At 39.6% G+C, this 72,089-nt stretch overlaps 1 protein-coding gene across 1 annotated transcript; it reads right to left on the bottom strand.

Annotated features, from left to right (window-relative positions):
- Positions 1-1,111: 1,111 nt before the first annotated feature.
- PKIA (cAMP-dependent protein kinase inhibitor alpha) lies at positions 1,112-47,309 on the bottom strand. Its single transcript, XM_005150820.3, has 3 exons — positions 47,122-47,309; positions 9,429-9,606; positions 1,112-3,638 (listed from the first exon to the last, which is right to left on the bottom strand). The coding sequence occupies exons 2-3, from the start codon at positions 9,577-9,579 to the stop codon at positions 3,559-3,561; spliced, it is 231 nt and encodes a 76-aa protein (XP_005150877.1). The 5' UTR covers positions 9,580-9,606; positions 47,122-47,309; the 3' UTR covers positions 1,112-3,558.
- Between the last annotated feature and the right edge of the window lie 24,780 nt (positions 47,310-72,089).

The following is a 72,089-nucleotide window of genomic DNA, read 5'->3' on the forward strand; positions in this document are numbered from 1 at the left end:
CTGCTTGTGACTTGTCAGTCACAGCAGGATACAATTTCTCCTGCATTAAATTGTGGAAAAAACGTGGCAAGAGAAACAATAGGGATGACTAGCAGGTATACTGACTTATTTATATTTACTCAATAGTTGTTGTATGGAAGTTCATAATGAACTTCTGACTTAAAATGATAGTTGATGAAATAAGGGTATGTGTGTACTTGCTGCTGTTGTTTAACAGTAGCTTTTTGAAGCACATGGACAACATCAATAAAAGTAAGCAGGGAAAAAAAAAAAGGCCAATATCTCTCTCCAGTTCTATACTTTGTGTTTCAAGTGGATGGATAATCTAAACCCTACTAGTGCAATGCTTGAAAACACAGTCATGCATTTTATTACAGCAAGAAGCATGTAAGTCCAGAAACTATTCTTCTGAAGTGACAGGTCTGGTGTGGTGAAGGAAGCACTGAAAACATACAAGTAGAGAGACAGCAAAGCAAACAAAACACCACCACAAACCCCACCAGAGTCAGTCCTTTAGGGACTATTAAACTGATAGCTCAGCTCTAACTGTTGAGTTTATATAGCTTTTGGAGAGATCTAAGATAATCCTGGATTAAACAAACATTTAAATATTTTACCCTTCATGAAAACAGTAAAATATAAAGATAGTGGAACAGGAGCCAGAGTAACAGGCTTACTGAAAAGGTAACTAGCAAAGGGAAAAACAACCCATTCAAAGTCTGATTCTGCCATCAAGGTCCCTGTTATATGATGCACTTAACTCAGAAGGAAAGGTGTGACTGTACTTAAACCAGCTCTTTTGTAACTGCTTGGGTAACAGTGCTTAAGGTGCAGTGCTGTGATTTGGAACAGACTAACCACATGTTTACATGAAGTGTGGCCTGCTTATAGAAATATCCTGAATAAAGAGAGCAAGGAGAGTCCGAAAGTGTATGCTTACTTTATTCCTCCGGGGATGAGGAACATATGCAGCCTTTTACTCCACTAAAATTAACAATGCTATTTTCCATCACAGAGAGATGTGTTTTAGGCAGCACTGAAGGACTCCGTAATTGTTTTAAAAAACAAAAGAAAACAAAAAGGAGAAATAGAAGAAACCAGTACAAAATAAAGAGGAAAGGCTGAAATGAATTTTATTTTGCAACACAGAAGAATTAAGAAGGAAAGTGTACTGAAATAAAAAGCACTGAAGGAAAATAAGGAAAACCAACAATTTAATGTACTGCAATTATTTATTCCACTATTGCCTTTTCCCATGACATTTTATTGATGATGTTTCATGGATCATCAATAAAGTAACACTATAAAAAGCCCTAGAATCTTACTTCCTTCTGGTGTTTGTGCTAGATTGATAGTAACTAGTTCATGACAACGGGGCAACCAGTTCAGCTTGAAGACTTGATGCAAGAGCAAGGGGAGGGAAAAATAATTAAAAAAGAAAGATTAGTAATATTGTGTTAAGTTTGAAAGGAACATCAAGTAAAACAAATAAATAATTAGTTTAAGGCTAACAGTATTTTCAAAGCAAATGGACTGCTTCTGTTACTAAGAAGATAGGGCATTTGACAGCTAGTAAGACAGCGAGGCATTCAGCTTCCAAACAATAAAAGGTGAGAGTTAATATTACACTAATGAGCCACAAGCATACTGCTGGCTTGTTTTTTATTAATACTAATAAATGAGCTCATAATACTGATCAGAAGTGTTTGTTTTTTCTCCACACATCTCACAAAAGAATTTCAGGTGACAAGTACTATGATACATATGGTAGAAACAAACAGCTGTGGCCACAAAGATGTTTTGTTAACTGATGATTAATATATTCAGGAAGCAATCACACTATTCATTAGTAAAAGTTTACAAACATTAAAAAGTGCATAACATTTGAAACCAACAACAACACAAAAATATATATTATATATATACTATATATAAAGAAAGTGACATCACCTCCTGTTAATAAAAGAAAACTAATCTTCTGACTTTGTGATTGGTGCTTATGTGATTGCCATGGTTTACTACTCAGTCACTCTCTTTACTCACCTTAGTCACACAGAGGTGTGGCTGCCCATTTTGCTTCATATATGGTCTTGTCTATTGGGGCAGGATGGGGGGAGGACATCAATCAGCATAGCTACCGCAAAATAGGTTATTAATTTGTAGATGTTTCAAGTAGTCTACTGGATGGACAAGCTATTCTGGTATTTCAAAGAAGGTTCAGGACTGTCATTTTGGAATAAATGAAATGGGAAAAATCAAGTCTTTTGGGTGCTAGATGCCAAGTCTCTCACTTCTATTTCCTTCCAGCCAAAAGACTGCTGAGGCAGCTTCTAGCACTTGGCTGTAAACCGGTGCATCAGTAACAGGCTACCGGCTCTGCAAACTCAACAGCCTGATCAACTGAGGCAAAGGCAAGGAATAGAAAAAATATTCTCCCTAGGTGAATCCAGCCCATGATCCACAAGATGGCCTATCCTGCAATCTAAAACTTATTCCAGAATACATAATTGGCAATAACCAATGCCAGTTATTTTCCTGTGTGTAAACAAGGCCCATTCTTAACATGTGAACCAGGAAAATCTCTAGCACCACGGAATCTGTTTGAATTTTAACCTATATAAGGCTATAAATGTATTCTTAAAACTACCTTAACAATAAAATATTTGGACTAACGTTTTAAAAAAATATCTCAGAGAAAGATTAAGAAATTGGGAATAAAATTAGAAAAATGGGGAAGAAGAACATAAAATACTCAAATTTGAGTCTCTGATAAGCAACTAGCTACAGGCAAGTGCCAAAACTGTACCAAAGACACAAAACACGCTGAAGTATTCACATTAACATATCATTCTGAAGGCTCATCTAGTAACAAATTAGAGGGATGCTGAATCATTTCAGTTTAGGCATAATCAATTTAGCAGTTGACGTTTTAAATCTATCATGTGCACATCACCACATTATGCAAAATCCCAGCCCTTTCAAAACGCGTGGTAGAAAAATTCACAGTAACAGAAATATCCTTCATAAGCAGTTGAGAAGGGGCAGTGTGGAGCATCTAAGTCATACAATACAAAAACCATTGTAAATAACAGAGCTGTAAAACAGACGCAAAGTTCTAAAAACAGTGCTTTCTTTACAGTTCTTTTAATGGGTGAACACTTTGGCCAGAGAATTTTAAACTCTGAGGATCACACAAGCCTTTTCTTAAGATGCACAATTAGATCCTCTGATATTTCACAGGCCATTTGCTACAAGATTTACCTGTTCTACTTTCTAAAAGTGTTCCCATCAAGTAGTCATTATGAAGGGATCCATCTGATGACACTATCCCAAAAAAATCAACACATGTTCAACCATTGCTAATGACAGAGGTAGAGAAAATTCTGTCTTCTGCCACAGCCTGCACCCCCATTTTTAGCATTGTGTTGAGTGGGTTCCAGCAGTGAAGACACATGCACTTTCTTTTCCACCAGCTTGCTCATGGAAACAAATTTGTTCCAGCATACTCTTGTAGTCTGAAAACATCCACCAGCTGCTTCAGTCGGTCAAAGTCGGATGTCAGCTTTCTTGCTTTGCTGCCTCTCCTTGGGCCTCCCCAGTTTGCTCACTTGGATTTCGTTGTGCATCTCCTTCTCCTTCTATAACAGACAAGAAAAGGATGAGTGATCCACCCTAAAACAAGGAGGTCATCCTCCCAGAACCCCAGCTGTTCAGCCACCAGTCTCAAAAACAAAGTAAAGAGAAACTGAAATCTTGCATTAAATATAAAACCTTTTACTAAGATAGCCATACTCTGCATCTCAAGAGAGACCTTCAAAAACAAATTCCTAGCTGAAATCACCACTATCATTTTAAGTACAGACCTAAAGTAGCCATAAGAATTTAACAAAAAAGTAGAGTATTTTTGACAATTTCTTCATAATGATCTTATGACAATATAAGAGAAAAAAGCCTCATTACACCAAGTCTGAACAGAGTTTACTATAAAGAGACACAACTTCAGCAAAAGCAATAATTTATTAAAGCTGCTTGCTCTGGGTGTCCATTTTCAGTACCATACCCCAGTGTTCAGTCCAGCTGTCTCGCTGCAAACCACAGAACCATGTGAGGAACAGAAAGCAGTGGCACATGAACAGACAACCCATGAAGCCTGCCTAAAGAAGGTTAAGTAGTGCACTGAAAATGTTCTATTAGTACCTATATGCAAAACACTGTATTTCACTTAACGGTTAAAGACCTAACAGGTTCAGGAAGGTGCAAGTGAGACAGAAGTTCCCAAACACTGGGCCTATTAGCTATAGGTACATAATAAGAAATAGAATTAGGTAAGAAATAATGTTAAGTCATAAGTTGTCTCTTGTATCTTGCAAGGATTCAGAGTAATTTTTACTGAACTGGCTTGATGTAGTTAACAGAACAAGATTCCACAGACTAAGTTATAAAGGGATTTAACCAGATGCAGTAGTGCCTCTGACATGTAATTGACAGATCTTTAGAATATAATTGGAGTTCTCAATAGAAAATGTTTATCGTTTCCCTATTTTAGATCACACTGTACCTCTGCACCACAAACACCTTCTCTCTTCTATATAGAAGAAATGGCACATTGCTAATGAAAAAATAAGAAGTTCAAAGAACACTGAAAAGGATCAGATGTGGCATCTGTGTTTTCTGCACGTACTAAGTATCGAGGTGGCAAAATGCCTCAAAAGGTATTGACAATTATCATACAACTTTTCATCAGGTTGAATTTTATAAACTGATTAACCTGTTAAACACTGAGGTTTGTTCTGGTCATTATGGATTGAGTAATAAATAAAAATCTGTTTTGCAAGGCACTTTCCCAGCAAATTCTTTCTGAGTTTTACCTCTGACAAGGATTCCATCAGGAATGGATCTACATACAATTATTTCCTATTGGATGGAAATCCCTTTTGCCCAGGTTGTCCAAGCACTTTCTACAAAGCCTACTACATTTTTTCTGATAGTGCAAATGCTCAGATGGGTGGAACCTGATTTTTTTTTTTTATTCCTTTTTTACCTGCTCCGTACTCCATACTACTGACAAGTCTCTAATATACTCTCTGGGTGAGTCAAGGTTTCCGGCAAAGTATTTATGTTTAAAAGAAAAAACATCCTGGACAGAAAGCATTTCATTAGATGTTAAACATAGTGCACAAAGATTCAGAGAAGGAGCACTAAGATTCTAATATATCATTTCTTGAAAGATTTTCTCACCTCACTGAAAAACTCACTAGTCTAAATCCATTTAATGTATAATACACCGTCTTACAGACTTTGCCTTTCTGCTGGCAAAGCTTTCCTATCAAAGGCCTTAAAATACATTTGCAGAAATAATTTTGCTTACGAGTTACAAGAATCTCCAAGTTGCCTAAGCACACTCTTGAACTACTCTTCCTTCAAATCCTGATAGCTATAAGCTCTTAAGAGCTGCAATTCTTGCACAGCCTTTTTGAAACCAACAGATAGTATTACAGAACCCCAAACCAAATAATATACTGTAAGTCATAATACAGTTGTGTGAATTGGTAGGCTAGCAAGTTACTAGTTCTGCTAACGTGCAGCTTTTAACTCATTTTTCTTCCTGTAACATTACTGACTTTTCAGTGTCTACCAGTGTTCCCAATGCTTACACTTGAAACATTTCTACCGTGAACTAAAATTACTTTCAATCACTAATATTTATGATCAGTCCTTCATTCCAAGGTCTCTGTGACTTCAAACACCTTCATTATCCCTAGGATTCTGCAGATGATTTGACCATCACAACTTTCACAGGGAAGTTTCCTTTCCACTTCTGCACTAAATCTCTGTTCTAGGGCATGTCTGCAGACACCCTGAAAACCAGCAATTTGTTTTAGAGCTTAGTCTTGGGGAGACTGGTCCTCCTTCTTCACTGTACTTTTCCGTTACTACTTTCATTACTTCACAATAATCTGAATATGAAGTTTCTTGGAATTGCATTGGTTACCTTGAAAGAGCTTTGAGCAGGAGAGCTACCAGCTGATTTCCCTGCTAAAATCTTTCTTTTGCCTTCTGCCTTATGATATCTGTTGGTGTTTTCTACTTAACAGATGTACACACTATTGCTTTTACTGAATTTAGAGAAAACGCCTTGACAATGAGTACATGGTATCTGTGTTTTGAAGTTTAGTAAATATGGCCATGCCATACATATTAGCAGGTTGTTTGCTTATTATGGACAAAGAACACTGGAACAGTTGTTTTGACGGGAGAGTATAATACAATAATTACAGGTATTACACATAATTATGCAGTAAATTCTTGATTGGCATCAGTTTATCAATGAGGAGATTAACCAGTACTCCAGGTATAAAATAGTGCATGACAGAAAATATGTGGTCTTTAAGCAAGGCCTCACTGCCTAGTGCTGATCAAAGCTGCTCCTATTCTTTACAGGAAATGTATCTGCAGGCTTTTCAAAGTGAATGTACTAAATATGCTTGGGTAGTTAATTTACATATGTTTCATAATAACCTTTTTTTTTTTTAATCTGCATTACCCTACTCTCCCATTACTCCATGTAGTTGAAAGCAAATGTACTCGCACTTTTACAAGAGAAGACATATAGCTGTAATAAGAGACAAAAAAATTGAAACTTGATGTCTACATTTGTATCACTAGATAGCACTTAGCATATATTGTTTGACATACAACTTGAAAGAAGTAAGACACAACCCCCAGACATGTTTTCCTCTTAATCCTGTCAGGTGAGAGGCATATACACATCCCACAAGCAGTTGTATATTCTAAACTGGAATATGGGATGCAAAATATTTTGTAGCCTCTGTTTGGTATGGAGGGACGTGATGGGATAATGCACTACTACAAATGATAATACAACACGCTTTCCAATATTTGTGGTTCAGAGGCTTTTATTCAGCACCCAGGTGTACTAACGATACAACCTTTAACTATATTTTCACTGTTTCCGATTCAAATTGCATAACCTCCTGAAGCAGCATGCAGGCATTTTTGTGCATCTACTACCTAAGGTAACTTTATGAGCAACTCTGTACATTTTTCTGCAATAATTACCCATGCTGCGAAAGAGGTCTCCAAGAAAAACTCATCTCCTTACTTATATATTAAAAATGAAGCTAACAGTTACTTAAGCCATTATCATCAGTACAGAGCTAACAGCACACACAAAATGCATACCAACACATTACAGGCACAAAGTCTCATTGTTTTTATATCTCACGAAAGTACATGGTTCTGGCTTACAATCACTCCAGCAGCTTAACTTAAAAATAGGGATTGCTTGTGTCTGCTAAATGTACAAGATCAAAAACAATTTTGATAAATGCACATCTGAGACTGAAGAAAACTGAAGCAAGAAGGTTGGCATTATGCATTTCAAATGCCACCTACTTTCTATTTTTCCAACATTTTACACTTATCCCCACATTAAAATAAATAGACACACCTACACACATACTAATAAAGCTTTTCTTTTTTAATAGGAAAAATAAAATAAAATAAAGGCTTGTCCCAGCTAGAATTGCATGCATCTAGGAGCTACAGGCCCCAAAGTGGTAACTGCAGAAAGAATAACTTAATATGTACATTAGTCTTAAAGCCAAAAAAAATACTGCCCTCCAAACAGTACTATAGCCACCCATCTGACTGTCCAGCAATGACAATGCCCCTCAGAACTTCTGCTGTTGTCTCTCTCTGAGAAGCACATGTGCACAAACCTGTCAGCTGCCTATCAGCAGTTTGTTCTTTGCCACTATTTTGGTTTGCATGGCAAGGTTTTGGCAGCAGGATAGCTGCAGGGGTGGCTTCTGTGAGAAGCTGCCAGGGGCTTCCCCTACATCACACAGGACCAATGCCAGTAGCTCCTAGATGGAACTGTCACTGGCCAAGGCTGAGCCCATTAGTGATGGTGGGATAACTAATTTAAGAAGGGGGAAAAAAGTTACTGTGCAAGAGCAGTTGCAGCTGGAGAGAGGAGTAAGAATACATGAGAGAACCAGCTCTGCAGACACCAGGGCCAGTGTAGGAGTAGGGGAGGAGGTGCTCCCAGCAGCAGAGCAGAGATTCCCCTACAGCCCATGGTAAGGCAGACTGTTCCCCTGCCTATGGAGCAGGTTTGCTGGCAGGACTTGTGACCACACAGGGGATCCACACTGGTGCAGTTCGTGAAGAACTGCAGCCTGTGGGAAGGATTCGTGTTGAAAAAGTTCATGAAGAACTGTCTCCTGTGGGAGGACTCCATGCTGGAGCAGAGGGAAAGTGTGAGGAGTCATCCTTCTGAGGAGGAAGGAGCAACAGAGATGAAGTATGATGAACTGACCACAGCTGCTACTTCCCTGCACCACTTGGGGGAAAGAGGTAGAGAATATCAGGAGTGAAGTTGAGCCTGGGAAGAAGGGTGAGGGGAAAGTGTTTTAAGATTTAGTTTTATTTCTTATGGCCCTACTCTGATTTGATTTGGCAGTAGATTAAATTTATTTCCCCCAAGTTGAATGTTTTGCCTGTGAGGGTTATTGGCAAGTGATCTCTTCTTGTCCTTATCTCAACCCATGAACTTTTTGTTATATTTTCTCTCCCCTGTCCAGCTGAGGAGATTGACAGAGCAGCTTTGGTGGGCACTAGGCATCCAGCCAGGATCAACCCACCATAACCACATTAGTTTTCTTCTGCTATTATTAAAGTAAGCATAAGATGTCTTTCCTAAGATCTGAAAAGAGCTTTCAAATAGATGTAAGATGCATTCATTAACCCCCACCCACATAACATGAAAATAATTGCACAGCCATATTACTATTTTTATATCATTTTCCTTTAAGGCCCTTCAGCATACACTGTTCCTCCTTCCTGTCAGCTGAGGGTACACAACCAGCTAAAAATTTTGGTAATATCAAACATGAAAAAGGGTTTAGGGTTGCATTAGTACTAATCACCTTAAAAGAAGGACAAAGGATCAGCAGAAAGGGGAATAAGACAATTTACCCAGGAACAGAGATCCAAGTAAGACAAGCAACAATTCAGTGCTATTGCTCTGTCCTTTGGCAGCTGAAAACAAAATCAGTCTATGCAATAACCTTTCAAGCAGATATATGGCTTCTCCCAAAGGCTTCAAATCAGACAGCTTCCACTGAAGGATATTATGAAGTGTTGGGTCTTAATAAAAACTTCCTTATACTCAATTTTCCATGAAATTTATCCTTATGAGGACGACTCTAATACTAGGCACTCACTGCAGAATTACTTTTTTTTAGTCATATGTTGTACTTGCAAATAGCCTCCCTTCCCAGTTATCAAATCTGAGCTTCTTACTGCAGGCAGCCCCTGCTGATTAGAAAAAAAAATGTTGCAAAATTACATTTGTAATTTTACTTTTAAATAAATATAATCAAAGACCAAGATGTACTCACCTGTTTTGTTTATATCAAGCTCTGATAACTTTAAGGCTAGTTCACTAGAGTTCCCACCCGGAGAGGACACAAGTATGTCATGTAATGCATTTCTTCTACCTGTTCTTCCTGAAGCAATGAAGTCTGCATATGTAGATTCCACATCAGTCATTGCTAACAAATATCCACATAGCAGTACCTGGATCAAAGGAAAAAAAAAAAAGACAGAATTTCTACCACCAGAAAAACACATGACATTATGGAATACGAATAGAAAACTAAAGGGTTCTCATTGTGCAGTAGATTGGGTAAACAATAAGCAGCAAAAGATGTCCCAGCCTCAAAATTTGGAGAAATCAAAGAAACAGAGTAGAAAGCAAACAATGTGTGTGGATTTTTATGCAACCTGTATTCAACAGTATTTTAAACAGTTTTTCATACTTCATAATGTGCTAGTGAGTACTTTATAAAAGCCAATGACCTCAGCAACATAATTTCTTTATAGAGCTGTCTCTGCTTTTAATATTAGCTGAAAAGTAGGAGGTAGGTAGGGGGTGGAACAAAGTTCTTTTCTGCACAAAAAGCAGAGCGTAAGGAGTAATAAAGTACAAATCAATGATACTTTTGCACGCAGAACACTGTTCTCATACACAGGCACAGCTTTGTTTTGTGTATTTTCCTTTCTGCTAGTATGATTAGTTTTGGCATTGTATATAGACCTCTTCAGACTCAACTACGTTATCCTGGTGTGGTAGTTGCACCAAAGCAAATCAATGCATTACCATAACATCACTGAAATGAATGAAGACAAGCTAACAGAGCAAGCAGAACAGCTAAACTGTAATGCACAGGTTACAAAGCAGGATTCTGTAAGCTACATATAAACTTGGAACTTACTTTCACTGTAAAATAAATATTTCTCATGTTTTTAACGGAATAACATAACAACGTGCGTTAATGTAAGATTTGCCAAAGATACAAGAAAAACCCTATTTCAGCCTCAGTAAGAGAACTGTTTGAATCCCTGCTGGAGTCTGCTATAGATCTAACCTGTTCAGGCTTTTTTTAATTTTTCTTAATTTATAGAATTATAACCAGAGACCAAGGGGTGGAGAGCCAGTTTCTCTCAGTGTTCACACTGCTTTTTCTCTGGTTGCATTAATACTCATCTAAGGCTTCCTGCAAAAATCTAGACTACCCTGGCTCAAATGTAGCTTCCCTCATGTTTTGTGTTTGGATGTAGTAGAGGAATCAGGGGAACCTTTTCCTAGAGCACTACTCCAAATAAAAGAACCACTAGTGAACCACAAAACAAAACCAGCACCCCCACAGTTGCATGCTTCCTTCATTTCTAAGCAGTAATTGTGTGGTTTTGAATACTGCAGAGAGAGGACATGGCCGTAAGGGCAGCATTGCACAGCTGCATGCAGTGAGAGGCTTTAGCTATTACTACTGAAGTTTCACATTTGCATAGAGTGTACAAATCTTTTTAATCAGTTCCTAGTGCTATTGCTGGGCACTGAATAAGCTCCTAAAGTCAGCAAAAACACTAACAGCAGGAAGAGATACAAGTTTCTCTAAAAAAACCAAACCAACCAACAAAACCCCAAAAAAACCACAACTTAATTTTTTTTATAAACATATTTATCTTGAAAACAAATGCACAAAAAGACAACAGGCAACTCTTCCCTATCCATACACCTCTCAAATAACTTCACAAATCCTGTCCATTCTTCATCCTTATTCTAGTCCTTCCCTCCTGTCGTGGTTTACACCCAGCCACACAGCTCGTTCACTCACTCCGCCCCTTGCTCCCCCAGCTCCTGGAGAGCTGTGGAGGAGAATCAAAAGAATGTAGCTCCCACAGGTTGAGATAAGAACAGTTTAATAACTAAGGTATAACACAAATCACTACTGCTACCACCAATAATAATGATAAAGGAAATAACAAGTGAAGAGAATACACCTCACCACCCGCTGACCAATAACTCACCCCACCCTGCCTGACCGAACCCCCCGAGCCCTTGCCCTTCCAGGCAACTCTTGGTTACATCCTGGGCATGATGTGCTGTGGTATGGAATACCTCATTGGCTAGCCTGGGTCAGGTGTCCTGTCTCTCCTTCCTCCCGGCCTCCCCTCCTCCCTGACAGAGCATGAGGCTCAGAAAGTCTTTGGCCAGAGTAAACATTTAAGCAGTAACTAAAACCATCAGTGCTATCAGCACCATTCCCAGACGAAAAGTCAAAACACAGTGCTGCACCAGCTACCAAGAAGGAGAAAACATGACTGCTGCTGAACCCAGGACACCTCCCCAGCTTCAACTAGCTGTATGAGGATGCACATAATGATGTATCTGAAAAGCCAAGAAAAGGGTTCTACAACATATTTTATTTAGTTTAAATGTAACTATACCAAGTATCATTGTATGACTGACAGACTTAAGTTCATTCCTATCAAGCTTTGGTGTCCCATGCCAAATACTGAATAGCTGACAGGACAATTCTACGAACAACCACTATGAACCAGAAAATTGTTTAAATTCCTTCACACGAACCAAAAAACAACCCACAAAACCTAACAAACACCTAGGGCATGGAAAGAGATCAGTATCAACTGAAAATCTGCCTGACACACATAAAATAGCATAGCGCATCTCAATTAAAAAATGCTTTCATGAGCATGACAGCATGTACGTTTCTCCCCATGAAGTGCCCTCTTCTTGAAACTCTGCAGGAATATTGAAGCAAATGAGGAATGAGAAGCCTACCATTTGTTCTTTGCCCAAGGTGATACATCACAATGCCAACCATGTAGTAATGAAGCATATAGCTTGCAAAGGTGAAGAGAAAGAGCAAGGACAGTCATGATAAGGTAAGAAAACAGCACAAGTTTTTCAGACTTATCTGACCTGTTCACTGAAGTGTAACATCCAGCAACACCAGAAAATAAAAGATTCTTTGTGAAAATTCCATGAGTTACATTTGTTCATGCCTGTTATTGCAACTGGCCTGTAGAAAAGTGCAAAACCTCAAAAAAAAAAAAAAGTATAGGCTTGGATTTTTTCATTAGTGTGGCCCCAGCCCAAAGTCATCATAGCTATCACACCTGTAAAGACGTTAGTTCTATCACAGCTCAGAAAAAAAATGCCAGAGAAGAATAATCTTTTGCTACTTTGGTGGCTGCATATTAGCGCATCAGGAACCAAATAAGCACAGAAGACTAGGCTGAGGTAGGACAGACTATAAGGCTGTGAGGCTGGCAAAGTAAACAATGTTGTACTCTGTGAGCAACTCCCTGGACTATACAGGTTGCACTGCACAGAATACCCTTCTGTAAGATTATATCGTTCTTGAAACATTCCATAACACACAGAGAAAACACCAGGGAAATCTCAAGCTTATTTAATTTTAGCTATGAAACAAGCTATAAAGCCATAGGAAAATGTGCTTGTGGAGAACTATTTAAAATCTTCATTTTCCATAGGCTAAATATGGCATTACTATAACAACAATCTGATCAAAAAAGAATGTTACCAAACATACATTTATTAACACTTCCAAGTCTTCCCATCTGCATCTTCTTCTAAATATCAAACACCATTCTATTCTGTATTGGCATTATCTTCAGACATTACTGCATAACCATGGAACTTCCCTGATACCACCCAAGAGCTCCCCTTCCAATGAATGGCTCAGTGCCCAGCAGGCTGTACTTATTCACTGAACCAGTCATTAAGGAATTACCATTCACTCAAAAACCTTTTTTTTTTCCCTTCAGTCTCTCTGGAAGGAATGGAATTCCCTATTAATCCTGTGAAACGTAATTTAAATTGCTTAACTAATTAGATTAACAGATATTCCTGTGTTAAGAATTGGGGTCACAGTCTCTCTAGTTCTACTAAATCATTTTATTTAGTTATTTTTTAAGTTGCAAAACCAGTACTCTGCTCTACGGTATTCAGCTGAAACAAGAAAGCTGCAAACCTCATTGTTTCTGCCAACTGAACCAGCAAAGCAGTTCTGTGAGCATAAAGACCAATGAAACCTGCTGTTGTAGGATTGGATTCCTTGGTAACTGATCAGATACTATCCCCTCTTACATCTCTCCCAGCTGTGCTTTGTCTTCCTCCCCCACATAGAGTCAACTTTAGGCTGGTAATGAGTAGAGTTTGCAATACAGGCCTGTGTATTTTCATATGGCATCTTTCCTCAGCTTCTTAGTTTCATAACTCCTAGAAATGTAGGGGTATCAGACTTCCACCTCTTTTGCCTCCCAACTCCTTCCTCCCAAAGAAAGCTGTGCTGAAAATTATTGGAAAGCATTTAAAGAATTATGAAGGATGAGTAAGGTAGGTAGGCATAGTTGCTATCTTAGATTTTAGCCAGTGTAGCAAGACATCTCTGAATTATTAATGAATATTCTGGATAACATACTGCTACACCTGCAAAAGGTCTACTTCTATATCCTATGCAAATGAATAGATTTTACAGGTAAGCATCATAAGGAGCAGAATTAATATCCAGAGAATGCAGGAGAAGAAAAGAGGGATGACAAGAACCATGTAATTTATTATGTACAGAATAAATCAGTATTTGTGCTTTCAGAAAGTTCCCAGAATGCTTCTTGATCTCCACAATTTCTGTGCTAAATTTCCTATTTCCATGGTATACATAACAGATCATAACCCCAACTTTCTGAACTGTCAAAATTTCTACAGCTGTTTTCCTCTTTCTGTGTAGTTTGGTTTTATTGAAAGTACTCTTAAAATAAACCCCTAAAAAGTAAGTGATGACTTCACAAATGAAAACCCAATTTGACTGTGTTCCATAATCATTCAGTGAAGCCAGGTGTTATAGTACCATTGTCCTTGAGAGTCTGGAAGTGAGAGTACATAAGTTATGTTGCCATACCAGCATGAATTAAAAGTAGTGCTGTTTAAGGGACTGTTTAGCCTGTTTAAGGGACTAGCTACTTAAAAGAAACCCAAATGCCTTTGAAATACCCTCATTAAAAGGTATTTATCATTTTACAAGGAAGACAGAATAAGAATGGGCCCTGGACTTGTCTATGGGATTTGGCGATCACAGGAGAGCTGCCATTTTCCTGGTAACCTGCAGTGTAAGACTGTGAGGTACTGCCCCTCAACATCTACTCCCCTTCTTCTCCATATATGCTTAATGGTGGCATTGAATACAGAATTTTTTAAAATAAAACTCTCCTAGGCTTTGGCTCCTAAACGTTATATCACGATCAGCACATTATTTAAATATAATTACCTATATTCAGCTTTCATAAGGGAAGGAAAAAAAAAAGAGAACTTGTCATTTAATAGCATGTCTGTTTTAGGGAAGGTGTGTAATTATGCTTTTAAAATAAACTTCGATTCCATGTGTAGCCTTGGCTTAGAGACAGGGCTCTTTCCAGCGAGGCAAGAGCTCAATTCCACAGCAGCCTGTTCCTAGATTCCTACCTCATGCATGCATAGTCTGCTGTGTTGAAAGCAGAAACACAGTAACAATTTAACAAAGGGGTATTTTTCCACAGGAAATGGTATCTGTTGTGCTTTACAACAGTACCGCTTTTGCACAGACACAGATAAGAAGAAAATAGCATTCACTCTTGAAAACCAATTAAAGGAAATGTAAATGTCCATGCCAACCAGTGAGCTGGACAGTATTTTAATTTGCACTTTGAAAATCCCATATGTAGTTTTGTCTGCCTGATGTTTCTTAAGTGACAGCTTCTACAAAATAGTGATATAGAACAGGTCACTTACCTTTTTGACAGTTAATATATTTGTTTTAGGTGAATCTAGTACATGAAGTACTCCTAGTACTAATAAGATCTTAACGGAAATTAGAAGCCAATTCAACTGGTTAAAAGAAGAACAAATTAGCATCCGAGATTTATTCTTTTTTAACTAGAAAAAAATTAAGAAGCTGTTTTAAATTGCATTAAAAAAGCACTGAAGTTGGATATCCTTCAGCTTATAGCCTGTACAACGATCATTTGCTAAGACAGGTTTTCCTTCTGCATTATCTAAATTATATTTTACTTAAAGAGATCTACAGAACTAAAAGCCAAGTAGTTAAATTGTTACTGTGTCCTTGCTCAGGCAAATTCAATTATGCCCATGGCCGTGAGGATTTGGTTTCTTATCTACAACTTAATTTCAGTTCACAAATTCAGTTTTATCTTCCAGTATGGCATAAAACTGGGCACTAACATAACATCAGTAAATAAAACAAACAAACAAAACCAACCAACCCAAACAACAACAAAAACACCTAAAAAAACCCCCACCTAATCAATGAGGCAATACTACAGAAACTGTGGCTCTTTGGAAAAATACAACACAGAATTAGTCATTCCCACTGATCACTAGTGAGATTATTGGCAGTAATTATAAACACTAAGTGTTTTGATATTTTGAAATGAATACCAGGAGGAAACAAATCACAACATTTAAGTATCCACATGTGCACTCTGTTAGGCAATGAAAGAGACTACCATCTCTAGTCACTGCTTGACCTAAAGAGAATGGCAAACAAAATGTGCTTTCAAAGAGGCATCTATTGCCGTGTGACTTTTTTGGCTGCAGCAAGTGAACAGACCTCTTGGCTTCTGAAAGAAAGAAGGAAGTTAAAGCATCACTTTTCAGGATGCTCCAATACGCTCTATGAACAACTAAATCCATTGCTATAGCACATCATAACCATAATGATGGATTAGGCCATCAAGCAAGATGGAAGCTATCAAGCTTCTCATGTGACACACAACTAGCAGTACTGCTGAGCATTCCCATATCCCTCTAAGTTGTGGGGAGGCTGATGTCACAGGTTTCTGGGAAGATGAAGGTGAGTATGCAGCACTGCAGTTTGTTTAGAAAGGTATGATGCTCTAACCCAAAGAGCAAGGTTTACACAAAACTGAACAAGCACAGTGTTTTGCTCAAAAGGGACGGTTTCAGCCTTTTGAGGAAAGTCTGGGACCTCTATAAGGCATCCAGCAGCATGCCTTTTCAAGCAGAGAGATTTCAGAGAGGCAAGCCTTCAGATGAGTATCAAGACACAAAATACACCCCTCGATAGGAAAGAATTCTCCCTCAACTGCTGAGTTACTGGAAAAGCCCAGTCTATTGAGGATTCACAACGGACCAACAGCTTAGGAATGCTCTTATGTAAAGAGAAGAGACTTTCTGCAGAAATGTAAAGTAGATGTCTACTTAGCATCAGGATGTTTAGAAAAGGTGAAGTTGCTCATGAGGCATCTTCCTATCTTTCTAACCCTGCCCTTAATTCAGGATTTATGCTATAAGCAAGTTCATTCTCTCAGGCACTTCCATCAACAAGCACGAGCCTGCACAGCCAGCACTTTAAAGGTATTGATCAACACAATATTCATTAGAAAACATAGTTGAGTCTCTCATATCTATTCTTTATAGAACTAATGAGCACTATAGAGGCTATTTTTGTAAAGTCTCCTCTATTCACTGCGACATACACTACCATTTATATGGCTTTATGTGGAAAAAAAGGAACAAAACACTTAACGGTCATAAGTAGCCTACAAGTGTTCTGGGCCAAACTGTTAGGAGCCACTGTAATCCTTACAGACAACTTTCAGCTGAAAAAACCCTTACACATTTAGCCAGTTTGTGACTGATGTTCTGACAGCAAAACAGTTCCCTGAATTACTTGCAGACTATATTGTAAACAATCAGTGGTACAAAGGCAATAATGTGGAAACCACTCAGATAAAGGGTTTTCTACAAAGCATATCTCCAATTTTTGGCAGAAGATTAATGCTATGAAAGGGGGCACTGGACTAATTTTAAATGCCTTTGTACACATACATAGGTAGTACCTATAAGAGGCGATTCATCTGATCCATATTGAGCATTAATTATAGAATGAATGCAACTAGCACCTTCAATGTGCTTACCTCTTCCTACTGAACTGAAAAAAAAAACACCTAGAGAGTGAGCAGAGATCTTTATTATACATGAATTAATTTAGGTGATAGCCTACTCCAGATGACCTAAAAGGATTCTGGTCCATTACCTTCTTAAATTTAGCATATATAAAATACTTATCCAGACAAGATCTCTTCCCCACAATGTCTTTTCTCCCCCCTTGCAGATATACATCTTGGTAGGTATTGCTTTACTGGTACTAAAGCTGTTGAGGTTAAAACAAAACAAACAAACAAAAAAACCCCAAAAAACAGCCCCAAAACAAAACAAACAAAAAAAAAAAAACCCTCAATTTTCATAAAAAATGAAACAAGAAATGGCACACAGACAGTATGTACACTGCTGGGTACTTTCCAGTTAAATGGGAACAATAGTGTATCTTAAAAAATAGTTCCGTGGTGCAAGGCAACCCCCACTCATTTATAAGTGCTGAAATACTCAGATGGACTATAGATTTGAAAAGCTAAACATCCCTAAGTAATTAATTTTAGTTACTGCAATTCCTGACAGCAAACCATGAAACTAACATCAAGATTCATGATCTTTAGCTAGTTACAAGCCAAGAAATTTAGACCATCTCTTCCATATTAATATATGCCAAATCTGATACAAAGCTTTGTTATGCTCGAGTAAGAACCAATGTGAGCCTTGTTCTTCATAATTTTAAAACGTCAGTAAAGGTAATGGTTAACAAGAAGATATTAGCTAGCACTGCAAAGATTTATCCATATATGTGCTGGGGTGGGGAAACACAGCAGAATTCCAAAACCACAATATGGGTGTGAAGAATCAGATTTCACATGGGGAAACATCATTCAAAAGGGTCCTGTATCTGGAGCACAAGACCTGCAAGAAAAAAAGCAGATGGAGATGGGGAGGAAGCAACAATCTCCTTAGAGAACTCAGAGTTCAGTCAGAGAAACCAATTAAGCCCATACTTCTAATGGGCGATACTGTCTACTGTAGTGGAATCCTCTAGCTGCTCTACCAAGAGGTAGCAAGTGGGCTAACTTGACCCAGGGACTTCACACAGGGCCACCGATTTGAACAAGTTTGGCTCACTGCAAAGACATTTTATGTGAAAGGTGGGAAAGCCTCAGACACCTTACAATGTAAAGATCAAACCTGGTCAGGTGCTTAACAATATTATATACTAATTCTTCATATGGTATCTTTGTATTTACTAGTCACTAAAAAGGCTGCTATAACATTGTAGAGCCTATTTACTAAGAAAGCAGATATCCTCCTGGAGGACTTAATTTCAACTATTTTAATTTTCCATCACTGGAACACAGCATTTCCACTGGTTACTGCTGAATCAAGATCTAACAGAATTATGGTGCATACTTTGTTTCCAGGCAATACTCATATCATACCCATGTTCCTCTGAAATTGCAATGCATGAGGTTGTCTTAAAGACCTTTCTTCTTAACTCACTGAAAGAGACTTGTCTTAATAGTTATCCTTCCTATTACACTACTCCAATTCCCAAACTAAAGTTTTCATTTTGCAATGTTCAGCATTCTGACAATCTGATATGTTTACAGCATCTCCAACTGCAGTTTGTAGATAACAAAAGCATTTCAAAGGGAAAGCACAAAGTCAGAAGAGCAAAAAGAAAATGTCTAGATAACAGTATCATCGCAGCACTTAAAACTTAGGCTATACGTTAGCCTGTGTGGACAGGGAGATGCTGCAGCATTTTCCAAAGGTTTCTTCCAGACCTACTTGCTAAGATTCTTCAGCACTTCAGTACAACGTGTATTCTAGCTATCAAGTATTCAACATACCTAAATGCTCCACAATTTAGCTATCCTTAAACTGTTAGTGTTTAAAAAACCAACATCGCGTTCCAAGACCCTTTCCTCAAATCTTTAAGACACTTTATGTTACTGGACAGATGCACCATTTGTTGTATTACAGGGCTTTTCAGCAGTTTCTGGTGGAGTAGCTTTAACTGTCTGCATGTGACTGCCTTTTAAAAATCATGCAGTCATGACTCATCACGAAAGTACGTCTCGCAGCATCCAGAACAGAGGAGCTTGAAATTATTAGTTTCTTCTTCGGCAGTGGCAAAAGCAGTAGTGGAAGGCCAGGATTTGACTTTTTTTGATAGCAATATCAGACACACCTGTATGTAAGCAAGTATTAAATATTGGTTCCTATGTTTGCTTTTAATAATCAATTATCTCTTGCAAAACCAGAGCTGCTATAGTATAATATGCTTCTGTTAAAATTTCATACTTCACATGCAAGCTTGAAGTTTGCCAAGAATATACCAATGACACCATATTTTTCAGTACTTGCTAAGATGAATACCACTGGGCCAGACTGGAGTCAAGTGAACATAAGACAAGCAGCTTTTTAATAATGTAAATACTTGAACATCTTTGTGCCACAATATATTAGTAGTTAATTCAAGGTGTATTTGATCAACTTCTTAGCTTGTCAATAATATTTTTTTTTTTCTCCTGTGGCAGTCATTTAACATGTTCTTTACATTTGAATTAGTTTTTCCAGCCACCAGACATTCTGTCTTTTAATTACGATACAGAAGTTTAAAAAAAAGAAAATAGTACCACAATCTGGCTGACAGAATTTCAGGTTTTGTAACTTAAAAGCAGTTCCATTTATTACACTTCACATAATAAAATAACATTTTATATTGTATATTATTTTATTTTGTTAGTCTCAGCTGTACATTTTTCAAGGTTTCCGTTATTTTTGCATTCTGTTCCCATGTGTACACTGACTACTTTAGAGTCTAAGGACTGCCTGGCTCTGTTGCTATGCAACAGCATAGCCTACTTACAGATTCCTGAAATAATTGTCTCAAATGGGCTTTTTTTAGACTTGTTTCCAGCAGGAATACTTTACTGTTTCTTTATAATGGACTGCTGATATTATTACCACAATATTAGACCATGGTCACCTGGGAAGTTTTGGTAGCTGCCTAAGATGACAAAAAAACAATGCCACTGCTTGAAAAATCCAGAACATAACTCCTGCATTAGCACACGGAAGTAAATATGTCTAATATTGCTGTAGGTTTGCCAGATGTTCTGCAGGTGTATGAGAGCTACATATTTAAAAGGGGGGGGGGGGAAATCTTATTTGCTGTTTATTTCATTCAAGGGGGAAAAAAATATCTTTTTAATGTAGAATATGCTACCAGTCAAAAAAAAAATAAACCCTCTTTATATGAGGTCTATTATAAATTTAACCAGCTCAACGTAAGGAACATATATGCAAATATTCCATGCTGCAACTCATTGTAAAATAAGCTGATTTCAAAACTCTTTAAGACAAGGTTGTACATTTTTAAAAATCACAGTACAGCTACCATGAGCCATGTTTGCATTTGCTTTTCAAGGTTCCTTCAAGCAGCCCCTGAGAAACTGTCTTGTGTAACATTCAATCTTTCCAGCCTCAAACAGCATTTTTCTTGTTACAGCCTTATAGTGTAAGAGTGGACCAATGTGCCTTGTTTCCTTATTGCTGGATTCTTCAGGAATCCTTTCTGTAACAATATGTGGAGCAATATAAACACAGTGCTCTTATTAAAGCATCAATCAGCTCTAGAGGGTCAAATTCTTTACTATATACCAGTCTAAGGGATCAAAGGATGGATCTCTATTAGTACAAAAGAGATTTTAATGAAAGAAAATATTTTACCTCCTCCTCTTTTCTTTAGCATGCTCAGCAGCAGTTGTGTCTACGGAGAGCTGTGTACCAGTCCAGAATTGAGGTAGAGGGAGGAAGGATGTTTCCCAGACCCAGAGAAAATAGGAATAAGGTTTAAATTGAGGACCTTGCAGAGGCAAGTCCACCTGCAGTCTTTTAAAGGAAGACGAAGAGAGCAGCATTTCCATAATGTTTGCAAGATTCTATGTCTTCAAGATGACTTTTTCATGAACAGAATATATTGTGGTAGGCACAAGAATGAGCTTCTCAAAAACAAATATATGAAGTGCTCTAAAGGGGTAGTTTTCCATATGCATAGAACGGCTTGGAAAGGCCGTTAAGATCATCTACTTCCAACTCCCCTGCCATGGGCAGGGACACCTCACACTAAACCATGTATCACCCAATGCTTCATCCAACCTGGCCTTGAACACTGCCACATGCACAGTAGCCAAGCTGCCCAAGAACATGATTCAGCATGGCTTATTGAGTGTTACTCTCCCAGAATCAGGCATTTCAAGTCTCTATTCTTTAAAACCACAGAAGTACAGCTCAAACTCAAATCAGCATCAATACTGTTTTGAAAGCAAAGAGGTCAAGACCTAAAAGGAGATCCTTTCAAATGGTGCTGCTCTTCATGGTAGGTCAACAGCCCAAAACCTGAAAATGTTGCATGATCAGTTGAAAGAGATAAAAGCATTAATAAGGGAATCTTTTATAATGGGAAAAACGCTTTAGTATGCTCACTTTGCATTTTACACCTTGTAAGACTTGAAAGGCAGGTCAAATATTTTCTAACATAAAAACATGAGAAGAAATCTTCACATTTGTCATGTTAAGACTGAAGAGTAGAACCTTACCTCTTTTGCATGATCATGTTTAAAAAAAAGAATCTAATTAAGCAAAGAGGAGTAAAGCAAAAACAAACAAAAGCCCTTGTTCCTTATAATCCTTTGGGACATAAGATCATTTTGACCACTTTGGACTGTAAAACCTGCACTTCAGAGAGCTGTCCCTAATGCTGACAAGTTTCCATGTCTTGAAATTACCGAATGGTTTGCACATACTAATATTTAATTAACAATTTTGCTGCTTTACACAATTTATCCCTGACACACAGGTTTAAATGCATTTCTAGACAGAAACCCAGGTACCCCAACAAATATGATACTCAACAACCAAGGAAGATACAAGCTCTGCAAACCACAACTACGTAATCAGAGCTAGTTACAGCTTTGAATCTGAGGGGCAAATACTACTTTTGATCTTGATTTCAAGCCAAACTGAAGCTCAAATACTTAATTCTTATACTTCTAATGTCCCAGTTCTTCATCTAAAAAAGAAAGGAACAAAACCAGGAAGATGACAGGGTAGGCAGCTTACAAAAGGGGGTGGTGGTAGCCTATAAACAAAGTAGAATTTCCTTGACTCTCACAAGTGCAATGATTTCAGCCAACCATACAAGTTGCTCCACCTCTTTCAGAGATTGCCTATTAAAAAAGCATAGAGTAGACATTCTGTACTCATGCCAAGAAAAGTTATCCAACCAAACTAGCACATATTTTCTGCACCTCAGGCTCTTAATTCTAGCTCACAGTTCTTCCCTTCACAGCAGTTGAGTACTAAGAAGCATTAGAAGTGCCTAAGAAGAATCTTATCATACAGTTCTTCCTACATGCAAAAACCTAACAAAATGCAATAAAGTGCAAGCCATGCTTTTTGAGAATGATAAGGGGGCTGGAGCACTTCCCATATGAAGACAGGCTGAAAAAGTTTTGGCTTTTCAGCCTGGAGAAGCTGCATGCAGACCTCATAGCAGCCTTCCAGTATATGAAGGGGCTTATAAGGATGCTGGGAAGGGACTTTTCCTTAAGGACTGTAGTGGTAGGTCATGGGGTAATGGGTTCAAACTTAAACAGAGGATGTTTAGGTTGGATATAAGGATGAAATTCTTTACTGTAAGGGTGGTGAGGCACTGGAATGGGTTGACCAGGCAAGTTGTGAATGCTCTACCCCTGGCAGTATTCAAGGCCAGGTTGGGCAGAGCCTTGGGTGATATGGTTTAGTGCGAGGTGTCCCTGCCCATGGCAGGGGGGTTGGAACTAAATGAATTTAAGGTCCTTTCCAACGCTATTCTATTATTCTGTATTTTCTAAATATGAGCATAAACACACAGGTATAAGCAGAAATAGAACGTACAGAAACCCTTACTACTGCACAAAGTTCCCGAATTAATGTTGTTAAGACTACATGAGTACTTCCATACTTGACTTGGGACAGCTTACCTGACCCTTCAGAGGCCACATGAACCACAGAATCTTTTTTTTTCCTACCTGCTGGTGTATTGTGGATAATGAAAGGAAGTACCAGCTGCCTGCTTACAGAAAGAATGCATCTGTGGGCTATGTCCTGAGACTTCCCATTCTAAAATCCTGGCAAAGGTAAAAACCCCTCAAGAATACAAACCACCCACAAATGCGAGTCTTCTGGATACCACTTTTTTTTCCCCCTAAGAGGCACACTGCAGGTATAACCTCAAAGAGGAGGAAGGTATCTATATGAAAGGTGTTGCTCTAAATTTAAGGCAACAGAAAAAAACACACATGCATCTTGGTCACTACAGAACTGCCTTTCTTAAGTGAAAAAAAAAACTTTAGAGATTAAGGGGAATAATTAAGAAAGCCAGTCAAAAGGAGACACATATACAGGCAAATCATGATAAGAAAGTGCATAAAAATCTGGCTGCTAAATGCCCACCCAGCTGTGCTCCTTCCTCCTCTGTTGGGGGTCGAGCATGGGCGCTTTAACAGGCCTACAGCAAGCTGTGAGAAAGTGAACCTCTGGCCCCAGGCTGGAAGAGGAAGCGTCAAGGTCAGCAAAACAGGAGCGCAATAACAAGATGCCAGAAGCATGATGTAACGCTAAGCTGAAGCGAAGGTGTGAAACCAATCAGGAGAGGCAAAGTGGAGCGTGTACCTCTCGCGGGCAGAGTGAAGTAGCCAATCAAGTAGTGCGTGATTGCGTGTGGGACAGTATATTAAGAGCAGCCTTGTAATCAATAAACGGAGCATTTCGTGAACCTACATCGTGTCGGTGTTTCCTCCCCTCCACCTGGCCGCGGCACTCCTCAATAAAGGAGGGAGAGAAAATAAGGTGAAAGTGGGTTGATATCTGTTACCAAGTACTAGCACTGGTAAAATCGACTTGGGGAAAATTCATTTACTGCCAATCAAATTAGGTTTGGATAGTGGGAAACAAAGAATTGTTTCAAATCCCACTCCCCCCCCCCCCTTTTTTTTTCCAGGCTCAGCTTCACTGCTTCAATTCCCAGCTGCTGTACCTCCAACACCACACAGCAGCCCCAAGGGGATGGGAACGTGCAATCAGGTTAAGTCCTCTCTGCTACACTTCCCTCCTCACACTTTGGTCTTTTCCATGGGCTCTTCCCACAGGTTCCAGGATGGGCTCCCTAGGCTGCAGCTCTTTTAGGAACTATCAGGCAACTCCAGTGTGGCACATACTGGCAGGCAAATACCTGCTCCACTGTAGTCTCCCCCACAGGCAATCTCTTCTCCAGGGCCTAGAGCACCACCTCCTCTTCCTCCTCCTTCAATCTTTGTGTTCACTCTGCTGTTTCCCACTCTTTTTGTTTCTTCCTCCTCTGCTTCTGTGGCTGTTTTCTCTCCCTCCCTCTCCTCCCCTTCCCCCTTTCTTAAAGATGTTTTCCCAGAGGCACCACCATCCTAGCTGAGGGTCTCAGCTGTGCACTGCAGTAGGGCTGTGGAGCCAACTGGAGCTGGCTATGCCAAACATGGGGCAGCCCTGGCTTCTCCTCAGAGGCCACCCTGCAGCCACCTCACTTCCAACATCTGGACACCAACACCCTATATAATGACCAATAAAATTCATATATAGCCAAGATTCTAACTAGGTACAAATGACCACAAGGGTCATTTTGAGTGTCTGCCGTAAGTTCCACTACTTGCTGAAATGGCCCTTCTGTTACTTTCTTTCACTAAAGACTGGGAAATCACAGTCACATAATCTCATCCATCGCACATCCCCAATACCTCACAGCTGATATGAAGCAGTCTCTTTCCAGCCAAAGGCTCTGTGGCAAGTACATTAATACCACAAGAGGGAGATAGTAAGACACTGTTCTCTACTCACCTATTTACACTCACAGACCAAGAAAATCTCAGCACTCTCCAAGATCATGATCATGGTAGCCATGACTTTACAGACACCAGAAGCCATGGGTTTTTCCCCCCCAAGACAGAAGCTCTTGTTTTAGATGAGTGGGCAAGGAATCTTTTGTCTATTATTTTAAACACCTTAAACATTAAATTAGCTTTGACATTTTTAGGTTTCTGTAGCAAGGTAGGTAGAGAAGGAGTATACAGCAGCTTTGCAAGCCCGCAGGCTACTTTCAAGAAAGTGTTCACTATAGAAAAAAAAAATTGCAAGTTTTTTTCAAGATCACACCACAGTATTCAGTGGAATTAATGTCTCTTGGAAGAGCAAGAAGTGCCAAGGATTCAAGCACACTGCAAGAGGTGACATGTTTGCTTGTTTACTCCCAAGAATCCACAAGAACAATTGGTAAAAAGAAGATACTTGCCCATATGCAAGTAACACTCTAAGTTTAGGTGAATGAACACAGTATATAAACACTCATATTTTCACTTTCAGGTGACTAACATGAAATACTACAAAGGGCTTAATGTTTCAGGAATTAGTAATAACCAACCTTTTAAAAAGTATCTTAGGAAGAACAGTGAAAGAAACTAGCAAACCCAAGCCTCTTATCCCTTCTGACTTAATGTGATGTTGATATATAGGACCCCACTCATGAAATCTGAGGATATAGTGCAAACTTCAAGACCAGAAGTTGATACAAACACACTTTTATTTTAGCAGAGTCAGAAGTTCAACCACACTGTAAAAAACAAAGGGGGGGGGGGAGATAGAAGTAGGAGACAAAGACTTTTTTCTTTCTACTAGTAAGCAAATAATGCCCACATTTTTCTAACATGACTATTAACACTGAATTAAACATGCATATTAAAGGCAACCTTTAGGTAAGCAGATTTTAACTTTTAGTGTAATATCTTTGAAATTTGCCATCTCAGGCACGGAAAATGATCTTTTCAAGCCTTCCTTTGAACGAAATATTACATTGCTACTGCATACCTTATAACTACATCCTCCTCCATGGTTCAACAGAAACAGCACCAGTATTTTCAAACAACTAGTACTCATACTTGCATAACAGATAACATTCCATATTTATTTTCATTATAGACTCCATGAAAATCAGAGGTGAACTAAAAGACAAGATTCAAGCTTCATTTCACAGAAAAGACAAGCTTCAAAGAAGACAAGCTTCATTTCAGAAAAGCTTTTCAGCACAGTCTGAGTGAAATAACATCCAGATGACAGAGATCTTAACTATACCCTGGCTCAGCCTCAATGTCTTTCTGTTTTAAATCTTTCTAAAATGCTCTGCCTCCCTCTAACCAGTTTACTTGTTAACCCTTTGCTAGCAATATCTTTAAGTCTGATTTCATAATCAAGCAGTATTTTCCCGTTTCCTATTTTGCTACTCTTTTCATTCAGCCCCCTACTGGAATTATCCCCATATTAATACCAAATATTAAAAAAAGTGAAAATCTTAAACATTTCATTCTATGTCTTGGAAGGAAGTTAACGTTATCCCAGCCAAACCCAGGACATTCTATTATTAATTATTAAATATAAACTTTTAAAAAGTTTAAACTGCAGAAAAGGAAAAATAAAGAATAAGTCAAGAATCAGAAAGCTAATTGAAACAGAAAACTATCTGCCCATAGCTGACCTTTGGATGAAGGCTCACACAGCTGGGCCCTGCATTTGTGTGTGAAGCATTGCTGAATCTACCTATTGATATGCATCCCCTCCTTTTCACCAAACTACTTTGCATGATGTCATTACTGGAATGATGCATTTGCATCCAAAGTGATCTACATGTGCCAAGACTTTTTAAGAGAAATCACTACAAATCTTTTAGGTGCTTGTCTGCCAACTGAAGCAAACTTAGTGAAATTCCTGTTGACTTTACAGATATTTCCCTGAAACATGCATCACACAACATGTGATGATTCTTAGGAGCATTAAAGTAATTTTAGGTAAACCATAGTCCTGTTCGGCATATCTTAGTACACCATTTAAGGGACTACCAATGCTAACGAATTCAATGAAGACAAAATCACATTTTCCCCACAAAAAAAACCACCAAAAAACCTCCACCAAAAACAAAACCAAAAGCACAAATCACACCACACACACAAAACCAACCAAACAAGGAAAACCCAACAATTTTGTTTTCCTAAAACATACAATTTGACTGCAGAGGACATGTTCAGATTCTAAGAGTCTGGCAATAAAAAATGGTATTATTCAAAGCAGGATTAAAACAGAGTTGTACTATCCTCATAAAAAACCCAGCAGCACAGAAAAAGGCAGATGCCATATTCAACTTCGGAGTATAAACAGAAAGAACAGGATTTTTAAAAACACACAAACAAAATTGTCACTCCCAGGAGAAACAACCTCACCTCTCCCATTCACATACACCACCAAAAAAATGCTTATTACTCAGTGAAACTTACTTGAAACATTTTCAGTCAACTTTCCAATTAAATGAAACTTGAAGAAAAAGAAAAAAAGACAAAAAAAAAACCAAACCACCAAACCACCAACAAAAAGACCACAACACAAAACACCTTCCCAGATAAACTAAACAAAACCACTACCTCTAATTTGATTAAACACAGATGGTGATTACATTGCCAACAAAGGCAAACGGTTTTGCTCTGATGATTAAGCATGTAATCAAAATTCCAGAGCTCTAATGTTACCACGAAGTTTTTACGAAGCTGCATAGTCTAACATCTTTCAGATGTTACAACAGCAACAATCAACTATTCCAGATCATTTTTGCTCTGTTAAGCTTCATATTAGTTTTTTTCTTCTTCAGTCTTCTTATTAATCTTAGGCATTCTAAACCCAACAATAATAGGACATAGAAGCTCCAGAGACAAAACCATGCCTGATACTAGATAAGGAGAAGGTTCATTCTTCAAAATGAAATGCTGATGAGGTACATCTAGAAGAATAAGCAGCTTTAAGTCAGCTCATACACTTCATTAAGTAAATTACTCTCAACTTACTCTTATAAGGCTGAATATGTTTTTCCTTAAAACACCCAGAGACAAAAACATGCCATGTTGTAAGACTATTTCTATCTGCTGTGAAAAAGTTTCAAAAATTCTGCATTGATCATGGTTAATACCAAATAGATCAGCATAGAATTCAGTATCTATAATCCTATGCTAGTCTTGTTATAAGAATACAAGAATTATAAATAAGTAAACTACAATAGTGTGGGATGATAAAAAAATACAAATAAAACGAAACAACAAACCCGAAGCAACAACCCATAAAAAAACCCAAACTGCTCTATATAAAATGATTACTTCATGTTACAACACTATCAACAACACTGACAAATATAAATTATCTTCTGATTCTCAGGGGGGAATAAAAAAAAAAAAAGAAAAAGAAAAAAAAAAAAAGACTTTCCTCTATCCAGAACAAGTACTTCTCACTTTCTTTCCTTGACAAGCCTGTGCAGAAAGACTTCAGCCACTGTTGGAAGTGAATACACTTGAGGAGAGAAGCTGCAGGGTCTCCTAGAACTGTGTTAGCAACATTCACAATAAAATAAAACAAACACTAAAACCCAACAAAAGTAATGAACTTCTACACTCTTTGATTGATTTATGTTGGTTTTTTTTCCTACACCTGTACAGTGTGAATGATATACAGTTATTAAATTAATTTACTTCCTGGTGTTTACATCTAGGCCAGCCAGTCCAACCACCACTTGTTCAAAGCTAGGCTAACTTCAAAGTTCAGTCTGGATGCATAGGGAATTTCATGTACCTCCAAGAACAGAAGTTCCCCAGGTGCTCTGGGCAACTTCTACCAATGCTAAACCATCTTACAGCAAAAGTTTTTCTTCCATATAATTGGAATTTCTGTCATTGCAGCTTGTGACCACTGCCAGCTACCCTTTTGTTGTACACCTCAAAGAAAAGCCTACTTGACCTCCAAAACCCTTCCTTGAGTAGTACAGATAAATCCTGTAGTGTCTTCTTCAAACTGACCAAACCAAGTTCCCTCAGTTCCTGCTTTTATATCATGTGCTCCTGCCTCAGAATGACTTTGACAACTTTCCCTGGACTTGAGTTAGTATGTCAATACCCCTTTTGTACCTAGCAGTCCAAATGGCTGCAATGGCACACTGCTGCCTCATTCAGTTTAGGATCAGAAAGTCATAGTTATCAGATCATGAACAGTCTTAGGTGAGGGACGGATGGCATGCATGCAAAAAGAGTCTGGCCAGCAGTTCTAGATGCTTACAGTTTTTAGTAAAATAGAAAAAGATTATAGTCTTGAATTAGTCTCCTAAAAGGTACATGTAGTTCCCAGGTATTTTCTTGGCTGAAGAGCCCAGTCTCATTAAAAGCACTGTAGAAGTAAAGCCCACTGGTTAACAGAAATATTGTTTAAATCACAATTAGCAAGTTTAAAAAGTTGCCACCACCACTATTTCATTTATGAAATTCAGCCCTCAACTTACACAGACAACTGAGTGTTGACAAGATGATTCCCTGACATTAGTCTGGCCTACTCTAGACTTGGCTTGTCCCTGATATATAAGTAACTACGTATTTTCCTTTTAATCATACATCTGCATAGAGTTTATAAAATCAGATTTTAGCTCTTGATGAAGGATAACAGCCCATTTGTAGAATAAAGTTGCTATTCCTTTGTATCCTGATACAATTCAAAACATTATTACAGGTCAAAGCCACTAATCTACAGAAGGTTAATCTACAACATAAATCCTCAAAGGATAAGAGTTCTGACTCGTTACAAGGCAATCTGTCCTCTCAGCTTGTGGTCTCAGGTAGAGTACATAGATACCTGCTTACAGGTCTAAAATGTAGGCAGACTGCCTGCATGAAGCAGGCACTGAAAGATCCAACTGTGAGATCAAGACAGCATGTTTTAAATTACTGTCTGTGTAATTAGGCACAGTAAAGGCCACCTCCTCTTCTGAAGAAAGACTTAATTACTTTGCTGTCTGCCTTCTGCTGCCAGTTCTTGTCCTGAAGGACAAGCTTCCCTTTACCTCTTTCCCTTCTCCCTGCACAGATTTCAGAATCTATTTTGCCTCTGGGAAACGGGACCAGTATCTACTCCTCCCCTCCCCAGATACCAATATTCAATTAGTAACATATCCTTTGATAATTTTTAAGCCCAAACCAGTGCTACAGATTGAGTAGCCATTAGATTTGATTAATTAAGGTTGTAGAAAGAAGTATAATCTGATATAAAATTACAGCAAAGAGTCCTCAAGATACCAGCTTTAATTAACTTTACTGGAAAATGTTCATGGGTTGAATTCTCATCAGATTCTAACCATACAGTCAAAATTTTTAATTTCTCAAGAGAAGAAGATTTGCATATTTAACTCCTAAATCTACAAGAATACACATTCATTGGCCTTGAACTTGATGATCACTGAAAGAAAAACACTGCTATGTATTTTGCTACTAACACATACACATACTCTATCTAATAAAATCTTACATATACATCCTATCTACAAGCTGGGTAGCATGTCACAGGAGGCAGAACAATGATCTCCATTACAAGCCAGCATAGAAGAGAAAGCCTCAGGAATACACAGGGCAAGCAGGCATTAAAATAAGATCATCTGTTAAAATTAATTTTTGAAGTAGTAAAATAAAAGAGTAGTACAAAATTCCATCTGTTAGCAGTATCTTGAAAATGACATTATAATACACATTTGCGGTGAGGTTTCCTCATTATTATATTGCAGTTATGATCTTTTAAAGCCTTTGAGTTAATTCGTTCTTAAACTATGCAGTTAAAGAAACTAAGAAAAAAAAAACAATAGATTCATATAGCATGAAGCAATCACTTAGACATATGGTCTCAAGCACAACGCTGACCTTCATATTTTTCTTTTCAGAGAAAACAAGAAGGGGAGGGTACAAGAAGAAAGGGGAGGGTACAAGAAGAAAGGGGAGGGTACAAGAAGAAAGGGGAGGGTACAAGAAGAAAGGGGAGGGTACAAGAATAGGGTGAGCTGGAACTGCTAGAGGCCGAAGACAAAGAATTCTACAAAGGCAACTCTCACACAGAGTTCCGGCCACAACACTGAAAACCAAGGAATTTTATGTATTAGGTGGCTTTTTTGTTGTTGTTTTATATTTTTAAAAGCTCCTTCTCAGAGACTCCTAAAGAGAGCTTATAATTGGTGGATTTTTTTTTCCATGTTTTCATCTTGTGTTTCTCATGCCATTTTTATTAATTAATTTGAAAGACCAGTCAGCATCTCTGTCTGCAAGTTATACAAGAGTCTTCTCTTCATGGGACTAGATAACATGCACATGGCACTAGATAACATGCACATGGCACAGCTGGCAGTATTCTGTTTTGCAGCAGTCAAGTCTTCATTGTATCCACTACAAAGGAAGTAGGCAAGATAATGTGACATTAAGCTTCCCTCTTGATTTTTAGGCAACAGGCTGATGTCTGGAAGAATACTACCCTGTTATAGATGGAAGAAGGAGCTACAATGGGGAACAGTATGTATCAAAGTTCAATATGCAAAAAGACAAATAATAAAACAAAGCTTATATTGTCCAATAGAAAGTAGAAAGAACCAAGACACAATGAAATCACAAGGAATTAATGAGGTGTAAAACATTTAAGTGAAGCAAACAAAGTGATGAGTCACTGAGTTTCAGGCATTTCAACAGTTTCATAGTTTTTCAGCAAGAAAGTGATCATTTTGGTGGATTTAATACATAAATTTGCAATGAACATGAAGACAGATGGACTACATATAAACAACAAAAAAAAAAACAACTAGTCATACACGTCTTTAAGATGGCCTGGGAGGACCCTTAATACTCTGTGCTGACTTTGAATTCACCTAACAAACATGCTTAGCCTTATGAATAGGTATTTTAGGGTACTGTTGACAAATTTGTTAAACAGCATTCTGATTATCAACACTCTTGAACAAGCAAACTTAATTTGCATTTCTTTGGTTTCACAGTTTCATTTTAAGAGAAAGATTGCATGTTTATTTGTCAACGTAAATTATCAATAGAAAAAAGTTTCCACTGGTAAAATACAGAAGCTGTACAAAATCACGTGGCTCGCCAGATATTTACAGCTCTTCAGAGTACTTCTAAATTCTCTTTCTACTTTGTACTGAAGGAAAAACTGTTCCCTTGCTTTTCTTTCTTGGTGTAGCAGATGGTCAGGGAGGACAGAGAAAGCTAAGCAAACACAATACAAATATTGCAGACCATTGCAGAGACTGAGCAAGAAAGAGAAAACCAGATATTCTTCGTCAGATAAATACTCATCAGTATTTTATGAGCAGGTAAGACTTCTAACTATTTCATCTTCCAGAAATCTTTTCACAGTGAACCCAGAAGAAGCTACTTACAGCCTGGGCCAGTACTGATCTAACACATGTTGGGAAGGTATTCATCACACCTATGACAGGTATGGAAAAGTTTTAGTGGGTAATACATAGGTATGAGCTTAACACTTCATATGTTCTGCTGTAAATACCTACCACTGTGTTGCCTGGCAGGTAACATACAAGAAGCATTTGGGTTGGCAGATGTGAAATAGGCTTAACTTCAGTTTTCAGTGAGTAAAATACACTATTAAGCCTATGTCCTTTAGCCAAACTTGTAATCTTTAAAATATTTAAAGCCAGGGTCTTTTTGATGGGATGTTTTTCATTAAACAGCTGTGAGTTGCATTAATTATAGTGCTGCCCTTCAAAGCTACAAGTAAAAGGTATCAAATCTATTGTTTTGCCTGGGATTCATGAGATCAGTAACTAAGTCACTATATTTATACTTTTTTTATAAAATATATATTAGCTTTCTTTTAACTCCTGTAATTTCCTTGCTTTTCCAAAATACTTGAGTTAAGAGTATGGGAGCATAGAAAAAGGAATAGTGAACAGTTTAATTTAAATTTAAATGGTACTGTTGAGATTTTCTTGAGCAAGCTGTACTCCACAAAGCGGGATAAACAAATTCCACTCCTTTTGGTAGCTTATATAAGCATAGTAGCAGAAACACAGACTAGCAAACTGGTCACAGATGTGATTAGATGAGAAGGGTGCCCTAAAAGTTCCACAAAAAAAAACAAAAAAACAAAAAAAAAAACAACCCAACAAAAGCCCATCCAACCAACCAAAAAAAAAAAGTTCAAAGAGTCATAGAAAAGTCTTCTTTAGAAGGGAAAAAAAAATAATAAAAAAAAAAAAATATTTCTTGCCTATGTCTTCTAAGAAGCTTGAGGAAGGAGTCAAAATTATTTCAGTTATTAGATGAAGTATCTTGTCAGAAAGATACTTCACACAGCAAAGACTACAAATGACAAACTGATGAGCTACTTTCTTTCTGAAATGGGTTATGTGAAGTAAAGCAATTTTAGCTCCTTCAAATCACCTATCAGAATGTTGAAACAAGCCTCACATGTGTAAGTATGTACTTTTTTTTCTGCTAAAGACTGATGAGAAAGCACTGAGTACATCCTCTTCCAAGCAGCTGTGGAAAAAGAAATTACTTGACAAAACAAGTATTTTCATCAGAAGGGAAGAGCTAAGCCATATTTTCTGAGACACCTTGCTGGAGCTGCTCCAGCAAATAAAAGGGCTGGAGTATTGTTCAGTGCAGGTAGAAGAGTAGCATCTGTCATTTTGAGATGAGAAGACACTGAAAAATAACTCCCCCCAAAAAACCAAACAGCAAAACATGCCCACCAGTGAGACCAAAAAAGAAAAGCAAAAAAGAGATCCTGGTTATGCTTAAGTTGCATGTTTCGCAAGTACTTACTATGCAGATTTGTCAGGATTGTCAGAAAGAGACTTAGGCATTCCCATTCTCTGCATCACCATTCAGTTTCCATAGAAAAAATGTGTACTTATGCACAGTCCAAGTAGGTGTGGTGTGGATGTTCCAAGTGCCAATGATGAGGCACTCAGCTTGGCATTTTAGAGCTTATTCCAGTCTTTGTTGTTTATTCCTCCTGTGTTCAAAGAGGAAAGGATTTTCAGAGGATGACAAAGAATTCTCCAGAACTAACTGGTTATTGTCAGATACAATTGCATGCAGATTCCCCAGGTGAAACCAAGCAAATGAGTACAAAACCAGAACGTGTTTTCATTATGATCTGCATGAAGCTCACTAAGCAACCAGTAAATAAGGATGGAGAGAGACTGAGAAAGTGTATTAGTATATATTGTTCAAAATCTAGCCAAAGCAGAAAAGCACTTGAATGAAGATGACTTGAATTAAACTTGTGAACACTTAGCTCTTTCAGTGACCAGGCAGGCCAGCATTCAGCATGACCTTGCACGCATTCTTATTTATAGAACCACATGGATACTCACTCATTTATGTCTTACCATCAGATATCATCCATGACACCGTAAATAATCAACAATTATGGTCAAATAGGTTTTAAACCACACTCAGGGTTAGCAGATGAGACCTTTTTCACAAGCAACGGATTACAGGGGGGGTACATAACAGCCACCTCAACATTTTTTCTTTATCCTTAACCAGCTTCCTTTCGATCTCTTTTTATATACTTGATCACTTGTAAACTGAAGACCTCTGAATCAATGCTTTCAGTAGTTGGATGGATTTTAAGAATCTTCTCTTCCGATTCCCATTTTACATGTTAACTTCCCACAATTAATGCCTCTTTCTTTAGGTTGCTTTTAGCTTTCGAAGGCTACTCCTGTATGACATAAACACATTCTGTGCTATTTAATCCTGGTGGATCTTTTCATGCCTCCCTGAACACTCTTTTATTTAATGATACATCAGCTGAGTTGAATATAAACAGCCTCCACGCCAAGTTTAAGATTTTGGCTTTAAATGAGCTGGCTAGTTGAAGAGGGAAGTAGGAACCTAAAAGAAAAGCAAAAGAAAGCAAAAAACCAAAGACAGAATCTTTCGATCCTCAGTTTGTAAGAACAAAGAAGTTCTTGCAAACTTTATGCTCAAACTGTAAGACAGAAGCACCTGACTACCACACAAATACATACACAAGCAGAAAAGAAAAAGGAGAGGAAAAGTTCAGAGTACAGGTTATACCTATCTTTCCTCATGGTCACTCAAATTTTGCTTCACTAATCTTTATAAAAGGAACTACTTCTTCCCCCATATTGGTCTCACACTCATTAGTTCCAGAGATTTATTCAGAAGACCTTCACTAGATCCACCTCCCATTCTTCTTATGACAGTTAACTCCCATTTATGTTATCCTTTCCAACCTAACCACATCTATGTCCTTACATACACAAGAATCTCTTAAGACAATTCTTGGTGAAAACAAAAGCCTGGTATTTTGGCCACTGTTAATGAGAATCTTAATTACTTCTATAAATTAACACTACCATAGGGAGAATCAACAAAATTAAGATGGTAAACTATGACTTCCTTTGGATTTTCACATCACATCTTAACACAAAACAAACACTGTTGAAAGCCTCTAAACTGCTACTATGAAAGCCATGATGCTCCCAATTATTTCTATATATTTGCCTTCCTTGACAAGGTCTTCAAATGTGCTCAGAGAATAGAGATAAATTAGAGCACTTCACTGGAATTACTGCTCTCTAAGCAGAGCAGGAATACTTCAGAAAGGGGGTGGAAAGCTGAAATTTTTTCAACAGAGAAAACTACAGCTATGGTAAGTAAGTGTTCAAGAAGAGTGTCACAGAAGCAGCAGTAGTTGAAAGATCTCACAGGAAAGCTTCCACTGTTTTCATCAGTTTAAACAGAAAAAAAAGCCAGACAAATTAGCTGAAAATCTTGCCTGCCTCAACAGCAACCACATCAAGGGAAAGACAGGTAAACTAAAAGGCTTCTAATAGGAGAGTTTACTTTTTAAGCAACATTCATATTAACTACTGGAAAGTGGCACCTAACTCATAGCCAATTCCCAGACTAAGTTTTGGACTTGCTCAGGACAAGCTGATACAAGCCAAGAATGTACCAAAATCCTTGGCAACAGTTTAACAGTCATACATGAAACTGTTCTAGTGCTCAGCAGTACTCACAGGCAGTGTTTAACTTAAAGCAAAGAGTGCAACTCCCCTGTGCCATATAAACAAAAACCCCTCAAAAAAAACCCATTCTTGTCACCAGAATTCAGACAAAAATAGAATTGTGAAACAAGATACTGAAAAGCAACCCCGAGAATATAATGGATCAATACAAAGTGCAAAGACACAGGCAACTGCTCCTCTCACAAAGAGCTGGATCAAAGAACTTACTTTCCAAAAGCATACCTAGACACCAAAACAAGGTGCACAGGTACTGCCTAAGGCTCAAAAACCAGTGTTCAATTACTAGCTCAGATCACACACCCTGGAAAGCAGAAGACACTTCGCACGTTTTTGGTGCTTTTTCCTCCCACTGCATTATGAAATTAATGCAACATACAACTACAGGAAGATAGGCAGTCATTTGGATACTGATCCCAGAACAGTGCTAAAATTTTCTTCTTTCCAGAATTCTGCCCTGGAGTTTGCTGAGGAAATGGTAAGTTTTTGTTTAAAGTTATGCAATCTGTTAGTCTCTAAAGAAATGAAGAAGAGAGTAGTTAAGAACACATATTTATAAAATAGTGTACTACCAAGAAAGACCAAACTATAAGCTCAAATTTTACTTACTGACAAAATTCAGCTAAAGAAAATGTATTTGCAGAACTTGAGAAAGAAATACCTGTGCTGGCTTAGCCAGTCCAAGGTGGCTAGAGGAAGACAGAACAAAAATGCTGTCAAAGACTGAACTTGTAGGATCTAGTAAGCATACAAAAAACCACATTTGCATAGCATGTTGTACCCTGGAAACACTGCTTAAGAAGAAGAGCTGCAGTCTGTACCGGATGAATGGCCTTCAAAAATTGCTTCTATGAGGCACAAAAGCAATAGGAAAGAATTTTCTGCTTGGAAGGAAATGGCATGGTTCAGCTTGCTGCAGCAGTCACCAGAAATCAGTACCTTTTTCTGAAGATTAGCATAAATAATGCCTTGATCTGCAGTCTTAGCAGCCATACAACTGTGGGAAAACAAGGTTTAAGTAACAGCTTTCATCCTTTGCAAATGTTATCATTGAAAATGGGAGTGCTGTAAAGTGTTTTGCGGTCTCACATGATGAAAGGTTCTTCATAAGCAACACATTTCCCCAGTATCTAAGAGGATAACAGAAACACATCTTGCTCTTTGGTCTGTACAGCAATTGCATAAATATGCAAAGGATACAACTGAGAAGTATGCTCTCCTAGAGCGACAATTAGCTAATGCATCATACCATGCAAAATTATCTTCATGCAATTCCTTCTTCACATGCTAATGAAATCAGTCCCCATTATTAGCTTTTGACATATTAAAAGCCTCCCATTACATGAACATATAATGAATACTGAAGTATCAGTGGGGAAGTGATGTTACATGCTTAAATTTCTTATACAGTATCTGTATTCTGCTGGGTGCATGGCTATCATGTTCATCTTCTATAAATACCCATTCCAACTTTATTAGCTCTGGAGATGCTCTGTGCCCATGTTGCAGATGGGTGAAGACTCTGCACCTGGTTTTCATCATTTATCAACGGGTTTACTTTTGAAAATTCAAGATAATATTGCCATTGCCCCAGTCAGGCCCTCGGAGTAGCATAGCAGGTATACAAAATTACACTCTAAAAGAACACATAAGTGGTGGTGGCATTATTTTTGTACATTGTCACTCAAAGTGAATGACACTGTCATTATACAATTCCTCACTACCTTATATTATAGCTGCCACTCAAAAGATCAACACCTGACCCCTCTGCAGGCAAAACACATATCATAACCCACCTCCCCCCCCAAAGAAAAAACCCACAAAAAAATAAAAAAGTGTTCAACAAGGCCTCTCACTATTCAGAATAATTTAGAGGACTCCCTATTCAGGATAAATATTCTGCTTTCAAAAGGCTTTTGTGTTTGTCTAACACCTGAATGTAAACATTAGTAGCCTTTATGTACACAAATATATGATAAAATGGGCTTTACTAATAAAAAGCTGTGGTTTCCTTAGGCTTTTAAGACATGCTATAATCAATTTTGATAAGCTGTGTCTCTTTCAAGTCATACAGCTTCTATATTCACACATACTCCATTCACATCTCTTATCATACTTTGACTCCATGAGACTTTATAAATAACAGTTACTTAAAATTCAGCAGTCTGTTTTTAATGGATTGTTTGTTGTTGTTTTTAAAGGGTTTCATGTTACGCCTTTCAGAGTCTACATTTTTTTCCACATGCTCCAATTCTTATATGCATTAATAAATCCTGTTCTCTTATTTTTTGCTTGCCATGCTGGAGCTCACAAACATTAGCCAAAATCTGTAAAGCTGCCATCATCCCACTAGTTTAAAACAAGAGTAACATAAAACAAAGGAAAGGCTTATGACTGAATCTATCTCGATAAGGCTACACACTACAGTTTCCTCTTTCTTACATTTAAAAGACTTTTTTTTATATCCAGCTATCAACTTATAATGTTAATGGCACCAGTTTTTTCCAGTCATACAAATTTATTATTGTACTGCTCTTACAATGCAAATGAACTTAACACGGACACAAGAGATTTTTCCAAATGGAACATGTAATTAGTGACTGGGAAAAAAAAAACAACAAAAAAGCATAGTATAAAAAAAAAGAAGGAATGGAACAAATAGGAATTATCATGCTAGTAAACAGTTCCTAATTTCTGATCATTGCACATCAGAAATACATTTGAAGGAAGTACATAAAAAAGTGACAATGAATGGAGTATGGAACAAAGTCCATACATGCAGAAAGACTAAATACTAAATACACCAGGACAACTCCATTCCTGAGGAAAAAAAAAGAGAATAGATACGTGAAAACATGACTTATGAGAAACTGAAAATGATTATTTAACATTTCTAACACTGTGACAATAAAAAGGGCCCCAAATTAAATCATTAAGCAACAAATTTACTGCAAAACATACTCACTTCCTTACACTCCACATGTACAGAATCATACAACTGCCAAAGGATATTGTAGAAGCTCGGACTACAAATCAGACCAACCAAACACATTCAGTGAGAACACAATGCCCCCTCTGATGAAATGTAATAGTGCAAACATTACTTTATGCTCACAAAACTCTAAATCAATGCTGAACACCAAACACTAGGAGACTGCATCAAAAGTTGGATGTATACATTATTTTTCTAAGCATCCTTTCCTGGAATTTTGCCAATGGTCTCATTTTAATAACTGATTTATATTCTTACAGGCTATGTCTACAATATGCCACACAGCTTTTCTGAATAAGAAGAGAGGTTTGTCCATTCTATACACTTTGAATGGATATTTGAGTCACTATTCTACTGTGAACTGTACTAAACCCAAGCAATGCCATCTGTCATGCACCACAGGGAACAAAATAAAGTCTTCATATGTATTTTATTTAATAAAAAACAAACAAAAAAACCCCACAAAAGACAGACACCCACCCTAATACTTCCTAAGAGCTTTTGGTAAACCTTACATTATAAAAACATGAAAATGTGTCTTTTTTTTTTTTTTTGACAGCACATCATACTGTTTTCTCAGAACTTACTAGGAAAATGCAGGTATCAAGAAATTTTTATGCCTTAAGCAAGCACCTTGGGAAGTTTAGAAGGACCAGTGTTTATCCTGAATACCCTTTTAAATTGACATCTCACTGAAGTGACAATGATAGCGAACTGCCACGGAACAGCAAGAATTTTTCTTGGTACACTTGTGGATAGATGATTTCAAAGTACAAACACACTCTTAATTCCTACTTTAATCAGGTTAGACAAAATAGAATTATAGAACTGTAGAATAGTTAGGGTTGGAAATGACCTTAATATCATCTACTTCCAACCGCCCTGCCATGGGGCAGGGACATCTCACACTAAACCATATCACCCAAGGACCTGTCCAACCTAGCCTTGAACACAGACACAGGGGAAGCATTCACAACTTCCCTGGGCAACACATTCCAGTGCCTCACCACCCTTACAGCAAAGAATTTCATCCTTATATCCAATCTAAACTTCCCCTGTTTAAGTTTTAACCCATTACCCCTTGTCCTATCAATACAATCCCTAATGAAGAGTCCCTCACCAGCATCCCTATAGGCCCTCTTCAGACACTGGAAGTCTGCCATGAGGTCTCCACGCAGCCTTCTCTTATCCAGGCTGAACAGCCCCAACTTTCTCAGCCTGTCTTCATATGGGAGGTGCTCCAGCCCCCTGAGCATCCTTATGGTGCTCCTCTGGACTTGTTCCAACAGTTCTATGTCCTTTCAGTGTTGAGGACACCAGAACTGCACACAATACTCCAAGTGAGGTCTCACAAGAGCAGAGTAGAGGGGCAGGATCACCTCCTTTGACCTGCTGGTCATGCTCCCTTTTGGTGCAGCCCAGGATACAGATGGCTCTCGGCACTGCAAGCACACACTGAAGCCAGCTCATGTTAAGCTTCTCATTGACCAACACCCCCAAGTGCTTCTCTACAGGGCTGCTCTGAATCTCTTCTCTGCCCAGTTTGTAGCTGTGCCTGCAATTGCTCCGACCCAGATGTAGGACCTTGCACTTGGCATGGTTAGACTTCATAAGGTCGGCATCTGCCTACCTCACAAGTGTGTCAAGGTCCCTCTGGATTGCATTCCTTCCCTCCAGCGTATCAACCGAACCAACACAGCTTGGTGTCATCAGCAAACCTGCTGACGGCGCACTCCATCCCACTGTCAATGTTACTGACAAAGATGTTGAACAAGACTGGTCCCAACACCCATCCCTGAGGGACACCACTCGTTACTGTTCTCCAGCTGGACACTGAGCCATTGACCACAACTCTGCGTGTGGCCATCCAGCCAGTTCTTTATCCACCGAGTGGTCCACCTATCAAATTGATGACACTCCAATTTAGAGACAAGGATGTCATGCCGGACAGTGTCGAACACTTTGCACAAGTCCAGGTAGATGACATCAACTGCTCTATCCCTGTCCATCAGTTCTGTAGCCCCATCATAGAGGGCCACCAAATTTGTCAGGCAGGATTTCCCTTTAGCGAAGCCATGCTGACTGTCACCAAGCACCTTGCTGTTTCTCATGTGCCTTAGCATGCCTTCCAGGAGAATCTGCTCCAAGATTTTGCCAGGCTCAAAGGTGAGACTAACTCCTCTGTAGTCCATTTTCCCTTTCTTGAAAATGGGGATTAGATTTCCCTTTTTCCAGTTGTTGGGAACTTTACCTGACTGCCATGATTTTTCAAATATGGTGGCCAGTGGCTTTGCAACTTCGTTCTCTAGCTCTTTCAGGACCCACGGATGGATTTCATCAGGTCCCATGGACTTGTGTACGTTCAGGTAATTAAGATGGTCTCAGATCATCTCTTACAGTGGGACTAAGGTCGTCTTTCTCAGTCCTTGTGTCTGCCTTCTAAGACTTGGGTGGTGTGGTCAGAGCATTTGCCAGTGAAGACTGAGGCAAAGAAGTCATTAAGTACCTCAGCCTTCTCCAGATCTCCAGTAAATTATTAATAAATAAATTAATCTATCAAAAGGAACTTTGGAAGGTTCCAGAACAGAATTATTAGACAGAACTCTAGAAATCCTTTAAAAGTTGAGAATCAAAGTCACTCATTAGATTGTATGAAGAAAACTGGGAACTGATGGAACATTTGGTTACCTAAATTTGGTTTAATCAGTTTAGAACTGATTTTTCCATTTAAAAAAAGAATAAAAATTAAAAAATTAAATAAAATTAGCAGACACTTGTGTTGAATGCTATTATTTCCTTTCCCTTGCTTTGCAGTGTAACAATTCTGCTTTTGAGTCTTGGCCTGAAGGAGTTCACATTAACTGAGTTCAAGCCCTCTGCATGTAGAGAATCTGCATACTCATGCTTTCTGCAGTTCTTCAGGTTGGTCAGCTATACATATAGCAGCAGTCGTTTTCACTGAACACCTTGTGAGGGATTCACTAACAGCTTTCTCATTAAGCATCATAGCTTTGACTCTCCTGTGAAGTTTACTTCTACTGATGAAAAAACAATGAGTAAAGATACTGAACAGGAACCACTTTAAGACCGGTACTGCTAAAGTAATAATATCCTTTACCAACACGATCCACAGTATTTTAAGTGAGGTTTAACATGTACTATAAACAGTATCATGGAAGGACCATTAATAAGTATCTGTGCTATTTTAAAACAACAGGTGGTGAGATCGTTTCACCAGTTATGTGCTCACCATATGTGTAAGTGGAAATTCTGTAGGTGGTAGAAGGCAAATGAGTGAATAGTTAGCAAATATATATATTATATAATATATATAATTATATAGATATATTAAGACATATATGATCTCATTAAAGCTGCAACACATTTTACAGGCTAGCAAACAGCTACCAAGATAACTTTGATATACCTTTGGGTTTTTAGGAATAGTTGCAAGAGCAATGATGTGACCAAAAAAGCAGCTAAAGTAAGATAAACTAATATTGTATGTTGGAGTTAGACCTATTTGCCTATTACATCTGATTAATTACTGGGACATTAGTGTAGAAAGGGATGCACAATTGTGCAAAGACCAGTCAGTTGTGTTAAAACACTTCTGAACACAGGGCAGGTTAAATTGCCTACAAGTCCTGTAAAGCCAAAGAACAGTAACATAGACAACTTTAAAATTCATTTTACTAAAGCTTAGAAAAAAACCCACAAATGCTACTGGAGAGAAATACACACTGGCTGGCACAGAAATTCTTCCACTGCAGCTCTTCTGTTGAGTTGATGTTTTATACTTGGTTCACCCATGGAAGAAGGGGAGAGATAACTTGGAATCATCTTACCACCACAGAAATGCAACCAGCTCAGAAACGCAACTTATTTTTAGTATATTAGGGAGGACAAATAACACTACTACAGCTTATTCATTCTATGGTAAGAATTAAAGGAAGAAAAAAAAATGAATTTATTATCTGACTTTGGCTGGGATATTTGCACCAACTCTCCTATGAGAATCCATTTTACATTACTTTCATTACACACTGGGAGCACAGAGTTCTTGTACAATCTGATTCTTTCTTTTATAATGTTGTTTTAATAGACTCATTTTGTGAGAGTATACAATATGAAGACTCTCTTGAAACTAGTCTCTCAATGCACCATGAAACTAATACATATAAATGAATTCATGCTTGTGTCACTGTCACATGCAGTCCTCTTCAAGAGGAAGGCTTGAATCAGTTTGCCTTTGCAATAGGCATACACAAACTCTGCACTCCTCTCTCCATATTTCAGATATTAAACTCAAGTGATCATTACCTGGGTTGCGAAGCGCTGACTTACTTGATTGGGTCGAATTCAAGATGAGAATATACTCAATGTCTGTCTTGTTCCCACCACTGATCTATAATAAATGGATAAAACTCAGTTCTCCTTAGCAATTGCTACCTTTGCAATTGACTGGCCACTCACATAAAGATCCTTTACTGACGGTAATTAGAGTCCAACATGAAATCAATTTGCGTAGTAGGAGAAAAAGTATGCCTGACATTTATTTCTCATATGGAATTTTTTCTCACCTAGAAAAGTTATCTACTGCATATAAAGGGCATGCATTCAGAAAGCGTCAATATGTTTGATCTTCTGAAGAAAAATCTGCATCACTACTGTTAAAATACTTTTTTGATTGTTTGCACATGCTAAAGTACATAGTTTTAAATTCACTGTGTATTATCCATCTACTCCCACCCTGCTCAAGCCTTCCTTTAAGGAATTATTAGTTTAGGGAAAACAGTCCAACTCAAAGCCTAGTAACAATATAACTGAAAAACTACATGGTTGCTCTGGAATGTGGTTATTTCAGTTAGTTAAAAAAGCACATAGAAGCACCGGCTCTAAACATTCTCATATAGAAAACATATTAATCAAACTATTTAATTTCAGTCCTTGGAAAGGGCAACAAGTGAAATAAAACCTCTGCAACTGCGTTCAAGGTTACTGGGGTTTCCAGTCTGCTGTAAAGGAAACAAGCCCTTTTGCAATCATGCCTATCTGGCCCCCACTCATAGATTTGGTCAAATGAACCTGCTAGTTCAAAAGCTGACTGCAGCCTAGAAATCCCAAAGACAATTAAGCTCCTACAAATGTAAAGAATTAACCCAGATAAAGAGTTCCAAAATAGCAGACCCTCTGAGGAAAAGGCAGCTAAATCTCAGGTGCTACCCAGCCTGTCTGGCATCACCAGCTGGCCAACTAGGCTATTCTTCCACTCACAAGGGCTGTTGCCCCAGATCAACCACAAAAAAGATGCTTCTCTTTTCTTGGAAGAGGTATTTCAGTCACAGTAACTGAAGGAGGAAAAGGAGTTCTGGAAGAGAAGTCTGCCAGAAGTGGATTTACATCAGTTACACCACTGAACTAAATTCACACTGATAATTAGGTAAACATTTTTCTATGGGCAGAGGCTCATGCATGCTTTCATTTTACATGACTACACCACCTGAATTTGCAGTACACAGAAGATAAAACCAAAAGCAATTCAAGTTTTCCATGTCAAACCAATCAAATGTACATTCACATCTGTGATAATGTATGGCTCTTGGGCAGATACTTCTTCATCCCTGATATCACATTGTTTTAAAGTATACTAACAGTCTTTAAGACATTTTTTTCAGGTTTGCAAGGAAGCATAAATAGCCAAACTTATTGTGTTAACTGCTGTCACCATTAGCAAGTTCTCATACTATGCTGTTTGCAACAACAGGAGACCACTACTAGATGCTCTCTTCAGTAAGGAAATTAACTTTCTATAGAATGGGTGGACTAATCCAAGACGCATCTGAACTCAGCTACATGTCTGGGTTTTTTTGTTTGTTTGTTTTGGTTTTGGATTTCTTTTGTCTTGTTTGTTTTGCTTCAGTCAAAGACAATTAGAAGAGAAATAGGCAAATTACTATAATACTGCAATAGCTGAGCAAGCCAGCCATGCTCTTTTCTTTCTAGAAAGAAAGGAAGAAGCAGTAGACATACCACAACTTAGACTCCCAAATCTTTTACAAGAAAAAAGTAAATGTTTGGTAGATGAAACAAAACAGGCTTATTGGATTGAGATTTCGGTTGTTTTTTTTTTTTCCTAGCTTGACATGCATACATTGGATGTGCTACAGAGTGCTTTAAACGGAAAAGTTTATTTGGGGTCATAGTTAATGACTGTTCTTCAGAGCACAGATTTGTGTTGAACTAATTTTCTGACACCACAATTTACCAGTTATGCTCTGTTTCAGCCTTATGAAGCCTCAATTGTCTTTTATACACATTTCCTGTCTCTGTTGCCATCATTTGCCTTATCTGTATCCTGCAACAGTACTGAAACAAATATGTGTGTTTAAATGTGTTCCAGAAATGACAATAGACCAAGCAACCACCTGTCACCTCCCTAAGTATTGCCCTATCACTCTAGCACCATGACCACAGGCTTCAACCAAATGGGGACCCCACAACTGTACAAGCTGCTTGCTCTGTGAACACACGGGATAACAGGATCTTTTAAGATGAACATACAAGTAAATAGATATTGAATAAGATAACCTTCAGCTTCCAATACCCTACTTCCTTTTTTTTTTTTTTCATTAAGAACAGATTAACACTCTATCCTTTTCTTTCAAGAGGCACAATCATTGTTTTTGCTTCCAAACTACACAGAACCATTAACCATTACTACATGCAGATAGTACCCATTGTAATGATCAGCCTCTACAGGCTAACTCCGGACTCCTACATTGAAATGCCTGCTTTAGACCAACGTTAATCAGAGCAGAACAAAGGGAAAACAAAACCAAAAATCATCAACAGACAAAAACATAGGCCAGGCAGATCTTTTTCCCTTCTACACCTAATGTCAATAACTGTGTACATACCACAAATCACGTGCAATGTCAACGGCAAAGCTAAAATCCTGCATGTACTAATTTTTCCACTTCTACAAGTGATATGATGGAAGAACAGCTCACTAATTCTTCCATTTCACAAACAAAGGCATTTGAATTTTGCTGCTATTTTGTTTGTCCCACACCTTGTGCTAGACGATAAAAATGGAAAAAGGGGAAAACCACAAAAAAGAAGTCCCTGAAAAAGTAAACAGAATCCATTTTGGTGTAAAAACTGGTTTTGCAACTGCATCACTCCCTTTGGCGAAGCGATTTCCAAATCCAGGAATGTGAATGAGGCGACAACCTTCTTTGGTTGTGTTCCCCTGAAACCCTTCTGCCCTAAGATGTCTTCCCGCCACCTGCGGAGAGCGCGCACAGGACCAGAAAGAGTGGGAGGAGAACGGGAGCACGGCCCTCCACCTGTCACAGCGCTCCACACTCCTTCCCAGCTTCCGCGCCCGTCCTGTGCGGCACCACAAACAAAATGCCTCCTCCACGCCAGTAAATCCCAGAGCAGAGCGCTGGCACAGAGCCACCGCGCATCCTGGCACTAAAAGATAAAACATAACTCCGGCGCTTCTGACAGGGCAGCCTTTCTGCTTCTGGAGGGAACCACAAAAGGAGAAAGGAGGAGGAAGCTACGCACCTCAGCACAGCTCCAGATCCTTTCTGCGCGCACGCAGCACGGCCGCTGTTTCCCGAGCCGCTCGCCCGGCCCGGCGGGGCCTTCCCCGCGCTCTCAGCGGGCGGACAGCGGACAGCCGGACAAGCCGAGGCGGGAGGCTCGAAGCGGCAACACCGCGGCTGTAGAATCGGGCAGCGTCGCAGCGCTCGTCACCCACCCCCACGCTCGGCCCTTGCAGCTCCCGCTCACCTTTCAAGGACCGGCTCAGAGCATCTTCCTCCCTCTCTCCCTTCCTCCGTCCGTCCCGCAGCGCTGCCAGTGGCGGCCCGGAGTCCTCGGGCTCGGCGGAGCGCGGTGCCCAGCGCTATCTTCCCTCAGCCGGCAACAGCTCCCGCTGTCACCTCACCCCCACATCCCGCCGGCGGCAGCTGCTGCTCCTAAATTCACGGCGCTCTGGCGGCATGAAGTCATCCTCCCCGCCCCCTCCCTGGGCCGCCGCACTCTGCTCCCGTCGCGGAGGGGGAGACGGCCCCTCCGCCCGGCCGCTCGAACCCAGCGAGGCGTTGGCGCTGCACCTTCACCAGAGGGGCCGGCATTCCCACCCCTCTACACGCACCCCGCTGCTTGAGGATCTGTGAGGGGCGGCACGGTTCCCCCGGCGGTGCGGCTGCGGGTCGGGGGTCCCTCCCCTGGCACGACGGCAGGATGGGCCGCTCCGGCCCGCGCCAGCTTTTTCCTCTCGGGACTCCCCTCAGCGCGCCCGCTCCAACAGCCACCCCGGTGATCTGTACTGAGGGTGTGTCACCCTATCCTACCCGGCCGTACTGCGCTAAGCGGCGGGGAGTGGGGACAGTGTGGCTCCCACAGGGCTGGAGCCAAGAGAGAGCCTTCCTCCGTGTTTGTGTGTGGGTATGTTTTGAAGGAAAATCCACTGCAGTCCCTCGTGCTCATGTACGGGAGTGCAGCTCTCCCCCTCCTCTCCCGGCCTCAGGGCGCGCAAGCTGTGCGCAGCCTGTGTCCCTAAAATTGCAGCTGTTCCTGGGGTGGAGGGGAGTTTCTTTGCTACTGGCTCCTGCTCTGTGCCTAGGGGGGGAGAGAAAGGCACAGCGTTCAAGGTCACCAGGACACACTTCTCCCTTACCAAGGGTGTCCTGGTATTTTTAAGATCCATCAGTAGGCAGCAAGTCTATTTTTGTTACTTACAGAGTGCTGTGCATGTGCTCGGTAACTGACAGGCTCATGAAGAAGGGTTGGATTCCCATCACAGTTTACAATCTCCTGAACTCATCCCGTATGCAGGGCAAGCATGGCTATGCTGCTGCATCAATAACACCAGGCAGGCCAGTTCAGGTAGATAATGTGTGTTGCCAAATCACTGTGGCCTCAGAGCTCTTAATGTTTCACAAGCAGGGCAGGGCTGTGTCTGGTCAAGAAAAGTCCTAATGGAAGAGCTCCCAGGAAAACACAAAACACAGGTGTTTCCAAGGCATGTTGCTCTGTTGGCCAGGTAGCGACATGGTGCCTCAGCAAGGTTTTGCAGTAGACCTGAATGGTAAATGATTGTTTTCCATGATGCTGAGGTCTGAAACAGGAGAAGAGCTGCCACAGCAGCTTGAACATAGATGTGATGGTTTTCTGTAGTGGTAGGAGAAAGCAAAAATGGGGAGAGAAATCTCATAAAGGTAAGGATCTTTGTCTCTTACGTGATATATAAAAACTTGCAGCCTGAGTTCCCTTTTGGAAATTCATTCTGTTTACTTTTTATAGTGGTTGCTAACCAGGGAGGTTGTGGAGTTTCCCTTTCTGGAGATATTTAAAATCCTCCTGGATGTGTTCCTGTGTAACCTGCTCTAGGTGCCCCTGCCTTGGCAGGGGGGTTAGATTAGATGATCTCCATAGGCCTCTTCTAACGTTAATGATTCTGTGGTTATGGTGTGGCTTTTAACTGTGCCAGTGTCTCTTATCTGGTTCCTTGTTACATGTGCACTCCTACAGCTGCACTAATTTTGGGCTGCTCCTCTTTACTCCGTGCCTTGAAACTCAACTGGTTATGGCATTGCAGACCTGAATGTGCAGCACTGGCAGCATTTCAACAGTGATATTTAATTTCTGTTTACAGTGTGTTAGGTTAGGTTATTAAAGGCTCATTTCTACATACACAGAGGAACTCAAGGGCATGTGGGCATACAGGGGAGCCCCAATAACCAGGTCAGAGGAGGGCAGACCCTTTCCAGCCTCTGCCAGGGCTGTCCCAGGGAGCCTCAGCCCCATGAGGCTTGGCAGGGTGGGAAGAACAACACACTCAGCAGCCAAACACAAAGCTCCGTGTGTTGCAGATTGAGGGGGTTACAGCCTAGGGTTAGAGGACACATGATGGGATGCATAATAGGATGAGCATTTGGGGTTTGTACAAGGGTTATTATAGGATGTTTAGGGCAAGAGCCAAAGGCAGGGAAAGGAAAAGATCAAGATGATATGGGAATGAGCAAGTGTGGGAAAATAGTGGGGTGAGGAGGTAAGTAGGGCTTGTCCTGTGTAAATGGGCTGCTGGTCAGTATGCTGTCTGGCTATGCCCCTTGCCTGATCAGCACAGTATCTCCTGTCTTCCCACTAGACTATATTTCTAACTATTCTACTGGGTGAGGGGGTTCCTTGTTCTGTTTGTGTTTGTATGGGATGGAAGTCCCAGCAGCAAGTCACACCTCAGGTCATAGGGACCCATGCCAGAGAGGATGGTAGGATTAGACTGTTCATGCCATCTGTGTTTGCTTGAGTGTTTGTGCCTATGTTGATCTGTGTGGTTGGCCATGTGCATAATTATATCTATATTAATGTATGCATACATAGTGTGTGTATGCCTATTAGGTGCTCAGACTTGTTACTGACTAGACCTAGGAAAATGGAGTCATGGCAGCCTCTCTTCTATTGGGCTGCATGGTTCAGCCACTTTTAACACAATCCCCAAAATTATTAGCATACTAGAAAATCCTTGATCTGTGCAAAAGCAAGAATGTTTTTTTATTATTGCTACTGTATTATTATTACTACTACTGTTATTAGTATTATTAGTATTTCTTTGGTAGCAGTATATTCCAGAGTCCAAAGAAGTAACTTCTCCTGGTTCAAGAGTACTAATTAGTACTATTAAAAAAAAAAAAAAGAAAAATCCAAAAAAAAGGAAGGACACATGGATGAGACACAGATTTGATTTCATTACAAAAACATAAAGGTGTGGATCATTTAGCAACATTCAGAAAGCCAATTTTACTTAGAGAATATAATGTTCAATTTAGTAATCACAGATCCAATCAGTTTAAAAGAAATGCAACTGTAAATACAAATTGATGGAAGTCTAAGCATTTCAGCTTTAAAAGGCTAAGCTGTAGTTAGTGAAATCAGCTCAAGAGCTGAGTAAGGTGAAAACTTGGAAATTTCTTTATTAAAGAAATAAGAACAATAAGAAGAACAATGTATAAGGCTAGTGTAAGGTGTTAATGTATAACAACATGAGAAGAACAGTGTATAAGGAAGAACTCTAGACTTCACTGCAGAGGGGCTGAGTTCTGACAAGATACTAGAAGTAGGCTGTCAACCAACAAATGAAGAGAAATTTGTGGCTTTAGAAATAGCAAGGGTGAGGTGAGATTTGTCAACATTCAAATCAAATTAGATTGTGGAAATAATAAACCGTAAAATATGCATCACTTGTAAAAATGTAAAGAAATCCTGAAGTAAAGTAGTTGAGCTTTGTTTTAGTGAGCATGGGGTGAAAAAGCTAGTCTCTCTCCCTCAAATTGAGTTTTCCTGATAACTGCTGGCTGGAGTAGAGTGGAGTGAAGGAGAAACAATTAAAGGAATGAATGTATATAAATAGATGTTACTGTTTCTACAGTGAACTTAAGATTAACAATGTTTTCACGTCAGAGGAGTAAATCGCCATCTAAAGGTAATGGAAAAAAATACGATATAAAATCTCAAAACTATTTTGTATAGACCACAAGGGTTGGTAAAAGCAGATCTAATTTACAAGACATCTGACTAATAAAGGCATGTATTACATGGAGAACTGCTGTGGTTTAGCCCACATAGGCAGCTCAGCCCCACTCATCTGCTTGCATGAGATCCCACACAAAGGGATGGGGAAGAGAACAGTTACTTCAAAAGATAAACACTATCACTCCAAACATCCCTCTCACTTCTCCTTCTTCCCCCAGCTTTATATGCTGAGCATGGTGTCATATGGTGTGGAATATCCCTGTGGTCAGCTGGGGTCAGCTGTCCCCCCTCACAACTTGTGCATTTCCAGCCTGCTCACTGGTGGGGTGGTATAAGGACTTGGTGCTGTGTGTAAGCACTGCTCAGCAGCAAAGAAAACATCCATGAACTATCAACACTGTTTTCAGCACAAATCCAGAACATAGTCCCCTGCTAGCTATTATGAAGAAAATTAACTGTACCCCAGGCAGAAGTAGTGCAAGAACATAAGAAGATGTGAGGACCACTGCAGATGATAGACTTCTATAAATTTTATATTCTTGAAACTAGGAAAGTTGGTTCTACTAGGTATAAAAAAGAAAGAACTCTGATCTCCCATTCACTTTTTTTTTTTTTTTTTTTTTTTTTTTAATGCCTAAATAGCCTATCTCCTCTGGACTTGTGTTAGGTTCTTTTCGTGTGTTCCAAAATTCTAATATTTTTGGAGTTTTTGCAGTGCAAGCAAATGTGCTGTTTCCTGGAGAGCAATAGATAATTGTTATAAACACTTTATCATAGTTTGCCATAAGCTTTTTTTTTTTAGTATTAAACTAAGTACTAATGTACACTTTAATAACAGCATTATTTTTTTGTTTCTTCAGACTTAATTTAAACAAAAGCAAGCCAGTGAATAAACAGTTCTTATGAAATTCTATCAGATTTTGTAACAGATCTAGGTAAAAAGTTTACATAAGCATTCAAAAAATGACAGAAAAACAGTTGTCGCCAGTAGTGCAGTGTAAGATCTTGGACATTAATTTGCAGTTCCCATGGGGAATACAGTAAGTGCAATTCCTACTGTATATCAAAGCAGCCTTACTGATGTTGAAATGCAATGTAAGAATGCATTATAAGAATTCTTAGTTATCCCTCTTAATAAGTTAATGTCACCTGAATCCTTCTGATACCAGTTAGATGAAATAATTTCAGGTCCCACAAATAAAAATCATGTGCCAAATAAAAATTGCTATAGGCTTTCTACTAAGAAGAAACAGTACTTTAATTTTTTTTTTCTGTTGGAAGGGTTATTCCAGAAGATATTTTAAAAAGCAAGTTGGCTGAGCTGTCTCTCCATGACCACTGTTTCAAGTCCTTACTCCTTTCTTTATTCTTCCACTGCTATTATAGTTTGTTATGTATAGGTTTGCCTTCAAGTAAATTAAGTAAATGAACACATTTTGTTCAGTTGGTTGTATTTACAAGGTGTAATGTTTATGGCAGAAATATTGACACAAAAATAATATGATGATAAAGAGCACTGCAAGAGGAACTACAATGCCACCAATACCTGAATAGACTTTCTTATAATTAAAACCGTCATCAAGGAAATATATTCAAAGTAGTAATACATGTCTGCAATAATTTCTAAACCATTTAGGAAGGAATAATTATTTAAGTAAATTCCTGTTGATTACTTGATAACTATCAAAAGAATATGAATTAAAAATTAAACAATTCATACTGCATTCAGTACATTAGTTTCTAATCTTCAAGAACAGAATTTTTTAAGTAAAATGATTTGGCTGTAAACAGTTTAGAATAACCAAACTTGATGCAGACTTCATCTACCATTGTTAGTATCCTCCTCTTAATGCTGGTTGTGTATTTTCTTAGACTAGGATACTCAAGTTTTCAAGGTAGGGACTGTCACTGTTTCTGTTTGTACAACGTCGTTAGGCACTTGCCAAGTGCATTAATGATAATTTACAGCACTTGTATCTCTACTACAGTGTGTTGGCTTTTATGTACAAGACCCAGTTCTACCCTAAGTATACAGGGGCAGAGTCTGGCCCTTAGCCTCCTGACATCCATAGGAACAGATGTATTTCTCTCCCCCCCGAGCTTCCAGCATTGTCTTAGTACAAAGGAGTCTGATTTTTTTAATGCTTTAATAGCAAACTGCTTGGGTTTTCTCATTTTCCACTGTCAACTTCTTATATATTTTCATTGTCATTGCTTTCTTATACATTTTCTAAACTTTGTAGGGGTAATAGTCCCATAGTGGCATTTTCTGTGCTTAAAAATACATTACTAGCACTGCAATATAAAGCAACCTTCCAAGTGGGAAAAGTAGCTTATAATAATATAGTGGTGTTGTAACACATAAGGGGAAAAAATAAGATTGTACTAGCATTCTCAATTCTGGCATTAGCCATAATGTTTTCTGAGTTCTGACTTGTCAACCTTAAGTTTTTCACATTTTTAGATGTAGTATGTGGAATATGTTCTTTTTAAAGAAAAAATCCACAACCCTGCCATGTGACAGTTCTGATACCTACAAAGGCCTTCAGTATGTTTACTTCTGTGAATAGATAAATAGTGATCTAGTAAAAGTTTTCCCTGCCCATGGCAGGGGGTGTGGATTAGATGATCCACAAAGGCCCATTCCAACCAAATTATTCTATGATTCTGTGATATTAAAATGAGATGTAGTACTTCACCTCTTGATTCCACAAGTATTTGCCAACAATGGCAAAGCAAAAATACGAGAATCTTGGCATATCTTATTCATGTCTGTCCTGGGTTCAGCAGTAGCAGTCATTTTTATTCCTTCTTAGTAGCTGGTGCAGCACTGTGGTTTTGACTTTTGGCCTGGGAACAGTGCTGATAACACCAATGTTTTCAGTTACTTCTCAAATGTTTAGACTGACCAAGGACTTTTTGAGCCTCATGCTTTGCCAGGGAGGAGGAAAAGCTGGGAGGAAGCAGAGACAGGACACCTGACCCAAACTGACCAAAGAAGTATTCCATACCACAGCACGTCATGCCCAGGATGTAACTGGGAGTTACCCAGAAGGGCTAGTGCACTGGGGGGGTTGGACTAAGTATTGGTCAGTGCTCAGTCGGGCTGGTTGGTGTGAGTTATTGGTTGGGAGGTAGTGAGGTGTTGTATACTCTTCCCTTGTTATTTCCTTTATCATTATTATTATTGGTGGTAGCAGCAGTGATTTGTGTTATACCTTAGTTACTAAATGGTTCTTATTTCAGCCCGTGGGAGTTGCATTCTTTTGATTCTCCTCTCCATCCCTCTGGGAGCAGGAGGAGGGTAAGAAGGGGTGTGTGTGTGTGTGTGTGTGAGAGAGAGAGAGAGAGAGACTGCAAGGCTGGCTTTAAACCACAACAATGCCTTCTTCTAACTCCACCTTTTCATCCTTTTGAATCCTCAACCTAATTTCCATCTTTGGGTTTCTTGTACCAGTCCCCACAGATCCCACATATGTTAGTCGTTCTCCATTCTTTCTGCCTAGTATTCAACATAGTTCCTTTTCCAGATCGTAGCATTTTCCACTTCCTAATATATGGTGGAACAAGTAAGTAGAGGCTCTATAGCTCAGTCTTACTTTCTTTTCACTCTTCACAGTTGCCAAGTGTAATTTTGGCGTGTCACCATATCCCTTAATCTCTTTCTGAAAAGCCTGAGCCAATGTACTTTTAAAAGAACCCTTTCCTTGCTTGTCTCTCCTTTGTATTTGAACTTTGTATTTTCCTTTTCCAGTGTCCTGTGTTTAGCAGTAGCAGTCAATTTTTCTCCTTCTTAGCAGCTGGTGCAGCACTGTGTTTTGACTTTCAGGCTGGGCACAGAGCTGATAACACCGATGTTTTTCAGTTGTTGCTAAGTAATGTTTACTCTGACCAAGGACTTCGTGAGTCTCATGCTCTGCCAGGGAGGAGGTGGGGCTGGGAGGAAGCAGAGACAGGACACCTGACCCAAACTAGCCAAAGAGGTATTCCATACCACAGCACATCATGCCTGGGGAGGTAACTGGGAGTTTCCCGGAAGGGCTCACTCTCTTCTAGGTTGGGCTCATTTCAGCAAGTGGTATCGTATTCTCTTCCCTTGTTATTTCTTTTATCATTATTATTATTGGTGGTAGCAGTATTGATTTGTATTATACCTTAGTTACTGGGTTACTGAACTGTTCTTAACCCATGGGAGTTACATTCTTTTGAGTTTCCTCCCCATCCCTCCTGGAGGGGGGGGTGGGAGAGAGAGGAGAGAGGAAAGAAAGACTGGGTGGTGGGGAGGGGGGAGAGAGAGACTGTGGTTGGGTTTTAAACCACAACATCCAGGCAGGATGGTACCAGATAGATGGAGCTGGCTGTCAGAGAACAAAAGAGGTGGAAACGTCCAAGGCTAGCAGGAGGCTAAGCAATTAATTAAAAGTTCTACTGGGTCTGCTCTGAAGTATGCTTTGTGAGCGTGGGCTCTCAAAAGTGGTTGTTGCTAAAACTCCCCAATTCTTTCTAAGCATGCATAGTTTTCAGGGTATGTTTGAATCTGAACAGTTAGTTTAGTTCTTCATTCAAAGCATGTGGACTTAAGAGAGCTCATCAGATTTATTTTTGTTCTGGTTGGAGTTACCCTGACAATTTTTGGAAAAAAGAATTCTGACATTAGAGGACATTTTGAAGCTCATACAGTTCTGAAATTTGCAGATCAGATGGTTAATATTGGTAAAGTTGTAATCAAGAATAAAAGAGTCCAGCCCAAAATGGTCCAAAAACTCCTGTAATGGATAGGATAGTCTTAGTGTATATTTGTGTTCAGTGTCTGCATTTCATTTTTACTTTGATGTCTTTTTGCCTTACTAAATACTCTCAGCCTGCAGTCATATTTAGCATTCAGTGTACAGTCTGTATTTCTTTGACTGTCATTGATACAGATTTAAAATTTTGCAAAGGTTCCATCCTGATCTTCTTCCAGATTTCTTCCCTTACACCTGTTTGTTTCAGTGTAGGAACCCATTTAAGACTGGAGTCAATGAGTCCAGGTGCTTATTCTTATGTCCCAGCTTTTGAAAAGGTTTGTCTCTCCACTTTTTATTTTGCAATGTAGCAGGGAGCATCTTGCAACACACGTAAGATCTTTAGTTTAAAAAAGAAATTTAAGAAATGACTACCAAAAGTGTAAGTGCCTAACAGGAAAGAGAGATGCAAAGACCATGAGAGCTGCTAAAACCTGGTGCCTTTGCAGAAGCATAGAGTTTCACAGCAAAAATGTGCCACAGTGATCCTATATACTTTTGGTTATCATTTACAGCCAAAACCAGTTAACATCAGCTAAGAAACATGATACCCCTGTCTGTCTGACCACAGAGAATGCATCTTTTCCCAATCCCAAATCCAGCACAACCAGTGACTCAGTTTTTAGGCAGATTTCTTGGTATCATAATACCACCCCTAAAACTTTGTCTGAAGCAATTTAAACAAAACATTTTATTCTGTTTAATAGTTGTTTTGATTGTATGTTAGCTATTAGATTGTATATTCGTTGTATATTAGCTTTGCTTCCTGTTTCCCTTTCTTTATCCCATTCTGTGAAGTATTCTTGGGCAAAATTTTTCAATTCAGAATTAAAAATAATAAATTCAGTTTTGGATGGTGGCTAATCTTAGTTTTCTAAATAACAGAAGCTTGTGGGTTTCTTGTAGTTTTTTAAAAGTTGATGAGTAGGTGGCAGTTAAACATATGCAGTTCTGCTTTCAAGGCATTTGCAGTTCTCAGTTGTTTCTTTTGGTACCATCTACTGAAACTTTCATTAATGTTCCTGCTTCTGTCTTTTCCTGTGCAAGTGTAATTCCTGACTTCAGTGCAGCCAGGACAACACAGGTTGATACAGTCATCCTTAAGAATATTTTTGCAACAATTAATACATCTGCCTGTTTCCTGAGAAGTCTTTTAATTGTATAGATGTGTATATTTCATGATTTTTATTTTTTCTTTTTATCTGACAGAATGGAAGAAGCAAACTCATTACTGGTAAGTGCTGTGCAGAAAGCTGGTCAGTGGTTTTGATTAATGCAGTTGGGGTGTTCGGGTTTTCTACTTAAAAAGAATCTCTAATCAAGTACTTTAGTGTTTCTGTATCAGTGCTAGTGAATCTTTTCCTTCTGACCATAGTTTTGCAAAAAGTAATTGACTTGTAATTTTGGGGTTAATTTTTCTGTTTCACTTCTGAGTGTATAGTGGAAAATTCTGTAACTCCTCCTTGTGCCTGCCCACTTAAGCTCAATGACTCCATAAGAAAACAACCTTCAAGTCAATCTTACGTTGTGAGTATGGATTTCTTTGGGTCTGTTTATGTTCCTATAGCAAAATGTGTCAGGCTTGAAAAAAGAAGAAACAATAATTTTTTGGAGATTACTTTCTCAACCATAGGTTAATGGGATATTGTTTTGTAGTATGAGAATTAAAAAGAGACTGGGAAAATTGCATTAATTTCAGTAAGAGCTGAATAGAAGGTACAACTTTCACAAAATCCTTCTGCAAACACTTTTTGTCCAGTCAAAAAAAAGAAAGGATTACCAGGGAAAAACTTGTAAGAGATTTAGTTGCTGTTTGAATGAGCTCAGATATTATTGTGATAAATAAAATTGTGCAACAGGTAGAACACTGACATTTCACAATGTGTGGAATTTCATTGTAATTGAGATATGAACAGTCAGACAGATAAAATTCTATAAAATGAGTCTTGAATATCCACATGGGTGGTATCTTCCAGGGGTAATACAAAATTAGATGGCAGTGGAGCAGCAGAGCATACTCCACCTGAAAACAGCCTTTGAACAGTGTATGCTAGATATCTCAAGGCAATAAAAGATAGATTAATTAAGTGGATAACTAGAACATTTCTACACCTTATGTGTTTAATGGTGGTTACCTGTGAATATTTTATACAGGTAATGTCCTGTTGTTAATTTGTTAATTTTGCAGCAACAATTCTGTTAATTTTACAACAATCCTGATTAAGCTAGGTGGTTAGCTGTACTTTTAATTTTGAAAGAGACAACATTGATAGACCAAGAGATTTGTCATTATTGTTGCAGTCCTCACTAATAATGAGCTCTGTTGGGCAGACTTTGACATATCATGTAAAACTCCGAGTAGGCAATGTCTGTATTAAATCTATAGAATCAAAACTATAAATTTCATTCCCTGATGTGTAGTAAAAATCCCCCATATATCCATGATGTGAGTGATGTAAAATATCCACCAGAAAGTAAAGGTACATTGATAATCTTTGGTAGTGAGAATGATTAATTTCTTGCAGTGTGAGGAGTTCTGAGAAGAAGTCTGGACCACACAGTGTCTTAGGTGTTGTACATACACATAATATTCATGTCACCTGGATTCTGCCTTACACTCAGTATCCAAATTTTGCTCAAGTCTGAGTTGGAGAGGGTCTCCAGAGATGACTTATCCTCCTTCACTGTGCTTAGAATTCCTTGTATACCTAAAATTAGGACCTGGGAATACTCAGGAAAAACCCTCACTGAGCATGGATATCCTTGGTTCTTGCATAAGCCGTGCTCAGTCTAGAGTTTGTGTCTGCTTACTTAAGCCCTAAAGTAATTTTGTCTTACAATGAGGAAAACAGCTAACTGGTGTTGACAGCACTGGCGTCACTAAAAAGCATAAAATGGCACTCAACTCATGCAACTATACAGTGATTAGTGTACATAGGGTGTATATGTAGGTGTATATGTATATCTCAGATATCTGATAGTCTGAATCATGCAGAATGCACAGAGGGATAAAAGAAAGCAAAAAGGAATCTTTCCTTTTTGCTTTACAAATGGAGAACTGGAGCACCCTGAAATTTGAGCAAGGTCAGATAAGTCTGTGACAAACCTGGAAATTGAACTGAGAATTCTGAGTGCCTTAACCACTATTTTCTGTTAAGTGTGTGGTGTTTTTTCTCCATTCTAATGATTATCTGAAAAATACTTTTTTTTTTCCTTCACTCTAAATTCTGTTTACATTGCCGTTTAAATTCAAAATTTTTAACAGCTGCTGTTTTTGCAGCAAAGACAATATTGTGGATTTGGTCTTCATTTCCAGATGGAACGCACTTATCAAACGATTGTTGAATTCTTCCTTATGACATAAAAGACTGTTCAAATGGCATTCAGAGAGATGTCATAGCTTTGAGAGCTGGTTTTTAATGAGGAAATTTCAAATCTCATCTCAAATTTCACAAAAAGGAGAATTATGAACTGTATTATCTTCTAATAAAAGCCTAAATTTTGTGGGTTCTACAATAACTTTTCTCAACCCACATTAGTATCTCTTTATGAGACTTTTGCTATGAGCAAGATCCCTTCTTGTAGCATATAGTTAAGTAGCAGAATATGTTTATATCAATTTTATTTTAAGGAAAGTGCAACCAAACTTGAATATGCAGCAAGTTCTTTTATCTTACTTAGCTTATGTCATCCAATTATGTATGAAGATTTTTAATTTTAGTTAGTAAATCTTAAGAAGTAGATAATTGATTTTATTCTAAGTAAGGAACTTCTGATAAAACAATATTATATTGTGACACAGAAAATCAGAAGGAGGTCCTCATATTATCCATCCATATGGTTGCTTTTGCTAATGAAGTTTCTTTCATAATTCAAAGATGGTTTTTTCAAATGCATCACTTCATCTTTGCCATAGATATTTAAGTTGTCCCGGGAAGCAGAAACAAACCTGAATCAATCTTTATTTTTATAAAAGGTAACTGGCATTCATGTTGCTTCTGTGTTTTTGATAGGGGTTCAGGAACTAAAGGTTTGGAATTTGCTGAAAAAGTCTGCCTCAGCTTGCCATTAGAGGTAGATATGATGGCTTGGTATGAATTTAAAGCTTTTCCTGAAGTTTTCTCAAAGCTTCACCAAAAATAAAATACTGATAGGGCAAAAACTTACCCCTGTGTGTCTGTCCCTGTCAAGCCCCTATTGACTCTTCATTATCCCAGTTCTAAATTGAATACAGCCTCAGGAAAGGAAACATTTATATAAGAGGGTTACAGTGGAAGGATCTTTATCCCAATCCTGGACATGAAAAACAGACCTTGGAAACAGCATGCCTTCAGCTAATTAAATGTAGCCATTCTTCACCTCCCTGCAAGTTACCAGGGAGCTTTATGGTGTTCTTTCTTTCCTTTGTCAGAAAAATGCCTTCAACTGAGGAAACTAAAACTGAGCAAGTGAAAAAATAGTTTTGATAGAATTAATATGCAATATTTGTGTGCATGTATATGTGAATAATTTGTAAAGCCTATTTATGTAGGAAACATTCCCTGGCAATTTTATTTCTACTGTGTAGCTGGGTTTGTCTTCTTCCTTTTCTCTGCTTATTTACTGCTCAGAGAGATAAATAGTCCTTTGGGAAGGCCTGTTCTGCCTGATTTTTTAGGAAATTCCTAGACTATTTTGATAATGTCAGTAATATGTAATAAAAGGACTCAGAACACTGATGTTTTTTAGGCTGATTTGCATTCATTCATGATGTGTCGTATTCCATAAGCATAATTTCAGTGAAACCTGGTATCTCAAATGATGCTGATTTGAAGCAGCATGACATGAAAACCCTCTCACTTGTTCTAGAATAGGTAGCTGTCTATGTGGCTATTCAAATCTACATTATGTGAAAGAACATCATGGAAGAGTTTAATTACATGCAAAAGTTTAATTACAAAGATTACTGAAAATCAGTTGGCTGTTAGAATTCAGAAATACAGCTGGTGCACTTAATCACACAAAACCGAAGTTCATCACTTATTCAGCATTCTTTGTCTCTGACAATGCCACGGGAAAACAATAGCATGTTTTTTCTCTAAGAATGGACTGGGCAGCTCTATTTCTTTCCTTCCTTGTTTGATTTACAATATGTGCATTGTCTGAACACTTTGCATGAATATTTTTACAGTAGATGCCTTGTCTGTCTTAACTCTGTAGATCCATTGCTTGATTATTCTGCTGGTTTTATGTGCATCAGAATCTATATTGCTAATCTTTGTGCATAAGACTCAGGAAAGGGAGCAAAATAATCATAAATGACCAAAATAAATTAGTATTTTACCCAAAGTATTGAGATTTTTTTGTTGGGATTTTTTTCGGTTGTGTTAATTAATTTATTTATTTATTTTCCACCTGGGACATCTAGTAAAGTAAGAAAACTGGAATTATCACTCTGTTACAAAAAAAATCTGTCACAGATGAGTTAATAAGAAAAATTATAATTATGCAGTTAACTATAAGGGTTCAATTAATGATCAAATGATGTTCACATGCTAATAAATGCTCTAGTGGAACTCAAATGGCAATCAATTTGTGATTATGCAATAATTTAATGTTAATGAAATAGTGGTTTAACAATTATTTGAGAATGATTTGACAATGATTTAAATGATGATTTAGATGATAATTTAGGCAGAGATTAGACAATGATTTAGACAGCAGTCAAAAGTCTTCCCATAAATAGTTGGTTATATGCAAATGTCACTAGCATATAGTATACTTTCAGGCCTAAATATAAGTATCAGATACCAGGTAAGGGGTCTCCCAACCTCGAGGAGTAACCCTGAGAGGTGTCCCTGCCTAAGGGGGAGATTCGCATTGCTGCTGTACAGGAGTGCACAATGGGCTTGGAGAAGTTACAGACTTTTATAGTGTAATGTGTGCAGCTTTAGCAGTTTTAGTTCTGTTTAGTACCAGCTCAAGCTGGTATTGTGAGCTCCTGCTAAGACATGGCTCAGGCTCCTTGGTTCCTGGGAAGATTAAGTCCAGCCCAGTTCTTGCGGGTTGCACAGGAGGGCTGGTTTCAGTTGTCTGTTGAGGCTGTTTGTTCACTCAGACAGGCTGGGTACTTCCATCACACCGACTTACAGTATGAAAAAGCACAATGAGGAGGCAGAAGCAAAGAAAACTTGGGAGGTACAGAGTGGTATTTGTGACATGTTTCTATTTTATATCTGCCATACTCTGACTGTTGGCTCCTCTAGGAATGCCATAGATGAACATGGAAAAACAGAACAGTTAATATGCACTTGGTGTGGTTGTTTGGTTTTTTTTTCCTTTGTTACCCCTGCTCCCCTCAGTAAACTTAAAAACTAGAACTGTATACAAAATTTACATAAAAATTAACTTTTTTAAAGTCCATATAAAAACAAGATAGAAAAAGAGGGTGCAGTTGACCTAATGATGCAGGAATGCTGGGGGTTTTATAAAAGATCAGGTTGTGACTTGCCCTATATCTCAAACACAAAGAACAAATTTTTGTTGAAGAGATTCAAATTTGCCAAGCAAAGGAAAATTGTCAACCCACATGAAAACTTGCTGAAAACAGTTAAGATCTTGGATAGCATGAGTATGAGAGAATACAAAAAAGGAAATGAAAACCAACCAATCCCAAACCACAAAAGGGAATCCGAAACAAAAAGGGGAATCAAAGCTCAAATTTGGCATCCATGAAAGTCACGTTGCCAAGTTCACACCAGTCGGCGTAAAATCAGCCAATGTTGTTGTCTGTAAAACAGTAGCATAGCTACAAAGGATTGCACCAACTGCAAGAGTCAGCAGAAGGTATATACCATAAACAAAAGAGAATATTCTAGCTCAGAAAAGACCTTGGAAAAAATTGCACCAGTGCAGCAAAAGGCAATTAGAAAACTAGCTAAAAAAAATATATCTTTAATTAATAGGCCCATGCTGCTAGAAAAATCACATTTGCCTCACAAAGATATAGTGTGTGCAGTAGAAGCAGAAAATCCAACACAGTACATTTTTAGTTTACTGTCATTAAGTTATGCCTGTCATTGTGGTAGAGTTGTGTGTAATATTGGAGCATTTAAATAAAATATATGGATAAATATTATATTCTAAATATAAGGAAAAATAGTGATGAAGTACTGTGGTAGGGAAAAGCAGGAAAACACAACTTTTAGAATTATAATATAGCAACCTATCGTTGGTCTCATTAACAGGACACATTTAGCATTTTAGAAGGCTAAATTAAGATAGCATAGAAACAGGCGGGCTGCTTCTTAATAACATCTGCCACCTTAGAAAATTCACTGTTATTCTAGGAAGCAATTTTTTCTTGCACAATATAGATGTAAAACACTACATATTTTACTACCGTATTAAGATTAACTTTCAAGCAAAGCAAAAGCCTTAGCAGCTCTTCATTCACAAGATTCCTTTTTGATTGGTTGGGCATATCCTGAAATGCCTCGCTGTCCATCTCTGGACTCTCAAATCCTTAGTTACTGTTTGATTACAATTTGTGCAAAAGGACTTAGCAAGAGCAGTGTAGTTGACTTGCTGTGAAAATGCTGTTTATACAGAGTGTAGCTGATGGCATCCACCCATTCCCCAGTTCATGCTCTCAGGAGTGTTTCCCTGTTTGTAGTGCAGAAATTAATGGGTAGTCTGCCCTCTTTGCTAGTCAAAGAAAAAAGTGGAAAATTGGAAGATTTAATACACTCCCCATGCAATGTCAGAAACACAAGCTGTCTATTGAGGTATAAACCCAAAAGCACTCAGCATGGTCTTGGCCCATATCGACATTTTAAGCTCTTTATATTATCAGCCACTTGCTGAGGTGAGTAGCTCGAGAGAGGACACCTTCACCACCGGAGCGGGAGAAGATCAGCGCCCAGGAGCCTCAACTCAGAGCGGCTAGAGCCACTGAGGGAGCCTCAAACCCTCGACGAGACTTGCTCAGGAGCGGTAGCTCAGCTGACGCGAGCAGCTGACTCACCGGGGGCGGAGCCAGGAGAAGCGGCGTTATCTGTGAGTGCTTAGAAAGTGCCTCAGGGAGCGCGGCGAACAGGGCGGGTTGAGGCAGTTTGTGTGGCAGTTCATACGGGCAGGCGAGCGGGATGGTGAGCACTTGCCGTACGGGTCCGGTCTGGGAGTTCTGCCCTGGCTGCCCCGGTGGTGGCCAGCGTAGGCACCCAGACAGAGCCGGTAAGAGGGGAGGCTGCAGTGCAGAGCTCGGAGTGTGAAGAGTGACTGCACTGGTCTGGTGAGGGAAAGGTCCACAGTGGGCAGGGCTGCACTCGGTGCTCCCTGGTGGAGGTCCTCCTGCAGCAGGGGCTGAGCTGCGGGGAAGCTGAGAGGAAGCAGGACTGCTTGCTCCAGGCCCAAACAGCACAGGGGCCTCAAGCTTCCCCTCTAACTCATGGAGGAAAGAAGGAAGCCGTTGATCAGGGAAACTGGGAATTAGTAACAAAGAAAAACAACAAAAGGAGGAAGAGGGCAATTAGAAGCAAGGCGCTTCCTCCTAAATCTGCTGTCCCCACCCAGAACCGCTTTTGTGTCCTGCAGGGGGCTGATGAGAAAGTGCACCAGAAACAACCGGCTGGTGCACTGGTACAGAAGATCTGGTGCCGCCAGTAAAAAGCGGCGGGTTGTAGTAGTAGTGGACTCTGCCTTGAAAGGGACAGAAGCGCTCATCTGTCGGCCTGACCCGGTCGCAAGGGAGGTGTGTTGCCTACCTGGGGCACGGATCAGGGATGTTGCGGAGAGGCTGCCTGCTCTAGTAAGTCCCACGGACTATTACCCACTTCTAGTGATACATGTGGGTGCTAGGGATATAGATAGCAGTAGCCTGAGGAGTATAAAGAAGGACTACAGAGCCCTGGGAGAGGTGGTCAGGGGTTCTGGAGCTCAGATAGTCTTTTAGTCAATTCTCCAAAACACAAGGGAGGACCTTCCAAAGGCAAGGAGGATTGGACAGGTTAATAAATGGTTAAAAGGGTGGTGTCATAGTCAAGGGTTTGGGTGTCTTGAACACAGGACCCAGGTTTGTAGGCCAGGCCTCCTGGGGGCTGGTGAAGCTGCTCTGATCAAGAAAGGGAAGAGTGGCTTTGCTGGGAGGCTTGCCAGACTTGTCAAGGATGCTTTAAACTAGATGTGTTGGGGGAGGGGAGCATCATTCCATCCCAACACACCCAGTCAGTTGCCATCACCTATAATAAATACTTGGAGCAAGGTAGTGATATTCCAGCTGCTCCACCCGATGAGAGCCAATGAGTCGGCTTCATTTGGAGCTCGGCTCAGATGAATCTGTACAAATGCCCATAGCATGGGGAAGAAACAAGAGGAGTTAGAGGTGTGGGCACATCTATGGGGCTATGATATAATAGGTATTACAGAAATATGGTGGGATAGCTCCTATGACTGGAGTGTTGGAATGGAAGGTTACAGGCTTTTTAGAAAAGACAGGCCCAGTAGGAGGGGAGGGGGAGTTGCCCTTTATGTTAGGGATGGGCTGGAGAGTATGGAACTCTGTCTGGGGACAGGTGATCAGTTAACAGAAAGTTTGTGGGTCAGGGTTAAGGGGAGATCGGTGATGGGACACATTACTGTGGGGATATGTTACAGACCACCTGATCAAGAGGAACCTGTGGATGAAGAACTCTACAGACAAATAGGAAAAGCCTCACGCTCACAGGCCCTTGTTCTCATGGGGGACTTCAACCACCCTGACATCTGTTTGGGCAACAGTACAGCCCAGCACAAGCAATCCAGGAGGTTTCTCGATTGTGTGGAAGACAACTTCCTTCTGCAAGCAATAAAGGAGCCGAGGAGGAGAGATGCCCTGCTTGACCTCGTGCTCACCAACAGGGAAGGGCTCGTTGGAAATGTGACTCTCCAGGGAAGTCTTGGATGCAGTGATCACGAGATGGTCGAATTTGAGGTCCTCAGGACAGTGAGAAGAGCGTGCAGTAAGCTCACTGCCCTGGACTTCAAGAGAGCAGACTTTGGCCTCTTCAGGAGCCTGCTTAGTAAGGTTCCATGGGATTTAGCCCTAGAGGGCAGGGGGGCCTAAGACTCTTGGTTAATATTCAAGGATCACCTGCTACAAGCTCAGGAGTGTTGCATCCAAACTAGAAGGAAGTGCAGCAGGAGGACCAGGAGACCTCCCTGGGGGGTTAAGGAACTGCTGGGAAAAATTCACAGGAAAAAAGAGGCTTATAAAAGGTGGAAGCAAGGACAGGTGGCCTGGGATGAATATAGGGATGTTGTCCAGGAAGCTAGGGACTGGGTTAGGAAAGCTAAGGCCCAGTTAGAGCTAAACTTGGCTAGGGATGTTAACAGGAAGGGATTTTATAGGTATGTAGCAGCTAAAAAACAGACTAGAGACAATATAGCCCCCCTCCAGAAGCTTTTGGGATAGCTGGCTACAGAGGATTTGGAGAAGGCTGAGGTTCTGAATGACTTCTTTGCCTAAGTCTTCACTGGCAAAGGCTCTGACCGCAGCACCCGAGTCTTGGAAGGTGGACGCAGGGACTGTGAGAATGGAGACCTTGGGCCCACTGTAGGAGAGGATCTGATTCAAGACCATTTTAAGAACCTGACGTACACAAGTCCATGGGACCTGATGAAATCCATCCACAGGTCCTAAAGGAGCTGGCGAATGAAGTTGCAAAGCCACTGGCCATCATATTTGAAAAATCATGGCAGTCAGGTGAAGATCACGATGACTGGAAAAAGGGAAATATAACCCCCATTTTCAAGAAGGGGAAAATGGATGATCCGGGGAATTACAGACCAGTCAGTCTCACCTGTATGCCTTGCGAAATCTTGGAGCAGATTCTCCTGGAAGGCATGCTAGGGCACATGAAAAACAGCAAGGTGCTTGGTGACAGCCAGCATGGCTTCACTGAGGGGAAATCCTGCCTGACCAATTTGGTGGCCTTCTATGACGGGGCTATGGAAATGATGGACAGGGGCGGAAGCATTTGATGTCATCTACCTGGACTTGTGCAAAGCGTTCGACAATGTCCCACACAACATCCTTGTCTCTAAATTGGAGAGACATCCGTTTGATAGGTGGACCACTCAGTGGATAAAGAACGGGATGGATGGCTGCACACAAAGAGTTGTGGCCAACGGTTCAATGTCCAGCTGGAGACCAGTAACGAGTGGTGTCCTTCAGGGGTTGGTGTTTGGACCAGTCTTGTTTAATATCTTTGTCGGTGACATGGACAGTGGGATTGAGTGTGCCCTCAGCAAGTTTGCCGATGACACCAAGCTGTGTGGTTCGGTTGATACGCTGGAGGGAAGGAATGCCATCCAGAGGGACCTTGACACACTTGTGAGACGGGCTGATGCCAACCTCATGAAGTTTAACCATGCCAAGTGCAAGGTCCTACACCTGGGTGGGAGCAATCCCAGGCACAGCTACAGGTTGGGCAGAAAGGAAATTCAGAGCAGCCGTGCAGAGAAGGACCTGGGGATGTTGGTTAATGAGAAAAAGAACGTGAGCCAGCTTCAGTGTGTGCTTGCCGCCCAGAAAGCCAACTGTATTCTGGGCTGCATCAAAAGGAGTGTGACCAGCAGGTCAAAGCAGGTGATCCTGCCCCTCTACTCTGCTCTTGTGAGACCTCACTTGGAGTATTGTGTGCAGTTCTGGTGTCCTCAACATCAAAAGGACATAGAACTGTTGGAACAAGTCGAGAGGAGGGCCACGAGGATGACCACGGGACTGGAGCACCTCCCATATGAAGACAGGCTGAGAAAGTTGGGGCTGTTCAGCCTGGAGAAGAGAAGGCTGCGTGGAGACCTCATAGCAGCCTTCCAGTACCTGAAGGGGGGCCTAAAGGGATGCTGGGGAGGGACTCTTCCTTAGGGACTGTAGTGATAGGACAAGGGGTAATGGGTTAAAACTTAAACAGCAGAGGTTTAGATTGGATATAAGGAAGAAGTTCTTTACTGTAAGAGTGGTGAGGTATTGGAATGGGTTGCCCAGGGAGGTTGTGAATGCTCCATCCCTGGCAGTGTTCAAGGCCAGGTTGGATGAGGCCTTGAGTGATATTGTTTAGTGTGAGTTGTCCTTGCTGATGGCAGGTTGGTTGGAACTTGATGATCTTAAGGTCCTTTCCAACCCGAACTGTTCTAAGATTCTATGATTCTAATAAGGTAGGACTGTCAAATTATTTGGATATATTTATTGTTTGAAGTACCAAAAGCCACAAAGGAGAGCCTTTTTTTTTCCCTGTGTTTCTTAGTTAAGAGAAAACTTTAAGAGCAATAAAGTTCTGTCATACAAATTGTATACATGGGTGCTCTTAGAAAACCATGCTACTTTATTATTACAGTCAACTCATTCATGTGAATGACTTCAAATGATATGGTATACTAGTTGCTTTTGCAGCAGCCACCTTGTGGGGTTCTATGTTTTTACATTTGTTAGCAATAACTAACAAAAACATCAATCCGAGAGCTTTGTTCCTTAATGCTATATTAGATTTGGAGGATTTACATTGCCTGTGTGCTGTCCTACTCCAGACAACCACGACTGCTGTGTGTAGTAGAAAGTATACCCATACATATTACAAAATATTTGTCATTACTGAAAGAGCAACATGTATTTTTCTGGAAGTGTATCTTTTCTTTAGGGCATGATTCATAACAGTTTATCAGCATTGTATTCATGATCCATGGGATGATGTAATCTAAGCAAATAAAAATGAATACCTGGCTCTACCTTGATTTTTATTGTCATGCCAATCTCTGTAATTGATTGATATTAGAGAGATAGTCCCCAGACAGCGTAGTCTATACTAGATAACATTTATGCCATGATAAATACAAAACCTGGAATCTTTACTCACCAGCTGGCTGAATCTATTCAGTTATCCCACCTACAGCTTTGTAGGCAGCTTTGTACTCTGGAAATGTGTTTTCCAGAAATATTTCCAGAAATGTATTTTTAAAAGAATTTTTTAATGATGGCTTTAATAATTTCTGTGAAAAAAAAATTCTAAAGAAATAGAAGGTTCCTTCTCCCTTAGAGATGTATGCACATGAAATACTCAATAGCAAGCAGATAGCACTTGATACTGAGCACCGTATTTGTCTGGATAGTGATGAAGTCACTGGCTAGCCTAGCCTAGGTGCAGCCTGTCAGAGGGACCTCCGCCTCACTAAAGATGCACATCATTCATCTCTAGTTCTTTACTTCACTAATCACATTTTTAGTTCTTAAAACAGTTGCCACTGTGAAGAATGGGAGGGAAGTAGTCTTCTGCCTCAAACTGTCTTCTAAATACCTCATGTAACACACACCTAGTCTTAGTTGTAAGCCCAAAGGAACACCATCTCATCTGGTTCTGCTGCCTGGTTTTGAAGTCCTTTGGTTCTTCAGTAGTTTTATACAAGACAATGGAGACTGTCTTATACAAAAGGATTCTGAAATCCAGTTTAAGCTGTAGCTTCCTCAAAGGTTTACCCTGTATGTAATACTAAACATTTGTAGTAAAATGTACGATCACTCGTATCAACTGTTTACACAGTAATTAATTAACCTTTTCAGATTTTTCTTTTTATGTGCTAGTTTCCTTACCTCAGTTACAACCATAAAAAACCCTCAGAACCTCAGGGCAAAATCAAGTTCTAACATGCAAAGTTTCAAACCAGGGAGCCACATTAATAATTTTTATTTTATTTAGGTATATATTTAAGACAAGATGAAAGTAAGACATTTTTTAGTGCTTTGTGGTTGATTTTTATTAGAGGCCTGTTTTCTTCAGCTGATTTCCTCTAACTTATTTTAGTGTATAATGCTACCCTACGTAATTGTAATTTTTTCAGTCTTCCCTTTCCTCATATCACCAACAAAGGATATAGAGGCAATTTCTTGAAATATGAACAAGTCCTTCAAATAAAGGCTGAATAGTTATGGCACTTAGCAGGCCATGCTGTGGCACTTTAGTTCAGCTAGCAGTACGGTCAGAAGCATTTGTTATTTGATAGTATTTTTTCATAGAATCATCGTAGACATAGAATGGTTTGGGTTGGAAGGGTTAAAAAAGGTTAAAGGTCATCTAGTTCCAATCCCCCCACCATGGGCCAGGACAGCTTCCAGTAGACCATGTTGCTCAAAGTGCCATTCAGCCTGACCTTGAATATTTCCAGGGATGGCACATCTACCACCTCTCTGGCCAACCTGTTGCAGTGTTTTACCACCCTCATTGTAATAAATTTCTTCCTTATACCCAGTGTAAATCTCTTTTAGTTTAAAAACATTATTTCTTGTCCTGTCACAGCAGGCCCTACTGAATTTACAGGCCTTATATGAATCTAAATCACACATAAGGAAAGCTGGGAGGAACCATAATTATGTACTTGTGCCATACACCAATTAAAAAGTTGTTGTAATACTTCACTCAAGTATATGTTAAGTAAAGCATCATTTGCAACAATCTACTCATCATTTACAATGTGGCTGATAAGTGGAGCAGAACTCTCAGCTGCTCCAGCTTCTTGTGACTGTCGAGCAGCACAAATCAGGTAGAAGTGTGAGAAAAAATAATGCTGTTGCAGCATCTAGAGAATTGAACAGATTCTAAGCAAATAGTAATGCTTCAATAGAGTGTGTGATCTATTTAATAAGCTATCTATTAATTTATTTTTGCTTCATATCCCTCTTATCAGCCAATCTTTGTTAAATATGCCTGTATTAGAAACTGGCTGTTATGCACTGGCTGCAGGGTCCAAGGGGCTTGGTGTCCCATTATGCTGGTTTATGACAGGTTACCTGATAGATGCTCATCTGCGCACCTGCAGAGGAGCACAGAGGGAGACTATGTTTGGGGAATCCCAAGTAATACCCTGCTGGGCTACTCAAAGGCCCATCACAGGAGCTATCAGCCCATCACAGGAGCCATCAGCCCATCAAAGATCCATCTTCACAAGCCTAAGGAAGCATAGAGGCACAATGGGAGGCAGGAACCTGGGTTAAGCACTCTGGAGCAGCAAACACCTTCTCTAACCCCCTCCCAGGACTGCCCCAGGAGACCCTAAACCCCAGTGCCCAAGCATGAAACTCATCACCGTGAGTCCTGGGAAGCAGCTCTCCAAATCATCTTTCAGACCAAGGAGGGGACACATGATGGGATGCAGAAGAAGAGCATCTTTGAATTACACAGAAGTCCTTATGGCATTTCAGGGAGGAACCAAAGGTAAAAAAGGGAGGGATTTAGGTGACTTGTAGAGGAGTAAGTGTGAGAAATAGAGGGTTAAGAGAATAAAAAAAGGCTGTTAAAATGAAAATATTTGACTGGTTGGTGCACTTGTCCATCCATATCCTGTGCTGTATCAGTACAGTCTGTCCTGTTTTCTTATTAAATGCCTGTGGACACTCCAATCCTGAGCTTGGAATAAGTGGTCCGTGAGTGCTGACCAACTATCTTGAGCCCCTTTACCACCTAGTACCCTTTCCCATGAGACTTCCCTTAGTTGTTGATTGAACAGGCCAAAGTTGGCCCTTTGGAAATCCAGAACTGTGGCCTTGCTAGGTATTCTGTTCCTCCCACACAGGATCCTAAACTTCACCATCTCATGGTCACTGCAGCCAAGGCTGCCATCAACCATCACCACTTCAACCAGACCCTCCTTGTTGGTGAGTACTAAATCTAGCAGCGCTTCTCTCCTAGTCGGTTTGTCCACCATTTGCATTAAGAAGTTATCATCAGTGGGCCACTCTCCATCATCTTTGATAAGTCTTGGGAAACGGGAGAGGTGCCTGAGGATTGGAGGATGGCAATGTCACGCCAATCTATAAGAAGGGCAAGAAGGAAGACCCGGGTAATTATAGACTGGTCAGCCTTACCTCCATCCCTGGAAAGGTGATGGAACAACTTATTCTTGGTGCCATATCAAGAATGAGGGAGTCATTAAGAACAGCCAACATGGTTTTACCAGGGGGATGTCATGTTTGACCAACCTTGCAGCCTTCTATGAGGAAGTAACTAGGTGGAAGGATGATGGTAGAGTGGTAGATGTGGTTTTTCTTGATTTCAGTAACGCATTTGATACTGTCTCCCACAGCATCCTTGTAGATGAGCTAAGGAAGTGTGGGCTTGACGATCAGGTAGTGAGGTGGATCAAGAACTGGTTGAAAGGAAGAAGGCAGAGAGTTGTGGTCAATGGGGCAGAATCTAGCTGGAGGTCTGTGACTAGTGGAGTCCCTCAGGGGTCGGTACTGGGACCAGTGCTGTTTAATATTTTCATCAATGACCTGGATGAGGGAACTGAGTGTACCCTCAGCAAGTTCGCTGATGACACTAAATTGGGAGGAGTGGCTGACACACCAGAAGGCTGTGCTGCCATTCAGCGAGACCTGGACAGGCTGGAGAGTTGGGCGGGGAGAAACTTGATGAAATTCAACAAGAGCAAGTG

The sequence above is a fragment of the Melopsittacus undulatus genome, chromosome 1 (assembly GCF_012275295.1).
Source record: "Melopsittacus undulatus isolate bMelUnd1 chromosome 1, bMelUnd1.mat.Z, whole genome shotgun sequence".
NCBI lineage: Eukaryota > Metazoa > Chordata > Aves > Psittaciformes > Psittaculidae > Melopsittacus > Melopsittacus undulatus.

Excerpts from the sequence above, each read along its gene's own strand:
- PKIA (XM_005150820.3), bottom strand. The coding sequence starts at position 9,579 with ATGACTGATGTGGAATCTACATATGCAGACTTCATTGCTTCAGGAAGA. Across the intron at positions 3,639-9,428 it reads GCTTGATATAAACAAAACAG|AAGGAGAAGGAGATGCACAA; the intron begins GTGAGTACATCT and ends TGTCTGTTATAG.